At 34.9% G+C, this 72,089-nt stretch overlaps 3 protein-coding genes, 1 long non-coding RNA gene and 1 other non-coding gene across 5 annotated transcripts in view; 2 read left to right on the top strand and 3 right to left on the bottom strand.

Moving 5' to 3' along the window:
* LOC133865981 (receptor protein-tyrosine kinase CEPR1) overlaps window positions 1-2,273 on the bottom strand; it is a 4,362-nt gene extending 2,089 nt beyond the window's left edge. Inside the window, exon 1 of the mRNA XM_062302525.1 lies at window positions 1-2,273. This exon is cut by the window's left edge and continues 385 nt beyond it. Within this exon, the coding sequence (XP_062158509.1) occupies window positions 1-2,106 (2,106 nt within the window). The 5' untranslated portion in view covers window positions 2,107-2,273.
* A 30,333-nt stretch (window positions 2,274-32,606) lies between these two features.
* LOC133866733 (receptor-like protein kinase 7) lies at window positions 32,607-36,145 on the top strand. The gene is made up of 2 exons (XM_062303356.1): window positions 32,607-35,351; window positions 35,516-36,145. The coding sequence occupies exons 1-2, from the start codon at window positions 32,765-32,767 to the stop codon at window positions 35,914-35,916; spliced, it is 2,988 nt and encodes a 995-aa protein (XP_062159340.1). The 5' UTR covers window positions 32,607-32,764; the 3' UTR covers window positions 35,917-36,145.
* A 496-nt stretch (window positions 36,146-36,641) lies between these two features.
* On the bottom strand, window positions 36,642-44,496 carry LOC133866734 (uncharacterized). Its single transcript, XR_009899911.1, has 3 exons — window positions 44,145-44,496; window positions 40,337-40,662; window positions 36,642-36,801 (listed from the first exon to the last, which is right to left on the bottom strand). It is a non-coding gene; the product is annotated as an uncharacterized LOC133866734 (long non-coding RNA).
* On the top strand, window positions 44,406-44,567 carry LOC133867511 (U1 spliceosomal RNA). The gene has a single exon (XR_009900070.1). It is a non-coding gene; the product is annotated as a U1 spliceosomal RNA (small nuclear RNA).
* A 20,803-nt stretch (window positions 44,568-65,370) lies between these two features.
* Window positions 65,371-68,959, bottom strand: LOC133866728 (receptor-like protein kinase 7). The gene is made up of 2 exons (XM_062303349.1): window positions 66,200-68,959; window positions 65,371-66,032 (listed from the first exon to the last, which is right to left on the bottom strand). Exons 1-2 carry the CDS (start codon window positions 68,781-68,783, stop codon window positions 65,632-65,634), a joined length of 2,985 nt encoding a protein of 994 aa, XP_062159333.1. The 5' UTR covers window positions 68,784-68,959; the 3' UTR covers window positions 65,371-65,631.
* Between the last annotated feature and the right edge of the window lie 3,130 nt (window positions 68,960-72,089).

Genomic DNA, 72,089 nt, shown 5'->3' with positions numbered 1-72,089 from the left:
TTTCAACGCCTTGTTTGTACACGGCTGATCTTCCTCCTCTGAAGCTGTTTCCTTTGTTTTTCGACTCCACAACCTTTTCACTGCAACAACTTCCCCACTGCTCATCTCAATCTTGTACACTGTCCCGGATCCTCCGTGCCCGACTATGTTCTTTTCAACCATGGCTTCAAAGATCTCACGTTGGTCGAAACTTATTCGATGGAAGCTTTTTACATCATATGAGAACAAGGATGAAGACATGGTCTCATCATGTTCTATAGCAGATTTTTCTTGGCTAAACCGACGCTTCAGGAAAAGGATGGCTCCAAGAACGATGAGAACAACTGAGATTACAATTGCCCAGATGGAGTTTAGTTTCGTCCGGTTGTAAGTCTTTGAACAACTGGGGAAGCTTTTATCCGATGAGTTAACATAGACTGACATACAGAGACCTGGGTTGCCAGAGAAGCTTTCTACCAACCCTCCTTTTATCAAAGAGAGAGGAATTGGACCAGAAAGCCGATTGTTTGAGAAGTTGATGGAGTTTGGTAACAATTCAGAGAGGCTTTCTGGGATTCTTCCTGTCAATTGGTTGTTGGAGAGATCAAGAACATTGAGAGATCTTAGCCATGAAAGTGTGTCGGGGATGGAAGATGTGAGCTTGTTGCTTTGTAGCAGCAGCAAATTTAGCTTTCTCAAATTTCCAATTTCAGAGGGTATTGGGCCAGACAGAAGATTATTGCTAAGATCAATCTTCACCAGATTGATTGCTCTAGAGATTCCTGGAGGCAGAACACCTGAAATCCTGTTGTTCTGTATGAATAGTTCAGACAAATTGTGGGCCTTTTCGATTGTGTTGGCAAGGGTACCAGTGAAAAAATTGTAGCCCAAGTCAATGATTGAGACATGTGGAAGACTTAGCAGCCCTTCATGTATGGAGCCCTCCAAACGGTTATGGCTAACACGAAACCGTAGAAGAGGCATGCAGTTTGCATAACTGTCAGGCAAGTTTCCAGAGAACATGTTTTGAAGAACAAGGAAGTATTCCAATTTACCTCCATTGCAAACTTTTGCGGGCAACGGACCCCACAGATTGTTTTCTGAAACGTCTAGAACAATCATCGGTGACAATTGGCCGAGGTTTTGTGGAACATGTCCTGTCAGATTGTTGGCGTAAAGTGACAAAATGGTCAAGGTTGTTGAGTTTACAATCGCACCTGGGATTTCCCCTGTAAGGCTGTTGTTGTAAAGCTGGAGGACACTGAGCTTGGGAAGCCGACAAAGTGACTCCGGGATGTTTCCCGTCAACCTGTTGACTGATATGTCAATGTCTGCGAGCTCTGTAAGATTTCCAAGCTCCTCCGGTATATTGCCGACGAGCATGTTATAGTAAAGCTCAAGCTGTTGCAAGTTCTTGAGCAATCCAATCTCTTTTGGAATTTCACCCACCAAGTAATTTCCGCTCAATTCAAGATCAACAAGTGATGTCATGTTTCCTATTGCCGCAGGAATCCGACCGTACACCATGCATGTTGTCAAGACCATAGATTTTAGCTTTGTCAGCCTGGAAATATTCTCCGGGAGTTGCCATAAGTTGAAGCCCTGGTCTTCGTTGAAGGCAAGCACCTCCAGATTGGTAAGGTTAGTTACTGACATGGGGAAGCTGCCGTTAAATAAGTTGTACGACAAATCAAGTATTCGTAGAGATTTCATCGGCGAGAAATCAGGAAGCTGCCCTGATTGATTCAGGCGACTCGTGTTAAGCTCCTCCAGGAAGGCGCAGTTGACGACGCTGGCAGGAAAGTCGCCGCTGAATTTGTTGCTGCTGAGACTGAGCACCCGTAGCTTTGGCAGATAAGAGCATACGTCTGCCGGGAATTTACCAGAAAGTAACCACCCGGAGACATCAAGCTTGACGACATAGCCTTGATCGTCGCAAGAAACTCCGGTGAAGTTGCAGACAGGCTTCCCTCCTGAGACATCCCAATCAGACAAGAATTTCCCTGAGACGGACTTTTTCATGAGGGCGAAAAAATGAGACTGGTTGGTATTGATTGCTTGATCAGAAAGACAAGAGAGTGACAAAAGTAACCCAATAAGTAAGATCACGTGGTACTGGCAAGCCATTTGAGAGAGAGAGAGAGAGAGAGAGAGAGAGGGAGGTTGAGGGTGTTATGGTGGTTGTTGCAAGGAAGGAAATGAGGAAGAGAAGAAGTATATAAGTGGAATGATTGAGGGGATCATTGGGTGCAGTAGTACTGATCAGAGAGAGAGAGAGAGAGATAGAGAGAGAGAGGTGGCAATCTTTGCATAAAGAGGCTTTATGTTTATACTCCACTAACATATATGTAGAGAATAGAACATCAATGAAAATAGCTTTATACTGATAGGACGTGTGTCTTTAATCTGCATCTGATCCTAATCACCGTTCAACCTTGATGTGATCTCAATCTCTTTCTGATGGATGGCCACAACTCAGCCTCGTTTCTGTTGACCATCAATTATCATTCGGAAAAGCTTCTTGCAAAACTCTTTTTTTTCATCTATTAATTGTGTACTAATTATTCCTTATTACCATTTGAAAAATGCTTTTTGCATGACAACTTTACATAATAATTATACAATTTTATTTATATGGGGTGAGATTTATTTGATAGGTCCCATTCACATAAGTCACACCTTATATAAGTAGAATTATGGAACTATTATATAAGGTTGTTGTGCAAGAATCATTTTAAATACAGATATTATTGGAATGTCTATTTCGTTTGTACATGTGTCCATAATTTTTTTTGTTTTTAGCATGTCGTCCTAATGTGTACGATTTTTGATACGAATACTTGCTATGAAGTTGGATATTTTGTTTTGCATGCTTAGCATACATAAAAGCTATATCATCTCCAATAAATAAAAATAAAAATAAAAATAAAATAAAGCTGTATCACCTTGTACTAGTTGAAAAATGCTAAATTTTTCCAAATTTCTCTCTAAAATTTGCTCTCCAAATGATGTGTTACAATCCTACGAGATAGTGACACTTTTTAAAATAATAAATTATGTACAATTGTGACACGTCATTTGGAAAACGAATTTATTATAGTGCATGTACGTCTAGGAAAATGTAAAAACTAACTACTACTAGTATCGTTGATTGAGCAACATGAACTGACGGGTCACAGGTGTGATATTTTGATACATCTAATTATCATTTTTGTTGAAGTTAAGCCATTCCGTTAGGATTGACCGTAGGAGTTGACTAAAAAATCATATTTGACCAAATTCTTCCTGTAATCAAATTTACTTGTTATATTTATTAATTAATAAACAAAAGCCTAACATTAAAACTAAGGGGTGGCTCCCTTCTAGCCAAGCTGGGTTGGAAAATGCTAACTAATCAGTTTGTGTTTTGGGTGGGCACCTTAAAAGCAAAATACTTGAGATCTGTCCATTTCTTAGAAGCCCCCATCAAAGCTGATGCTTCTTGGTTGTGGAAATGAATTCTTAAGCATAGGAAGGTGATGGAAAGCCAAAGATAAGATAATATAAAGAAAATTAAAGCGAAATAATAAAATAGACATAAATTTTTTTATATGGTTCGGTCTATGACCTACGTCTATAAGATAAAGTCTAAAGAATCACATTATGCTCTTATTTCTCTTGATGAGATTTACAAGACCCAATTCTCCTATTTATAGGAGAATTGGTGTATGTTACATGAAAGATCTCCCATACAAACTTAATTACTTTTGAGTTTATTGCCACTAATTAATACAAAGTTTTGATGTCTTTTATTGTAGATCATGGGATTTTATCTTTAATAGAAAGAGGGGCTTGTTGGGTAGTCTCCTCTGGATTGAAGTCTAAGGCTAAAAATGCAGTTGCGGTTAACGATTATTGGCCAAAACTGCTAACCGCCTAACAGTTACTTAATAACCGTCGGTTAGCAGTTATTTTTAACAGCAAACCGCTTTTGGTTTTTTTGTTTTTTTGTTTTTTTGTTTTTTGTTTTTTTTTTTTTTTCTAAATGAACTTGTTGGGGCAAAAAGAAAGAACATGAGAAGGCTGTAGAAGAAGTAGATGAGCTTCTGAAAGTACTAGAAAATGAGCTGAAGAAAAAGATCGAGTTTCTTTGGAGGAGAGAATATTGAAGGATGGATTTATTTGATGGGATGGGAATAGAAAAAAAGAATGACAAAAATATATTTATTTCAAATGTTGAATTCAAAAAAAAAAGATATACCAAGGAATAGGGAACCTCTTTAGCAAGTAGAATCCCTCAACAGATAAGGACGACGAGAATGTCATAAAGCTGCAGTTCTCGCATATGACTTATGTAATGGGTAAAGGTGCACATCATAAGGAATGAAGAAGATGACTATTGCATAGCATAGGGAAGTGGTACGCTCGAGTCTAGACGACTCCGTACGTGGATTTTAAATTTATAAGTTTTACCACTTCGCAATAGTACGAATCAATTGTACTATAGTAAGGGTTATCGAACCACAGAGATTGTGGGTTGTTTTGCGTAACGGGATACTTAAAGAGCGTATTTAACTTAATTTTGCAAATAAAAGTAAATGTTGTAGAATTGAAGCTACAACGAGTAAAGTAAAGGAAAGTGGAAAATGAAAATAAACTTAAAAGAAAACTTAGGGTAATGATCGCATCTAATCATAAACCAATGAAATGCTTAAATTCTATACGGATCTTCCTAATATACATGATATGAGCGCGTAATGGGCGTCAACCATTACGACAGCCTCGACATGAAAATACTTTCGTTAAGACGTAATCATAAAGCACCTAGTTTCACATTAAACAATTCCACGTAAAGATTAGTCTATAATTGAAAAACGTTTACACTACAAAAGGTGTGGGGTGATTAATGCTCCCAAGCTTACTACTCTATAAAACATCCTAATAAGCATTAGGGGTGTATAAACGGAGTGGCTATAACCGCTTTAAAACCGGTAACTGCTTATAACTGCTTAAAAGCGGTTATAACCGCCTAGGCGGAGGTGGTTAGCGGTTATAGGGTTTGGAAAAAGCAGTTAATAACCGCTAACTGCTTATATATACATATATATATATATATATATATATATATATATATATATATATATATATATATATATATATATATATATATATATATATATATATTTTAAAAAATAAATAAAAAACCTGGGAGTCGGGACTGGGGCGAGGGGCGCCGTTTTGGGCGTTGCTGAATGCCCAAAACGATGCTGTTTTTGAGATGATATAAATTCATATTTTAGGTTAGGTTTAGGGTTGGATGCTTTTACAGTTTACTTGGATCGCCTCTTCATTTCATTTTTGGTTTTCCTCTCCTCAGTCCAGACACTGTGTCGCAGACAGTCCTCACCTCACCTTGCGGCTTGCGCTGCTCGTCCTATCGCGGCGTCGCTCAGTCTCTCGTGAGTCTCGCCTCCTCTCTCTTCTCCCCTCCGGCCTCCACTCTCCAGTGCCGTTCGGACCTTTCCGCCAAGTACACGACCCATCAAAAAACGCCGTCGTTAAGCTAGGGTCTTCTTGCAGCTCCATATGTAGCTTCAGGGACGTGGTTCATGGTAACACGTGGGTTGCTCACAGAGCTGACAACTCACCTGAGAGTAGTTTGGTGGGTTAGGAAACCGGGGTTTTGAGTCAGAAACCGGTCGCCAGGTCCTCAACTCGGTCTCTCTCAGGGTCAATAAGATCCGGCATTTTTTTTTTTCTTTGATTTTTTGTTTCATTCGTGTGCCTTATCTGAATTCGATTTTAGTGGTTTCGTTCTAGTTTTTTATTGGGGGATTGCTTTGAATATTAGGGATTTAGGGTTTGATCGAGCTTTTGGAGAAGAAGGGAATTTTATTTGTTTGTGTCTTTGTGTTTTGGATTGTAATTTTGTATTTAGATTTGTTAATTTTGTACCAAAGGGCAAAAGGTCCAAAAAATATTAAATTTTTTTCTTGAAAAAATTAAAATTTGTACAAAAATTGGCCCAAAACCGTGTAAACCTGGCCCAAAACTAATGTAAACATAGCCCAAAACCAGTCTAAAGACTCTAAACCTGGCCCAAAAACCGGTCTAAACCTGGCCCAAAACCGGAATTCAAAAACGGTTTTAAAACCGCCGTTTATTAAGGCAATAACCGCTAACCGGCGGTTATAAAAATAACCGCCTCCGCCTAGGCGGTTAGCGGTTGATAAAATGAAATAACCGCTAAGCGGTTAGCGGTTTTAGCTAATAACTGCCGGTTATAACCGTTTGTACACCCCTAATAAGCATACACAATACGTGAAAACTCTAGTTAGGCCACAATGATAAGATATTTTAGTTTCACACCGATCTATTCCATGTAAAGATTAAACTACAATGGAAAGATGTTTTATACTACCAAAGGTATGAAAACACCGGTGCTCCTTGACATATCCTATAAGGTAACTCTAATAAGTAAACACTTATCATGTCAAAAAGAACCATTGCAAAAAACATCGTTCTCTTTCAAGAACGTTGGTTTTATTCAAGAAATCAAGAAAACTCATAGACAAGTATAACTTTTTTTCATGAATAAATGGATTGAAATATTGAAGACAACTTTTTAGCATGAGTTTTGAAATCCTCTAGCCTTACATAATCATCAAACATATTAAGAAAAACTCAAGAACATCAAGAACACTCCATAGCTTTTGGAAAAGATTTGATCAAAACCCTAAGAAAGGGTTTAGCTTGACATGAAGTAAACTAATCTAAACGTAAAAGAAAACAGTAAAGAAAACAAGATTTAAATAAACTAAGAACACTATATTAATCTAAGAAGATTCAGATTACAAAAGGAAATGAAAAGCATTAACATTAACTAAGAAGATACACCTGAGAAAATAGAACCTCCAAAAGATGCATGCCCTCTACCTCTCATGTTGCTCTCTATTTATAGAGGAAGAGATTTACAAAATAATATCTAAAGAAGAGATAAGATAAGAGATATTGGAAATATCTAAGATATTTTGAAAATATCTAAAAATATCTAGAAAATATCTAAGATATTTAAAATATCAAGGAAGAGTGACATGTCAACATTGTTCCAGATTGTTCCGAAAATATTCAAATTCGATCGATCGATCGATTATAAAGTCGATTGATCGCATTTCGCTCGATCGCATTCGTGGTTGCCCTGTCTCGATCGATCGCATCTCGCACGATCGATTTTTCTTCGACTGATGATTCGATCGATCGATTTGTCTTAGCCGATTTTTCACTTGGCATGAGCAACTTTGAACTTTGAAAATGACCAAATCGCCCTTGATGTATTTTCAGTTTTAATTCAGGTGTTTTGAACTATATTTCAATTAAGACCTGAAAATAAAACAAAACACAAAACTACAATAAAACGTTATATTTACAACACAAACTAGGTATAACAAATGTAAATGAAGGGATCTTGAATACAATATTTCAAGACTTATCAGGAAGGAAGGGCATGAAGGACGCTATAGGAAGGATAAAGATGTGTGGTATCAGTCTAGCAAATGAGTCATGAGAGGAGTAGTGCGAGACAGCAATGGTCAACAAGCAGTCCAGGCATGTGTGAGAAATGTGATTACACCTGGCTCTAGCTGAAAGAGCTTAAAGATACGAATGGGCTATGCGTCTTGCTAATTAATACTATCTCGTTTTATGTAAAAATATATAATATATATTTATAAAGGCGGTTAGCGGTTATACTGCTTTTGTAAAAATCGCTAACCACCCCAATAGGACGGTTTGCGGTTAGTTGTTTTTAAAGCGTTTTTAACGGTTTTGCGGTTATATGATTAGCGGTTAGTTGACGGTTATTTCACCTCTAGGTTGAACGTCAATATCTTGTCATTTCCCTGAATCCCAACTTTTCCTTCTTTCAGACCAACCCCAAAACCTGCTCTCAACTTCCCTCCAAATATGCTCATTGTTGACCTTATCATTCCTTATGATAGAAGCTGGAATATATCTCTGCTGCGCCATCTTTTTTATAACACCAATGTGCAACAAATTTTGAACATCCATCTCTCTCAAAGGCCTTCCCTTGACAAGTGGATTTGGGGCCCTTCTCTTTATGGCAACTTTACCATCAAGTTTGCACAAGAAATCTTCATCCAAAACACCTGATTGGGATGGTCTTTGGAGCTTAAAACTCTAGCAAAGGCTTAAACACCTGCTTTGGAATATTGCGTGGAATGCTTTTCCTACCTTCTCCAACATTGGTGGGTTTATTCAAACAGCTCTCTTGGATAGATAGATTCTAGAAAAACCCAATTAAGTGGTTTGTAAAATTGCAGTTTGATCTTTAAATTTGCAGTTTAACCTTTAAAATTGTGCGTTTTCAAAAAAGCACCTTATTGCATGTGATTTTCTACGTTTTGATTTCGCAATTTTTTTTTAAAAAAACGCAATTCCAAACGATCAAATTTTTATGATTTGATTTAAAATCACACTTTTTATTTATAAAATTGCAATACCAAACGCACCCTTAAAGCAAATCACCGCTACTAGCTGCCATATCCTATCTGATGGCTTGGGATCCCAATAATCCTGTTTTGAGTCTCCGTCCCGCAAGCTTCTTGGCATAATATCAGCTGCAGTGCTTCGTGATTAATCCTGTGGAAATTTCATCTCAGTTGTTTCCAAAAGACTCCCTTTGGTAGATGTCAATGCTGGAGAAGCTCATGCTTCCCTGCTGGCAGTGAATCTTGCTTTTCTTCTTCTTTTTTAAAATAAAAAATAAAATAAAATAAAGCCAATAAAGAGAAGGGGGTACAGGAGGAGGTCTTTTCCATATTATTGATCCGAAGGAAAAGAGGATGAGAGATCATAAGAAAATGCTTCCAAACACGAGGTTAGAAGCGGCCCATCGAATTACATAATATGCACTAAAAATAAAGCAAATAACGAATTAAATCAAAAAACTATATTCAAGTCTTGCGATGTGAGCATAGGAATTGTGCTTCCCTATTTGGCTATAACTCTCTTTGCTTAGAAGGAGATTCCCTTACTATTGTCCTAGCAATCAACATGACTATTTTTTTTTTTTTTTTTTTTTTTGAATTGGAATTTTGCTCCGATCATCGGAGACATTCACTTGTAGTTCCAATGTTCCACATTTGGATTGCTTCGAAGATTTCTTGTAGTGCTAATTTTAAAATTAGCCTTATTATTGAACATTTTTTACAATGATTTCGCCAATGGTAAGAAAATACGTACTCATTTTCTATGTTTTGCACTAGTAATACTAGAAATTACATTATTATCTCATAATACTGACGTGGCGGTTAAAAAATTTTAGATAGTTTTTTTTTTTTTTTTTTTTTTTTTTTTTTTTTTTAATAATGACTCATTCAAAGATTAGTTTAGATTATCACATAGTATTATAAAATAATTATAAGATAAAAATAATTTTTTGTATTTCTTCCTCACATGGCATGTGTAACACACGTGAGAAGAGAAAATGCAAAAACAACTATTTATGAGTTTGGTTGCTTGGGCAGGGAATTCAGTATCTATTCCTGTTGGTCCCACAACTTTCTGGATGCATGTTTTATTATAGTAGAAATGGGGTGAATTGTTTTCTTTTTTAGTTACATCGGAATAAATAAAAAAGGAAAGAAAAATCCAAGAATAAAAGTATTTGTTCATTCAACTTTCAACTTTCATATTGTTAATACGTCATTTTTTTGAAAAAACAAATTAAACTTGTCTTTCTTAATCCATCAGTGAATATTATAAATAAATAATAATAATGTTTATTTATTTTAAGGAAAAATTCACTTACCACCTTTGATCTTTTATTATTTTTACAATTATGCCCATAAACTTTGAAAGTGACAATTTAGTGTATTCATCTTTTAATTCTTTTCAATTTTACCATTCTGTTAGAATTTTTCGTTAAATCCTAATGAAGAGGTGTAAAAATTCATAAAATATCCCTTATTTTTTTTAAAAAAAAATTGTAAAGATTTATGTGTTGGTTAAAATTTATCGGAATTTGAAAAAATACCGATGCATTAATCTTTAATTTTTTTTAATATATATTTTGTTTTTTAAAAAGAAAAAAAAAGTGTTATTTTAAAAATTTTGACTGATTTAACGAAAAATTTAAACGGATCAGTAAAATTGAAAAAAATTAAAGTCGAATATACGAAATTGAAAGCTTTTAAAATTTAAGAGTGTAATTATAAAAATAATGAAAAATTAGAGATGATAATTATGAATTTTCATGGTGAAAAGTAGTATTGGGATTATAATTAATGGGAATCTTGTTGGAATGGAGTGCTCAATGATGAAGTCCAAAGCAAAGATGCCCACTCCTCAAAAAGTACTGGGAATTGATTTGGCAACTTGGAATTTGCTCTAAATCTGACATGGCCAGTCCTTGTAAGCTGCTTTTGCTTTATTTACCGACATTTTCTTTTGGATGCCCCAACCCATGCTCCACGATTGCAAGTGCATTCTGCCAAAACTGTTCTTCTACTTTTATGACAAATTGTCAACCAATTAGCTCATGGCTAATGGCCTAATTTCCACTCCAAATAATTAAGAGAAAACCAAAAAAAAAAAAAAAAAAAAAAAACTTGGTCTCTTATAACTTTTACTGTAATTTTTTAATAGCATTATATATCACATTTTTATTTCACAGTATTATCGTAACGATGTCAGTTTTAATCAATTCTTAAATTTTTTATTTTAAATGACCGATCTAAGAGTTGGCTAGAATTACTATCGACGGCAACATTGTAAGATAATTTTAGAATAAAAATTTAACTTTTAGCATTACTCATATTTTTTTTTATTTATTAAACTCATGTGGCATTCCATATTTTATAGAAAACTGATGTTAGAAACTAAATTTTTATCCTTTAATATTGACGTGATCGACAGTTCCAACCAACTTTTAGATGTTTAAAAAAAAATTAAAAAAATCCAATAGTTCGTTGGTATAGAAATGGGTGTCAAGTTTACTTCTCAATTTACTGACCGACGTGGTAAGTATCACAAATTGTCACGTCAGTTTGTAAAAATAATAAGTGTTACCTGAACTGTCACATTGACATAATAAATATTATGTGAATTGCAACGTGAGTTTGTAAAGAATTTGTAATTAAAGCTTTAGTGGTGTATTAAATGCTTGACAACACTCAAATTAAAAAAGATTAATAATATTATATCAAAAAAAAAAGATTAATAATAATAATAATGAATTTGAAAGGTGTAATTTGAGGGTAATTAAGAAGAACCACACACGCATGGGATTAGCTTTCATGCTGCGAGGGGCCGCGTCACAGCACATCTTGGCAAATCATTCCCTGAATCTTGCATTATATATATAATCACTTGTATATATAAGATAGAATTCCAAAGATGCTCTTTAGAAAGTCAAATTCTTCTCTCTTTCTTTCACAGGGGATAGAATAATTAAGGAGAGTCTACTCCTAATCATAATTTCAAATATAATCTCTCTCTCTCTCTCTCTCTCTCTCTCTCTCTCGAGAGAGAGAATGTAAGTGGGCACACAACAAAGCAGGAATAGTAAAATCCAACTGCAATAAAAATAACAATTTTATAGTTATTTATTCAGAGTGTTGATCATGATATCCAACGCTAATTAAGCTAGGGAGCATTTCCAAAGTGGGAAACAAAGATCAACTATGTAGAATTTAGATTCTTTTTTCGTTTAAATGAACCGGAAAAGAGTCGGTTCATGTAAATAGAAGGGGCAGGTTTGCAACCTCCTCCTTCGAGCTTCATCAAGGCTAATTGGGACACGTCTTTTGATCCAAAGGGATCAAGGATGAGGATCGGGATGGTATTCCGTGGTGAACAAGGTTTTGTTTTGGCGGCCATGTCAACGGTTATACCCCATATTACGGATCCTGCTATTGTGGAGTCACTAGCAACTTGAAAAGCTGTTGAATTGTGTGGGGCTACGGTCTTTCAAATGGTGATTTTTTAAGGGGATTTCTTACTTGTAGTTTCGGCTCTTCGAAAGGAAAAACGTCTCTGTTTGAGCAAATTTTGGACACATCTTGGAGGGACACTCAGATTCAGCTGGGGGCTATACCACTGGCTAAAGTTCACCATGTAGGTCGTGATGCTAATCAAGCCGCTCATTTGTTGGCTAAGGCCTCTTTATTATCTTCTACAAATTTGGTTTTGGATTGGGGAATGCCCGGCCTTCTCTCATTTATGACATTGTACTTGCCGAGCAAGTTTTTATTCCATAATTAATGAAATTATTATTCCTTTGATAAAAAAAAATGTAAATAGAAGGGCAATTAAAAAAAAAAAAATCAGTGTCCAATTATGTAAGGGTTTTATTAACTCGGTAATTATTGGTCTATTTACCACGTTATTCGTTATTATTGCCATAATTCAAACCTCCATTCACATGAACATCACGTGTGATAGTGTTGCAGCCCCACAATTTTGGTCTTTGTCGAGGCTCAATATATATACTTTGATGTAGACGGTAATATGGTGAGATTTGGTTGGAAACGTCATAAACTTCCAATCTTGTCGAGAATTTTAAAAAATAATAATAATAAAATAAATTTTTTCTTCAAAAAAAAAAAAAGGAAAAAAAAAGTTAGACAAGCTGTATATAGACAAAACGAAGAAGAATGGAGTGTTGTTTAGGATATTTTAGTGACGTACCATTTGTTGACATGTCACTAATTAGTGACGTGGCAAAAGGTTAATTATTGTAGACACGTTAGTAAATGCTAATATATATATATGTCTTCTTTAAATTATCACTCAATTGATAATGTCTATCTTAAACTACTGATTGAGCCAATGTCTGCCCAAGTCCACTAAAAAGATAAAAAAAATATTAAAATAATCTTAAAGAATTTTCAATCGGACAAAGATATCTTTATAAATTCAAAAAGAAGAGAAAAGAAAAACTAAAAAAATTAAAAAAAAAAAAAAAAAAAAAACCAAGGGGAGTTGTTCAGCCACCTCCTTTGCCTGGCCTAGGTGTGGCCAAACCACCTCCTGTCCATATCTGACCACCCTCAAATGGCCAGGGGTGGTCGAAGCACTCCTGACTATTTAGGAGGTGGTTCTGCCACCCCTATGGAAGAAAACTTTGTCTTATTATTATTATTAAAGTAATGCTACACACTCACACTCTCATTCCAACACTTCTTGACGTTGTTTTTAAAATTACTATTACATTTAGGATAGATCGCTAGATAACGAATGAATTTGGATCCAATTGTGTGAGAATGTGTTTAGGATTACTCTTATTATTATTACTATGGGAAAAGTAAACACATTTCTCTTAAACTACTACATAATTGTCAATGTACCCCAAATGACAAAAATACCCTTCATATAATTATATATATATTAAAAAAATCTAAAAAAAACCGTTTTTTTTTTTTTTTTTTTTTTTTTTTTTTTCCAATTTTTAGAATTTTAAAACAAGAAAAACATTTTTTTTTTTAATTTTAGTCATTTTTTTCTCTCTTTTTTTTGGTATTTTTTCAACATTTCTCATTTTTCATTTTTTTGTTTTTTTTTTTTTAAAAAAAACTTATAAGGGCATTTTTTTCTTATTAAAAAATTGGATCATTTTTGTCATTTCCTTAGTTTTTGGGGCATTGAAATTTTTTAATAATTCAGAGAGATATTGATACAATTTGTAGTTATAGTTTAGGATTTTAAAATTAACAATTGAGTTGCAATTTTATGGAAATATGTGTAATTATTATTATTATTAGTTTTTTTTTTCCAGTGAGGATATCAATGACATATCATTAGTCCATAAGGGCCACAAAGTCACCGGCACTACAGCAGGCAACCGCAAAGTACAACCTACATTCGCTGAGATGGGCTTAACTCTCTTAAATTGATCCAAGCCCATTATCGTTGAATTGGGCTCACGTGCATGTTGGTAAGTGTCTTTTGCTACACGAGTAAAACGCTGCGTATTTGAGTACTGTCCAGTGTCATCAAACCATAGTCGAGAGTTAGAGCCAAAAAAAAAAAAAAAGAAAAAAGAAAAAGAAAAAAAAGAGATAATTGCACCGTTGGTCCTTGTGGTATGCCATAATTATTTTTCACTCCCTATGGTTTAAAAAGTGTATGGGAGGTCCTTGTGGTATGCAATAATTACAAATCGATCCCTGACGTCAAATTCTGTTAAAATTTTTAACAGATTTCGTCAAATACCACGTCAGCGCCACGTGTCGCCAATAAGGCGACACGTGGCGCTGACATGCACATCTTAATAAAATAATATAAATTTATTAAAATATAGATAAATATACTTAATTTTTTTTAAAAAAAAAAAAAGAAAAAAAAAATGGGGCAAGGAGGTGGCAGCCACCCCCTTGCCCCATTTTTTCTTTTTCTTTTTTGTTTTTTTTTTTTTTGTTTTTTTTTTTTTAAAAAAATTAAGTATATTTATTTATATTTTAATAAATTTATATTATTTTATTAAGATGTGCATGTCAGTGCCATGTGTCGTCCAGCGCCATGTGTCATCAATAAAATGGCGACACATGGCACTGACGTAGTATTTGACGGAATCTGTTAAAAATTTTAACAGAATTTAACGACAGGGATCGATTTGTAATTATTGCATACCACAAGGACCTCTCATGTACTTTTTAAATCATAGGGAGTGAAAAATAATTATAGCATACCACATGAACCAATGGTGCAATTATCCAAAAAAAAAAATAGTAAGAGCCTTCCTTCTAACATTATTCTTTGCGAAGATTCAATCCGATTTTCTATAGTATTAATTCTGCTAATCATTCCATTAAGCCAATCTAATCATTAAATATAAAAATCTAAAATTAAATTTTTTATTTATTGCTTAACTGTGTTTTCATCCGCTTAACGATAATGCAATCTCTTTTTTTTTTCTTATTTTTTTTTTTAATTTCCTAATAAAATGAGAAAAATGTTATAGGGGAGGATCCTTACCCTCTAGATCCGAATAGAAGAGCAAATGGAGGATCCTATGGGCTTACACTATCTTATTAATGGGCTTACATTCTCTAAGCCCATCCACTTGGGCTAGGCCTCTAACTTAACCTTGGTTAGGAATTAGGAGGTGTTATAAAAAAAAAAAAATTAATTAAAAAAAAAAAAACAATAGATGAGTACTTATTTTTAGATCTAGATTTGATGACTGGTGTATAACCGAAATATTTAGGTCTCGTTTGGTTTGCAGAATAGTCATTCTATTAGGAAAAGGAATAGCTATTCTTGAAAATAGAATGTGATGGAATGGAATGGCTATTCCTATTCTTTTGTTTGGTAATAACTCACACATTTTAATCAGAATTAAAAAAAAAATTACTAAAAAAACCTTACATTAAAATTAAAATAAACTGGGGGGTGGCCAGGGCACCCCCAATGTACTCGCAACCACCCCCGATGGACTATGGGGGTGCCGGTCCCAGTTGCTCTAGGGGTGGTCGCACCACCCCCCTGAACGCCTTGGGGGTCCCCCCAGCCACTTTGGGGTTTAGTTTTTTTTTTTTTTTTTTTTTCTCTTATCTTTTTTTAAACGAAAGATTTGAAAAAAAAAATGAATTTTTTTTGTTTGAAAAATGTAATATTTACCCCAAGGAATAGCTATTCCTCTCATTTTTTAGTGGAATAGGTATTCTTCTTCGAAAGGGAATAGGTTTCCATGGAATAGACCTCTACCAAACTAAATAATAGTTATTCCTATAAAATAGCCATTCCATTCCAGGGGTTTATTCCGCAAACTAAACGGGGCCTTAATGTTATCCTTTTATCGTAAATTTATGTTATGATGCTCTACTATTTTACTTTGATTATCATTTTATGTGACATAGATGCGTGGTTATTTATTGATTGTTGAGGAATGAGAAACATATCTTCCGTTGCATTGCTCCCTGATAAGGGGGTTTATGTAACTCTTCGAGTTATTTATTCATTAAATAAGCTCAGGAATATTATGATAGACATTCCAAGTTAATTACTGATTAATAAATTTTAGGATTAAATACGTTATTAGTACCTGAGTTTTGTCAACTTTATTTTTTGATATCTAAGTTTTAATTTGCATCACAGATAGTACATCAATTCTAGGAAAGACCGAATTGTTACATCAATCAAGTTTTCCGTCCAAAAACTAACGACCCGCCACGTTACTGCCACTTAACACCACTAGAAACACGACACTTATTCCTTGCGACATGTCAGTACCCACATAATTGCCAAATCACCCAAACAATTTGTAATTTTTTTATTTTTTAACTTTTTTTTGGGTGATTTGGTAATTATGTGGGTGCTGACATGTCGCAAGGGATATGTATCGTGTTCTTAGTGGTGCTAAGTGACAGTGACGTGGCGAGCCATTAGCTTTGGACAGAAAACTTGACTGAAATACCAATGCGGTCTTTTCTCAAAACTGAAGTACCATATGTGATGCAAATTGAAACTCAGTTACCAAAAAATAAAGTTTTCAAAATTCAAGTTTCAATAAGGTATTAAACCCTAAATTTTAAGGGTATTCCAATGACTGCGAGAAGAGTAATTCGATAATTGAAAGGAATTTGCATTACAGTTTATATTACACTTCGGGTTCTTTGAAATTAAATGGATTCTGTGATTCCTTCAGATTGGGCTGTGCAAATTATTTAGGTTCTTGTTTGATCTCTTGGGCTGCCAAGGCAGCAACTATTGAATATGTCCAACAACCACATTCATTAATTTGAAATGAATAAGTGTCAACAGATAAAGATAGAACCCCATACAAGAAGTTTTTTTTTTTAATTTTTTAATTTTTATTTTTTATTAAATGGCATTAAATGCCTTTCATTATATAATCAAGAAATCTGAGCAAATTGCTCAAATAAAATCACATATGAGATCAAAATTCAATAAAAACTAAGTTAAATTTAATGGTTATTTTAAAAGTTATGTTAGACAGTGTGAAAGATACACTTATCTAGGAGTGGACAAAATATCCGACTACCACTTATCGCCTCTATCAACTTATTTCGGTTCGATAATCGGTATAAATTTTTATTTCGACTTTCGGTTCAGTTTGATAGTCAATATAGGTGATTTTTTATTTTTATTTTTAATTGGTTAACCGAATTGAACCAAATCGACACTACAGAGTAAGGAATAACCTACTTTTAACCGATTGTAAAGAATAAACACGGGAAGCTCTACACAAATACTCTTGCTCACAAGTTTCCCAGCCACAAGCAAATCATGTGGAGTCATATCGGGTTTGAGCATCCTACAACCTTTGAATCAAGTTGATCTTACTAGTCATAGAAAGAAGAAAACGGAGAAATCTTCAAAGGCTAATCGACTTAACCAGTCGTCTTTTAACCGATTTAACAAAAAATATCGAAATTAAAAGTTGTCGAAGTGAAGTCGGTGAATTAACCGAATCGAAAACACCATTAACCGAACCGACACTCACCCCTACAATTACCATTGATATACAATAGGGGATGAAGTTTCAATTTTCAGTTTTTTTTTTTTTTTTTTTTTTTTTTTTCAAATTTTTTTAACATACCTTTTTTGCATATTATATTCAAAAATATTATGGACAAAGTTTTTCTCTAAAATGAGTTGGAAGAAATTTTTTCAATCTAGTTTATGAAATTGTCATGTGTCTTTTGAATATGGGAATAATACTTTTTGAATGTTCTGTGTTTTGAATTGTTTGTTTATGAATTTTTTTATTTTAAAATAATAATTAAAAAAAACAAAACGAAGAAAACAAAAAACTTTAATAAATAAAACTTATGTTTACATGTTAAGGTACCCGTAACTATTTTATAGATTAAATAAAAATATATATATATATATATATATATATATATATATATATATATATATATATATATATATATATATATATATATATATATATATATATTTTTTTTTTTTTTTTAACATCCTTTTTTTGCATATTATATTCAAAAATATTATGAACAAAATTTTTCTCTAAAATGAGTTAGAAAAAATTTTCTCAATCCAGTTTATGAAATTGTCATATGTCTTTTGAACATGGGAATAATACTTTTTGAATGCTTTGTGTTTTAAATTGTTTGTTAATATTTTTGTTTTAAAATAGAAAAACAAAACGAAGAAAACAAAAAACTTATGTTTACATGTTAAGGTACCCGTAACTATTTTATAGATTACATAAAAATAAAAAAATTCAAAAACTTTGTCAGTTACAAACAAACATCTTGTGCTACACTTTTTTTTAAGTCATTGCTAAACGATTGTTGTTAAACAATGCATTTAAACTCAAAGACCCTCAAAAGTAGGGCCGGCTGGAGTCTTAGCCGGATTAGGCGGCCGCCTAAGGCCTCCAATTTAATAAGGCTCTCAATTAAAATATATATATATATTTCTGAAAAAAAAATTATAATAAGGCCTTAATTATCACCAATACACTTTAATAAGGCCCAAATTATGGTAAAAATATATTTAACAAGGACTTTAAAATTAAAATATGCTAAGAAGATATGAAAAATTTTAAAAGTCATAAATGCCTTAATTACCAAAATTGAAGACTTTAAGTTAAGTCCAACGTTCAAAAGACAAAATATATGGAAAAAATAAATAAATGCTAAGAATATATGGAAAGTATCAAAAGTTATGAAGGCCTTAATTACCAAAATTGAATGCTTTAAGTTAAGTCCAAACAAAATAGAATGAATAAATAAATAAATGCAAAGAAGATATGAAAAGTCTCAAAAATCATAAAGGCCTTAATTACCAAAATTGAAGGCTTTGAGTTAAGTCCAACGTTCAAAGACAAAATACAATGAAAAAAAAAAATGTTAAGAAGATATGGAAAGTCTCAAAAGTCATGAATGCCTTAATTACTAAAATTAAAGGCCTTAAGTCCAACGTTCAAAGACAAAATACAAAGGAAAAAAAAAATGTTAAGAAGATATGGAAAGTCTCAAAAGTCATGAATGCCTTAATTACCAAAATTAAAGGCCTTAAATTAAGTCCAATGTTCAAAGACAAAATATAATGAATAAATAAATAAATAAATGCTAAGAAGAGATAAAAAGTCTCAAAAGTCATGAAGGCCGGCCTTAATTACCAAAATTGAAGGCTTTAAGTTAAGTCCAACGTTCAAAAACAAAATACAATGAGAAGAAGAAGAAGATGGAAAGAGTAAGTTTCTATTTCAAATCATACTCTTTATAAGATCCTATCAAAAATCCTACTCTTTAGAAGGTTTTTTTTTTTTTTTTTTTTTAATCTCAATTTTCCTATTCAAGTCTTATTTGAATTTGAATTTCTCTATTCTTCTCCATTTTCATTATTTCTCAATAACTTACTATTCAATTCTTTAAAATCATTCCAAAATTTTTTATTTTCAGAACTAAAAGTTTTAACATAAATTTTACAAATAGAAGAAAGTGCTTTAGTTGACAAATTAAATTATATAAAAAGTCTTAATTCTTTTCCTAATGCAAGTATCGCTTATAGAATTTTATTAACAATACTTGTTACAGTTACTTTTGTAGAAATAAGATTTCCAAAATTAAAATTAATAAAATCCTATCTAAGATCGACAATGTCACAAGAAAGATTAAATGGATTAGCCATATTATCAATTAAAAAGGAAATGTTAAAAAAACTCGAATATAAAAACTTAATAAGTAGTTTTACATCCCAAAAAGCGTAAAAAATGAATTTTAAATAAAAATATAATTTTAAATTAAATAATAAGTAGTTTTTCATCCGCTTAACGATAATGCAATCTCTTTTTTTTTTTTCTTTTTTTTTTTTTTAATTTCCTAATAAAATGAGAAAAATGTTATAGGGGAGGATCCTTACCCTCTAGATCCGAATAGAAGAGCAAATGGAGGATCCTATGGGCTTACACTATCTTATTAATGGGCTTACATTCTCTAAGCCCATCCACTTGGGCTAGGCCTCTAACTTAACCTTGGTTAGGAATTAGGAGGTGTTATAAAAAAAAAAATTAATTAAAAAAAAAAAACAATAGATGAGTACTTATTTTTAGATCTAGATTTGATGACTGGTGTATAACCGAAATATTTAGGTCTCGTTTGGTTTGCAGAATAGTCATTCTATTAGGAAAATAAATAGCTATTCTTGGAAATAGAATGTGATGGAATGGAATGGCTATTCCTATTCTTTTGTTTGGTAATAACTCACACATTTTAATCAGAATTAAAAAAAAAATTACTAAAAAAACCTTACATTAAAATTAAAATAAACTGGGGGGTGGCCAGGGCACCCCCAATGTACTCGCAACCACCCCCGATGGACTATGGGGGTGCCGGTCCCAGTTGCTCTAGGGGTGGTCGCACCACCCCCCTGAACGCCTTGGGGGTCCCCCCAGCCACTTTGGGGTTTAGTTTTTTTTTTTTTTTTTTTTTTTTTTTTTTTTTTTTTTTTTTTTTTCTCTTATCTTTTTTTAAACGAAAGATTTGAAAAAAAAAAAAATGAATTTTTTTGTTTGAAAAATGTAATATTTACCCCAAGGAATAGCTATTCCTCTCATTTTTTAGTGGAATAGGTATTCTTCTTCGAAAGGGAATAGGTTTCCATGGAATAGACCTCTACCAAACTAAATAATAGTTATTCCTATAAAATAGCCATTCCATTCCAGGGGTTTATTCCGCAAACTAAACGGGGCCTTAATGTTATCCTTTTATCGTAAATTTATGTTATGATGCTCTACTATTTTACTTTGATTATCATTTTATGTGACATAGATGCGTGGTTATTTATTGATTGTTGAGGAATGAGAAACATATCTTCCGTTGCATTGCTCCCTGATAAGGGGGTTTATGTAACTCTTCGAGTTATTTATTCATTAAATAAGCTCAGGAATATTATGATAGACATTCCAAGTTAATTACTGATTAATAAATTTTAGGATTAAATACGTTATTAGTACCTGAGTTTTGTCAACTTTATTTTTTGATATCTAAGTTTTAATTTGCATCACAGATAGTACATCAATTCTAGGAAAGACCGAATTGTTACATCAATCAAGTTTTCCGTCCAAAAACTAACGACCCGCCACGTTACTGCCACTTAATACCACTAGAAACACGACACTTATTCCTTGCGACATGTCAGTACCCACATAATTGCCAAATCACCCAAACAATTTGTAATTTTTTTATTTTTTAACTTTTTTTTGGGTGATTTGGTAATTATGTGGGTGCTGACATGTCGCAAGGGACATGTATCGTGTTCTTAGTGGTGCTAAGTGACAGTGACGTGGCAAACCATTAGTTTTTTGACAGAAAACTTGACTGAGATACCAATGCGGTCTTTTCTCAAAACTGAAGTACCATATGTGATGCAAATTGAAACTTAGTTACCAAAAAATAAAGTTTTCAAAATTCAAGTTTCAATAAGGTATTAAACCCTAAATTTTAAGGGTATTCCAATGACTGCGAGAAGAGTAATTCGATAATTGAAAGGAATTTGCATTACAGTTTATATTACACTTCGGGTTCTTTGAAATTAAATGGATTCTGTGATTCCTTCAGATTGGGCTGTGCAAATTATTTAGGTTCTTGTTTGATCTCTTGGGCTGCCAAGGCAGCAACTATTGAATATGTCCAACAACCACATTCATTAATTTGAAATGAATAAGTGTCAACAGATAAAGATAGAACCCCATACAAGAAGTTTTTTTTTTAATTTTTTAATTTTTAATTTTTATTAAATGGCATTAAATGCCTTTCATTATATAATCAAGAAATCTGAGCAAATTGCTCAAATAAAATCACATATGAGATCAAAATTCAATAAAAACTAAGTTAAATTTAATGGTTATTTTAAAAGTTATGTTAGACAGTGTGAAAGACACACTTATCTAGGAGTGGACAAAATATCCGACTACCACTTATCGCCTCTATCGACTTATTTCGGTTCGATAATCTGTATAAATTTTTATTTCGACTTTCGGTTCAGTTTGATAGTCAATATAGGTGATTTTTTATTTTTATTTTTAATTGGTTAACCGAATTGAACCAAATCGACACTACAGAGTAAGGAATAACCTACTTTTAACCGATTGTAAAGAATAAGCACGGGAAGCTCTACACAAATACTCTTGCTCACAAGTTCCCAGCCACAAGCAAATCATGTGGAGTCATATCGGGTTTGAGCATCCTACAACCTTTGAATCAAGTTGATCTTACTAGTCATAGGAAGAAGAAAACGGAGAAATCTTCAAAGGCTAATCGACTTAACCAGTCGTCTTTTAACCGATTTAACAAAAAATATCGAAATTAAAAGTTGTCGAAGTGAAGTCGGTGAATTAACCGAATCGAAAAAAACATTAACCGAACCGACACTCACCCTTACAATTACCATTGATATACAATAGGGGATGAAGTTTCAATTTTCAGTTTTTCTTTTTTCTTTTTTCTTTTTTTTTTTTTTTTTTTTTTTAACATACCTTTTTTGCATATTATATTCAAAAATATTATGGACAAAGTTTTTCTCTAAAATGAGTTGGAAGAAATTTTTTCAATCCAGTTTATGAAATTGTCATGTGTCTTTTGAACATGGGAATAATACTTTTTGAATGTTCTGTGTTTTGAATTGTTTGTTTATGAATTTTTTTATTTTAAAATAATAATTAAAAAAAACAAAACGAAGAAAACAAAAAACTTTAATAAATAAAACTTATGTTTACATGTTAAGGTACCCGTAACTATTTTATAGATTAAATAAAAATATATATATATATATATTTTTTTTAACATACCTTTTTTGCATATTATATTCAAAAATATTATGAACAAAATTTTTCTCTAAAATGAGTTAGAAAAATTTTTCTCAATCCAGTTTATGAAATTGTCATATGTCTTTTGAACATGGGAATAATACTTTTTGAATGCTTTGTGTTTTAAATTGTTTGTTAATATTTTTGTTTTAAAATAGAAAAACAAAACGAAGAAAACAAAAAACTTATGTTTACATGTTAAGGTACCCGTAACTATTTTATAGATTACATAAAAATAAAAAAATTCAAAAACTTTGTCAGTTACAAACAAACATCTTGTGCTACACTTTTTTTTAAGTCATTGCTAAACGATTGTTGTTAAACAATGCATTTAAACTCAAAGACCCTCAAAAGCAGGGCCGGTTGGAGTCTTAGCCGGATTAGGCGGCCGCCTAAGGCCTCCAATTTAATAAGGCTCTCAATTAAAATATATATATATATTTCTGAAAAAAAAATTATAATAAGGCCTTAATTATCACCAATACACTTTAATAAGGCCCAAATTATGGTAAAAATATATTTAACAAGGACTTTAAAATTAAAATATGCTAAGAAGATATGAAAAGTTTTAAAAGTCATAAATGCCTTAATTACCAAAATTGAAGACTTTAAGTTAAGTCCAACGTTCAAAAGACAAAATATATGGAAAAAATAAATAAATGCTAAGAATATATGGAAAGTATCAAAAGTTATGAAGGCCTTAATTACCAAAATTGAATGCTTTAAGTTAAGTCCAAACAAAATAGAATGAATAAATAAATAAATGCAAAGAAGATATGAAAAGTCTCAAAAATCATAAAGGCCTTAATTACCAAAATTGAAGGCTTTGAGTTAAGTCCAACGTTCAAAGACAAAATACAATGAAAAAAAAAAATGTTAAGAAGATATGGAAAGTCTCAAAAGTCATGAATGCCTTAATTACTAAAATTAAAGGCCTTAAGTCCAACGTTCAAAGACAAAATACAAAGGAAAAAAAAAATGTCAAGAAGATATGGAAAGTCTCAAAAGTAATGAATGCCTTAATTACCAAAACTAAAGGCCTTAAATTAAGTCCAATGTTCAAAGACAAAATATAATGAATAAATAAATAAATAAATGCTAAGAAGAGATAAAAAGTCTCAAAAGTCATGAAGGCCGGCCTTAATTACCAAAATTAAAGGCTTTAAGTTAAGTCCAACGTTCAAAGACAAACTACAATGAGAAGAAGAAGAAGATGGAAAGAGTAAGTTTCTATTTCAAATCATACTCTTTATAAGATCCTATCAAAAATCCTACTCTTTAGAAGGTTTTTTTTTTTTTTTTTTAATCTCAATTTTCCTATTCAAGTCTTATTTGAATTTGAATTTCTCTATTCTTCTCCATTTTCATTATTTCTCAATAACTTACTATTCAATTCTTTAAAATCATTCCAAAATTTTTTATTTTCAGAACTAAAAGTTTTAACATAAATTTTACAAATAGAAGAAAGTGCTTTAGTTGACAAATTAAATTATATAAAAAGTCTTGATTCTTTTCCTAATGCAAGTATTGCTTATAGAATTTTATTAACAATACTTGTTGCAGTTGCTTCTGTAGAAATAAGTTTTCCAAAATTAAAATTAATAAAATCCTATCTAAGATCGACAATGTCACAAGAAAGATTAAATGGATTAGCCATATTATCAATTAAAAAGGAAATGTTAAAAAAACTCGAATATAAAAACTTAATAAGTAGTTTTACATCCCAAAAAGCGTAAAAAATGAATTTTAAATAAAAATATAATTTTAAATTAAATAATATTTAATTTTAAAAAAAAAAATGTCTCCTTTAAACTTCTCGCTTAAAACCTCAAAATATATGTCGTAAGTGTAATATGTAGCATTATTCAATTTTAAATGCAGTGATAATATATGCTAATTTTATTTATAAAATTTAGTGTGGATCATAAAATAGATTCTCTTAGTTTTAGTGAGAGAATTTTATTCCCTTCCTAAGAAGGAAGTGCTTTAACTCCGGTCAATGGTTGCCACTTGCCAAAAGGGTAGCCATGCGGGTCATGCCAGTACCACACCTTTATTACAATTAGTCCTTCTACACATCCTCCCCTCATCCCTCCTTATTACCCTTTTATAATAAAAATCAATTTTTTTAAGAAAAAGAGGGTGATGAAGGGGGGATGAGTGGATGATGTTTAGCATTTCCCTATTACAATTAGTAGAGGTTGCTTGTATAGTGTATACTTCTCTTTAAATCGAGTTCAATATTCTTGTCTGTTAACCAACCTTCTAGAGCTGCCACACACTCGGCAGATGACATCCATTCAGTAGCCCACATGGCACCTTCTAGAGATGACTTGCATCCAGTAGAAGACACGTACCCAGCAGCCAACATGGTAACCAAGACGGGGAAATGATTTTTCGACATTATATTACCGTACATCAATCCTACACCAAGACATATAGTGTGATATCCATGCATGTAGGTCACATATACATGGGTCACACACCCAATATGTTTTGGTGTAGGATTGATGTAGGGTAATGTGATATAAAAATAACACATCTCAATCAAGGCTAGAGATGACAAGCACCCGGTTGCCAACAGGAAAATAATTTTTCTACGTCACATTACCCTACATCAATCTTACACTAAGACACATAGAGTGTGAGACCCATGCATGTGAGTTCCATATATGTGGGTCCATACCTAATGTGTCTTGGTGTAGAATTGATGTAAGATAATGTGATGTATGAATAACACATCTCTTGCCCACATAGCAATCAAGTCCACACTTCCCATATCAACAACTCAGTATTTGTGTTGCAAAATATGCACACAATACTGCAAATCACATTGGACCATTTATGGATGCAGCTCCCGCATATTATGCTAGAAAATAAGGTTAAATAATTTACACCTCCTTGTGGTTCAAGGTTTAAAAATTTTATTTTTTGCATATTGAGTTTTTATTTTTTTCATAGGTGGTATCTGTGTTATGGGAAAAGACTGAAATGATACTTCCATCCAAAACTGACGGATTTTCACGTTAGCAACACATGACACCATTAAAATTTCGACACGTATATATATATATATATTATAATTTTGAGGCTTTTTTTTTTTAAAAAAAAATTGTAGGTGTGGCTTTGGGACACATGGGGGTGGTAGAAACCACCCCTATTTGGCTTGGGTTGGCTCGGCCACTCCAAAATTGGCCTTGGGCCACCCCCTTAGCCAAAATGGGGGTGGCTGACCACCCTCATGTGGCCCAAAGGAATTTTTATTTTTTTTTAAAAAAAGCTTCAAAATAAAAAATAAAAAAAATATGGGAGCCACATGTCGCAATTCTAATGGTGCCATGTGTCGCTGACATGGAAATCCATCAGTTTTGGACGAAAAAAATGGACGAATGTACTATCTCCACCTTTTTTCATAGCACAAGTACTACCTATAAAAAAAATAAAAAACTCAGAGTGTAAAAATTAAAGTTTTTAAACAACAGGGGACAAAAAAGTATTTAACCCTAAAAAATATATGCGAGATTCAGCTCAATAGATGACAACTAGCCTAGTAGTCCACGATAGAAAGAAATCAACCAGTTTAGGCAAGACATATGAAGCATCACTCTGTTATGGAACTAACCGTGTGCTCCTAGTCAAATTACCAAGACATACGTGCTACTCAAGATACAATCTTCTGCAGAAAGGAAATATCACACAACTGAATGGAAAGTCTAAGAATCAATTATGCTAGAGAAAATGAAGCAGTCAATATTGTGCTATTGTAATTGATATTGTCCCATAGTTTTTCATTATTTTCCATTTCTAAACCGTGTGAGGCTGTGTATATAAAGCCTCTCATCTCTTCATTGTAATTTAAGCCATTTTAATATATCAACATACAATTTTTCATTTCCAAGAGAAAAAATAAAATAAAAGGAAAGGAAAAAATGATGATGGGTATGCCTGTATTGGCTTTAGGGTTGATGTTTTTGGTCTTCAGTGCGTGCCCTTCAAATGGCGCCATAACATGTACTGATGCCCTAACGAGTTTGATTCCCTACTAGCCTTCTTGGTGGGTTCTAGCTCTGAACGATTGCCAAGCCATGACTGTTGTGCTGGCGCACAGAACGTTTTCAAACAGTTTGGTACCACTGAAACATGCAGGACTCTTTGTCAATGTTGGTGTTAAGCCTGAGAGAGCTAATCTGATTCTCCAAGCTTGCAAAGTCAACAATCCTGTACCCATTGGCCCTCCTGTCGACTGCAGCAAGTAATTTCTCCCTCTCTCTCTGGTCGGGGTTCTTTTCGCAAAATTTTTAAGAACTGTTTTTTTATTGCTTTGTGTGATCACATTCAATATACAATATTATTCTCAACATAGTATCAAAGGTAAACCCGCAGATAACTAATGTGGGGTCCTCAAGAGATAGCTCAATCGGTTGGAGACCACGCCCCATGAAGCGAAGGACACTAGTTCAAATCCCCCTCTCTCTTCTCTTGTGTGGACATATCAAAAAAAAAAAAAAAACTAATGTGAGACAAGGTACATGCATATATACACATAATAGAATCTAACATATAATCTAAGAGATATAAAAGTGGATTACAGGAAGTAATCTCTCTTAATTAGTTTACACGTGAAAATTAATATCCATATACATTCTTGTTCTTGATGAGTTCTTTTAACTAGTATGTTTTGCTTCGTTGCACATGCAGAATCCAATGAGGCTCTCATGAGAGATGTGAGTGAAATAAACTTGGGGAAGAAGAAGCAATTTATCCAAATGTATTGCGTTGATAAAATTATGGAGTTGGACTGTTTTCGATCGATGTCTTAGATATGTATGAACAATAGCAATCGAAATGAATAAAATAATTCCTAGTTTCTTTGCAATGCTCTCGACATGTATATTTGGCCTGATGTTCACTCCACTTTTTTGAATTAACCTCCATATATATATAGATTACTAAGAATGCAGGAGATCGATGCAGCAGAAATCTGAAGATGCTAGCTGTTAGACATTGGTCAAAATCATTTTTGATTTCAGTCTCAGATGAACAAGTGCTAGATAATCCTACGTACCATTACGTTTCCGGCTTCTATGAGGTAGTCTATACTACCGCATAGATGCTGTTAGTCTAAACAACACAGTTTTTGACTAATAGCACATACTTTTTCAATGGATTAATGGATACAACAATGCCGTGCTTCAAGCAATGATTCCAAACTTATATAAAAAGATAACTCTTTTATAGGCCGGCTTAATATATTGTGAAGCCTAAGGCGATAATTCTTAAATGGGGCATTTTTATATTTAAATATTAAATAATTTTTAATTTATATATTATAATTTTATTTAATTTTTCTCGATATTTTTGTAGATTTAATTAAATTTTTTTATTTTTAAAAGTTTTCATATCCTTCACACATATATAATTAAAAAAAATTACATAAAAGAATAATTGAACCTAATTTTTCAAAGTCACTTCATTTTCAAATAAAATCATTTAACACTCTTAACCCACATAAAAAAGGACATTTTTTCTTTATAATTGGTAATCAATGACTAATTAATGAACTAGCTAGTATGTTTCAAAGTTTGATATACTTAATATTAATTTATTAATTCACGTTTTTGTTGAAAAAATATATAATACTATTTTATTAAAAAAAAAAAAAAAAAACATAAAGTTAAAGTCTGAAGTCACCTGCTCCTTTTCCTTATTGTTTAGGGAAAAAGAAAAAGAAAAAGAAGGTTAATGAATTCACGTTGCAATGACAAAAAAAAAAAAAAACAAAGAAAAAAGAGCTTGAAATGACGGTAGAAAAGTCCACAGCCACATCTTTTTATCATTATCTCTGACAACTCGAGTATGGTTTGAACTTTGAAATGTCTATAGAAGGATCCAGAGAAAGAAATGCCTAGAAGGGCAAGCCACAGATCTAAATAAAAATAGCGGAGTCGAATGGGTGTTAAATACCTTGTTGGTGTTGTGTGTCAAGCGGAACGGCGAGAGAGAGGAGGAGAGAAGCTAGAAGCTAGACGATGAAATCGGACGCAACTATAGAATTAATTAGTCTATGATGTGGCGATGTGATTGGTTTGATTTAAGCAAGAAAGGGAAGTGTCAACTACTCAAGAAAGAAAGAAGAGATCTTTGACAAGTTGTGATTTAGAAGATATTTTCTATCGAGTTGTCAACATCCATCAAGAGAAATATCAAGAAAGAAAGAAGAGACTATCGACAAATCTCTTGATTCATCTTTTAAAGAATTCTCATATTTATATTTACGTTGTCGTAAAGTAATATTATATTTATTATTTTTTTCCCTAAAATATGGTCATTCTTTGGTACCAAGTATTTTCCATTAATTTGGAGATATTCTTTGGTACAAAGTATTTCCATAATATGCTTATTTGTATTTATTTCAAGTCTTAGGGAATTTATTAGGCTTTTCGGGATTTTGCTATTTTTGGCAAAATTCTTCTAAAGGCCTAATTTTCAGCTATTAAAGCCTAGCTTGTGGGCGTTTTTCAGCAGCTTATTGTTATTGATAAATTATCAAAATTCAGAGTTTTCTCTCTGTTTTGGGGTGGATTTCCTGTTTTCTTCCTTGCAAATTGCCTGTTGATTAGCCTACAGAATAATCACTATTCTGTTCCGGCTTCACTAGAGCTGGTTGGTGCCTGGTGGTCAAGCGGACGAGTACCGAGCAGCAGATTGTAGCTGGGTTCCTGCATCTCCTACTCTCTGACTGCTAGAGGAAAATGTCAAAATGCTGTGCATTATAGGTTGTGATTTTAGTAATTTGTCAAAATGCGGTGCATCATATTTTTTATTTTATTTTATTTTTTTATCACGAATGGCTAATTTGGGGCCTTCTTTACTTTGGGGTCTTAGGCGACCGCCTAAGTTGCCTAAGGGAAGAGCCGCCGCCCTGCTCTTTTATGAGCTATCTCGAGAAATGTGATTATAATTTTTTTGAAATGCAATTGATAATATTTTTTATTTTCCTTGTTTAGGTAATTTAATTTATAAATTATTTTATACGGTATAAATAATAATTCAGAGGTATTCGGGGTAGACCAAAATAATAATTTAATCCCCATAATCTAATTCTGTCAAAACACTTAATGGATCTTGTTAGTGTGCTACATCAGCATCAATAGAATAGTGATACGTGTCACTCTAAATAAAAAATATTAACACAATTGTTAATTTGTAGGCACATTAAAAATTGGATAATAATTCAAAGAGGGTATTTATATTTTTTCAAAAATGAAAGAAGAATAGTGGTACCCCTAACAGTAAACACCCAAGTTATTATTTATGCAATAAAATAAGTTAATCTAAAAATATTTATAAGAGAAAATATAATAAAAATTCTAGAAGAAGGTAATTATTAATCTGTTTATTTTTGCACACGTGACACGTACGGTGGCCCACCTGTCATGTTTTCACATGGGTGGGATCTTTGGACAAGCGACTTCAAATGATTGGAGGAGTCAGCCTTTGAATCTTTGTCGACTTTCCACCATACAAGACAAAAACTTCCACACGCGCATCTGACTTGTTAAAACCTTCCCGAAGGTGATTTTATTTATTTATTTATTTATTATTTTGTTTTTAATGAAGATAATGTTTTGCATACGACCCACCAATCAAGTGTAAGGAAAAGCTTGACCTTCCAGAAGGTGATTTTATTTATTTATTTTGTTTTTAATGGAGATAATGTTATACATATATATAACCAGCCAATTAAGTGTAAGTATAAGCTAAACCTTCCAGAAGGTGATTTTATTTATTTATTTTTTTGTTTTTAATGGAGATAATGTTATACATATCAACCCGTCAATTAAGTGTAAGGATAAGCTAAGAGAAATGATCATTACACTCATTTCTCACAACAGTTCCACAACAAGCTGACGTGGCTGATAATATTTTATAATTTTTTTAGAAAAGAAAATGAAAACAAAACAAAAAAATAATAAAATATTACCAGCCACGTCAGCTTGTTGTGGAGCTGATGTGAGAAATGAGTGTAAGAATCATTTCTCATAAACTAAACCTTCTTATTTTGTTTTTAATGGAGATAATGTTATAGATATAATGTAAGGATATAAGCTACACCTTCCAGAAGGTGATTTTATTTATTTTTTATTTTGTTTTTAATGGAGATAATGTTATACATATAACCCGCCAATTAAGGGTAACTGTGTAAGGATAAGCCTTATCAGCTTGAAATTAAGAGTAAGGCCTCGGTCATAAATAAAAAATAAAAAAAAAAAAGTAAGGTTTCGTTTGGTTCGTGGAATAGACTCTTGAAATAAAATGCTTATTCCTATAGGACATGTGTCCCTTCACATGTGAGAAACACATGTTGTTTTAATAGTATGTTTTTTTAATAGCATTAATAAAAAAAACATACACATGTCACTCTTATACGTGGGTTGTATGAAATTTCTTACAAATCAATTTGTTAAAAATTTTTGTCCATAGGAGTTGATTCTTTAGAATAGTTATTACAATGCCTTACAAAGATGAATATTCATTCCTAAAGGAATATATTACGTTTTCAAGGGGTAGCTCAATCAGCTGGAAACCACTCTTCATGAAGCGGAGGTTACTAGTTTGAATCCTCACTTACCCTTTAAAAAAATTTATTACGTCTCTAATTAATTAATTTTTATTTTTCTTTTTAAGAAAAAGCAATACAAAAATGGGTTGCTCATGATCACCCTTTTCAAGTAGTGGTTGTGGCCACCCCCTCAATTTGAGGGGTGGCTATAAGCCCAACCTCGAATTTGGGGTGAGCCTGAGGGACAAGGATCCTCTTCAATTTAACTGGACCGGAGAGGAGCCAATTAATTTTAAAACAAAGACAAATTTATTTTTTTAGACAAAATTGCCCTTACTTCAAAACTGACGGGAGCCAAATTTGGCCACGAGGGTGGGCACCTATTGTGTGTTTTTTTTCAAATGTATTTATTAGAGGGCATAAAAGTATTTTCACACATATTTCTATTACCTATTTGATGAAAAACATAACAAAGTCTTGAATTTAGAATAAATATAAACTCAATTTTGTAAATCTGTCACTCGAAAATTAGAGTCTTAAAGTTAAAATCATTGGATTTTATTCCAAGTCAATGGCTTTTGTTTTCTTCCTGTGAAGTCACTGTTCCTAGTCTTAGTGGTTCTCTCTTTTTCCATGGCCACTCATAGTAAGAGCACTAATAACATAATACTTTATACGTGGCTCCTTTTATTAAATATAGGAAAAAATTGAAAAAAAAAATCAGAAAAAGTCATCAACATCAATTTTTTTTAATATTTTCCCTATATCATTGTAGCTACTCAATAAATTATATAATAAAATAAAATAAAATAACAAAAAGTAAAAAAAATAAGAAAAAGCATAAAATAAAAACAAAGAAAATAATTAATTGATATAGGGAAATATTAGAGAATCTATTGTATTGTGAATTTTTTTTTTTTTTTTTTAATTTTATAGATAAGCAAAAATAATTTTGTTCTCTAACTTAAAAAAAAATAGTTGGTATGGGCGGCTAGTACTCTAAGTATCCACTTCTTCACAGCACGTAATGAAAAACAAGAAAATAAATGTCTTTTTCTTTTAGAGCGGGGAATAAGATAAAGAAAAATAAAAGTTGGTCAAATCAAAATATTTATTTAGTGCATCTAGATGGTTTATTTGTGTGTCTATATATATATATATATATATTATTATTTTTATTACACATACTCACATTTGATATGACATCACAAATGAGTCCTATATAAATGGGTCACACCAAATATAAGTTTGTATACAAAATATTAAAAAAAAGATGTCTACAAATATCATTTGGCGCTTCTCAGTTCAGTAGCAACTTGGCTGAAATCGATAACGGATGCTCAGAGCGAGCCAACCCCAAGCCTAAAGGCTCTCATGCAGTAATCCTTCAGTCCTCCAGACCTCGCTCTTCATAGCTCCCGATGGAAATATTGGTGCTAAGCAGTCCTACAAAATCAAGGCGCTTCCATGTCGCCGGTCATTGTTTCTATCTCCTCTGCTTCCTCTCTCTTCTCTCCGGTGTCAAATCCGACGAGCTTCAAATTCTCATGAAAATCAAATCCGCACTTCAGAGCTCAACCACCAACGTTTTCAGTTCATGGGAATCCTCCAATCCCACGTGCCGTTTCGCCGGAATCACCTGCAACTCGGACGGTTCGGTCGCAGAAATTGACCTCTCACTCAAAAATCTAACGGGGACTGTTCCTCTGGACTCCATATGCCAGCTCCAATCGCTGGAAAAGCTCTCCTTGGGGTTCAACCTCTTGCACGGTCCAATCATGGAGGACTTGAAAAACTGCGTGAAATTGCAATATTTGGACTTGGGAAACAATTTCTTCACTGGCTCTGTTCCAGACATATCCACTCTCAGCGAATTACAGTATTTGCACCTGAACAACAGTGGATTTTCCGGCACTTTCCCGTGGAAATCGCTTGGAAACATGAAGGGTCTAATCCGGCTCAGCCTCGGAGACAACCCTTTGAGTCCCAGTCCAATTCCAAATGATGTCGTTCAGCTCACCAAGCTGGATTGGCTATACCTCTCGAATTGCAACATCCAAGGAACAATCCCAGCTGGGATTGGAACGCTCACAGGGCTCATCAACTTGGAGCTTGCCGACAATAACATGACCGGAGAGATTCCAGCAGAGATAGGGAAGCTGGTGAACCTATGGCAGCTCGAGCTCTACAACAACTCGTTCACAGGAAAACTTCCGGCCAGTCTAAGATACCTGACGAAGCTCGAGATGTTTGATGCTTCTACGAACCATCTCGAAGGCGATCTGTCCGAGCTGAGGTTCTCGACCAACCTGGTGAGTCTGCAACTGTATAACAACAATCTTTCTGGGCAGGTACCGACCGAGTTGGGTGAGTTCAAGAAGCTGGTGAACCTCTCTCTGTACTCGAACAGGTTGACAGGTCCTCTGCCTCCGAAGCTTGGGTCTTGGGCCGAATTCAATTTCATCGACATGTCCGATAACTTCTTTACCGGTCCAATCCCGCCAGATATGTGCAAGCAAGGTACTATGGAGAAGCTTTTGCTGCTCAACAACAGATTCACCGGTGAAATTCCGGCCAACTACGCCAACTGTTCAACTCTGATTCGTTTCAGAGTCCCCAATAACTTGCTCTCTGGTACCGTTCCCGCTGGAATGTGGGGATTACCCAACATGCACGCATTCGATATCTCGTCGAATAATATCCAAGGTCCGATTACCTCTGATATCAAGAATGCTAAATCTCTCGCGCAGATTTTTGTCGGAAACAATCGCTTATCGGGTGAATTACCAGCCGAGATCTCTCTCGCTACCTCGCTGGTATCGATTCAACTGAACGACAATCAGTTCTCGGGAAATATCCCTTCCGGTATAGGTGACCTGAAGCAACTCAACGTTCTTCATCTACAGAACAACAAGTTCTCTGGTTCGATACCAGATACGTTAGGCACTGGTGTTTCTCTCACTGACATAAACATGGCTAACAATTCGCTTTCGGGTCAAATTCCATCTTCTTTCGGATCTCTACCGACTCTTAATGCTCTCAATCTCTCCAACAACCAACTTTCCGGGGAAATTCCGGAGACTTTTTCATCTCTTCCACTAAGCATTCTCGATTTGTCTCACAACAAGTTGACCGGTCCCGTGCCGCAATCTTTGTCCCTCGCAGCGTATAACGGTAGCTTCGCTGCGAACCCAGGCCTATGCAGCTCTACGATCAGCTCTGTACTCCCCCGCTGTCCTACAATTTCACGCATGTCCATGGAAATCCGTACACTCATCATTTGCTTCATTGTGGGTTCAGCTTTATTGCTGATTGTGTCTAATTTGGTGTACCTATTCTACGCGAAGAAGAGGGAAAATGATCAAATCCGTTCGTTAAAGGACGAATCTTGGGATGGGAAGTCCTGCCACGTGTTGAGCTTCACAGAGGATGAGATTCTTGATTCTGTCAAGCAAGAGAATTTGATTGGAAAAGGTGGCTCTGGAAACGTGTACAAGGTGGTGCTCTCTAACGGTATAGAACTTGCGGTCAAGCACATATGGAACGCAGATTCGAGGGGTACTGGCTGGAACAGCACCATGCCGATGCTCGGAAAGCGTGGGGGGAGGTCGAAGGAATTTAATTCCGAGGTGCAGACTTTGAGCTCGATAAGGCATGAGAATGTGGTGAAGCTGTATTGTAGCATCACCAGCGAGGACTCGAGCTTGTTGGTGTACGAGTATTTGCCAAATGGGAGCTTGTGGGATCGGATGCACTCGTGCCGGAAGGTGGAGCTCGATTGGGAGACAAGGCATGAGATTGCCTTGGGAGGAGCCAAAGGGTTGGAGTATCTGCATCATGGGCGTGAGCGGCCGGTGATTCACAGGGACGTGAAGTCGAGTAATATTTTGCTGGATGAGTTTTTGAAGCCAAAAATTGCTGATTTCGGACTTGCTAAGATTGTTCAGGCCAATGGTGACAAAGATTCCACCCATGTCATTGTTGGAACACAAGGCTATACCGCTCCTGGTTAGTGAATATCAGATTCCTTACTTTTCTTTCTTTGATTCTTTGCCTGGATAATATGCTATGTAGAATTAAGTTAACAAAAAGTGGTCATTTTGTTAAGCAGATAAGAAAGTTGATGATTTCTTCTTTTAATTTGTTTTCATGGAATCTTGTTGATTATGCAGAATATGGGTATACATACAAAGTAAATGAGAAGAGTGATGTTTATAGTTTTGGAGTGGTACTGATGGAGCTAGTGTCTGGAAAAAGACCGATAGAGCCAGAGTACGGGGATAACAAGGATATAGTGAATTGGGTTTGCAGCAAGGTGAAAGAAAGAGAGAGCATAGTAAGTGTGGTGGACTCCAGAATTTCAGAGGCTTTTAAGGAAGATGCTGTCAAGGTACTGAAAATTGCAATTCTCTGCACAGCAGCACTTCCGGCGCTTCGGCCAACGATGAGAACCGTCGTCCAAATGCTAGAGGAAGTTGCGCCGTATAAATTGGTTGAAATTGTCATTGCCAAATATGGTGATAGTAAGAAAAAGGAAGTGAAGGGTACTGAGGTGCTGAGTCCAGAACTTTAAGCTTTCAAATTTGGCAGTTGGAGTTGAAGATGGTCACGATCTCCATTCTCCTGCTAGCTATAACATATCATTAGTGTAAAATATGTGACCTAAGGTTACTTATAGATATCAGCAATAAAGCATGTAGGCGTTTATGTTCTGTAATTTGTGAATGTAACATAGAGGTATGAAAAATGAGAGTGATGGGAAGTTCCCTTAAATAATAATCTCCATGTTTACCTTTTGTTCACCAAGTAGACATTAAATAACATCTTCTAGAACAAGCTTTGAAAATAGCTAATCTAAATTACATCATCAATGACGTTTTTTTTTATCCAATTATTAGATGCTTATGACTCAGATGCCAAATATAGTAGAAGAGGGCTTAATCAGTCTTTTATCTTTTGGTCTAAAGGAACAAAAAGATTTGGGTCACTTGATAGAGACCCCTAGTGCCTTTCCGCCCAAGCAAAGTCTGGGGATATGCCACATTTCTTAACACTAGTTTGGATGGTAGATTCAGGCGGTTTTCCTCTCGACGATGAAGCTTATTTCCCATCGTCTCATTGGTAGACCTTGACAACTTGACCCCTGTTATTTTGAGGTCTAAATATTCCCCATTTTATCAATTCTTTAAGAGATAAATCCTTCTGGAAGATCATAATATCCAGATTCATTGCTTCCTCTTGAATAGCGGATATAGCAATTTCTCTTGGATTTTTCATTCTAAGCCGGAGACAATATACTTATGTTATTGATGATTTTTTGATTGATTCATGGTAGGTAATAATAATACAATTTGTAATGCATTATTTAATACACAAATGTTTTATAAAAGACAACAAAATTATAACAAAGTCATATTACTTCCCCAGTTCTTGACTTCTTCCCATAAACAAAGACATCCTGAAAAACAAAGAGCACTTAAATAAAAAATTTATCAGACAAATAACAATTAAAAATGTGTTTTTAATGGTCAGATGCCCATGAATGGTAACCTTCGTCTAAATTTAGATTAAAAGGTCTTCATGACTTTCTACTTTGGTTCTCTCAAAGTTTTTAAGGAATGAGCTTTTATTTCCAAACCTTTTACTTTGGCTTCCTTTCGATATTCCTATAATATTTTCTTTGGATTCGGAGGAATTTTTCTTGATTAATTGTTAGAATCTTTATTGTCTATATGATTTTTATTTTGATCACCATAACTAAAGAAAAGACCAAGGGTAGTAATTTAACTTTTGGACACACACACAAGCATCACAATCCAACAATAAGGGCATGAGCTGCAACACATGGAAACTCTACAAAACTACAGGTTCAAAAGCATGTGAACAATGTTAAAATTAAAAGTGCATCTATGTAATGCCAATCTAGCTACACCGGGTATGAAAGCCATTCTCCACAAAGAAAAAAAGTTTTCTAAATTTTATTCTAAGAACAATGAATACATCAAAACTAAGACACAGCCGGTTTCGGCTTGATGGAGAACCGGTTCTTTGTAGAGGCGAAGTCCTTCCGTTTCTCGGTGGAAGCAGGTTCTGCTGAGCTTCGGGTGGAGGAAAAGAGGAAAGAGTTTTTAGGTTCTGCTGTTTTCGGGTTGAGTTGCATTGCTTGGGTTCTGTCAAGGGTGGAAGAAGTTTTGGGTAATCCTGGGATCGAGGATTTCGTAAAATCCTTTTGGGAGGGGTCTAAGGTGACCATCACTTGGAGAGGTGAAAACAGGTCTGGGCGGTTCTTGGAGGTAGTTGTTTATAGCGGAGGCCGGAGAGGGCGTATTCTCTTTCTTGAAGGTCAGGACGGGCGAGTGTGGAGCCGTGTTTCTGGGGAGCTGAGCAAAATTTTAGATTTTCTGGGAACCACGGTTGGGTCTTCGTCTTCTGGTTGTCTGCCTCCCTCTGATGTTTCTCAGTCGGGAGTTAAGGGAAAGGTACAGGACGTCCGTCGTTTGCGGAGGCGGTGAGTTCTTCAGCAACCATCTCTGCCTTGGGTTGTCGGATTCCGGCTCAGGACTCAGGAACTAGGGTTGCGGCGAAGATTGTTGGCGCTTGGCCTTTGCCGGACTGGTGCGGGTTGGAGTGGTCACAGCCGCTGGGTATGGAGGTGGAGGCGGTCCATCAGGCGATTGATTGCTACGCTCTGGAGAAGCAAGCGGTTGGTCCCTCGGGTATGGACCATCATGCAGTTGATCGTATCAGGTCTCGAGTTAGTCTTGGCCTTTGCCGGACTGGTGCGGGTTGGAGTGGTCACAGCCGCTGGGTATGGAGGTGGAGGCGGTCCATCAGGCGATTGATTGCTACGCTCTGGAGAAGCAAGCGGTTGGTCCCTCGGGTATGGACCATCATGCAGTTGATCGTATCAGGTCTCGAGTTAGTGTCTGTAGATCGGATGGCGTGTCCAGGGATTCAGCTGCTGAGGGCGACGTTTCAATGCAAGGGGATGGCGTGTTTGGAGTGATCGAGGAGTTTTTTTGAAATTCTGGGTCGCTTCTTCAAGGCGCTGGTTTGGGCTTGTGGTTTGGGTTTAAACGAAGGGTGGGTTTTGTGGCGGGCCGGGTGCTAAAGAGGGTTAAGTCTGTTTTTAAAGGGATTCGAGCTGGGGCTAAAGCGATTAAGCCTAATGCCAAGTTGGACGCGATTTCGAGTCATAAGCTGTCTTCGATTTCTAGTACGTTTTCGGGGCGGGGATTGGGTCCGGGAAGTCTTCTTCGTCCGACGGAGGTCCTTGGGAGCGCATTCAGCCGGAGGTGACGTCTGTGGCAGATTTTGGGGTGGATCTGCGTCTGTCACCTTTCGGGGGTGGATTTAGTGATCGGCAGCTCGTTCCTGTGGTCGAGTCCATCAAGCAGGCCGTTCTTTCCCCCTGCCGACGCCGGTGTTCCTTCCTCTCGTGATTCTGAGTGATTTTCCTTCTAGGGTGCGGTCTTCTGTGGACTTATGTTCTTCCGGTTCAGGGCTCATCCTTCGACAGGCAGTTCTGTCGGCTGGCTCTGTCTTGGTGAGGTCGGGTTTTGAGGACTATCAATTTGGTAAGCATGGTGCCTCGTCTGGCGGTGCTGAGCATGCAGAGTTTGGGCGTCCTTCGGTAGGCAGTGTTGCTTCTGGTACTCCTTTAGGTTCTCTCCTTCGGCAGGTAGTGATGCATTCGGATGCCCCTGCCTTGGTAAGGATTTTTGGTGGGGGTCCTCAATTTGGGAAGTTTGGAGGTCCTCTTGGGGTTTCGGCTACCTTTCCTCCTTTTCAGTGGGTTTTGTTTCCTCTGTGGCCAAGGCCATTTTCCCCTGTGTATGGGTGTCCCCAGTTTGTGTCGTTGGCAGTCTTTGAGATGGGGGAATCTCCAAAGGGGGCCGGTCCGGAGGAAAGAGATGTGGTTTACCCCAGGGTTGTGCAAGATGCTAGATCTTGTTTTCGCACGATGAGGGTTTCGTTCTTGGGATCTAATGAGAAAGGTTTTTTGGACTTCTTGACTTGGACCGAGGATCAGCACTATGACTCTGATACCCCTCCCAAGAAGGAAAAGAAGATAAAAAGGAAAAAGGGAAAAAGAGAGGTCAAGAATTTAGAATGCTCGATTAATTTCGATGCTAGGGGTGTGGATTCCAGTAGGGTTAGAGGCAAGAAGCGAAGCTGGGGGTTTGATGTAACTTTTCTTCTGTCTTTTGGGTTTTTCGGGTGTTCTTCTTCTTCTTTTTTTATTTTTTATTTTTTATTTTGTTTTGGTATCCTTTTTGTATACTCCCTGTATGCTTAGAGGCGCCTTTACGCTTTTTTAATTCAATTTGTTTACCTATCAAAAAAAAAATGTGAGGGTTAAATATATATATATATATATATATATATATATATATATATATATATATATAAAAGAAATCATTAAAATAATTAAAAAAAAATATAGCCACGTCAGTGCTGAAGTGTATCACGGGGACAGGTGTCGCGCATGCACGCCGACACCTGTAGGATGACGTGGCTGGACGTTAGTTTTGGACGGAAAATTATACGGATGTACCATTTTCGTCTTTTCATATACCATAGGTACCAAATTTGATAAAAAGTAAAACTGAGGGGATAAAAAATAAAGGTCGTAAAGCACAGGGGGCAAATAGGTATTTAACCCAAAATGTGACCATATGAGTGAAAAAAGAAAAAAAAACGTTTGTATCTAGCTCAAATAGGATAAAGGGTAATAAGATTACCATGTAAGCCAAAGTAAACAGATGGCTGTTAAAAAAACAACCTTAATAGAGAACAATATTGATGTGTCTGAATAAATATATGAAAACATGGGACTCTCGTGAAGAAGCATATGATACTGAATATGAGATTCTCAAAAACATACAGTTTATGAATTTTGTTACCAACAGCAATTGGAGTCATCTAGGCTGGTATTACACACGTAACATCAAATTAATATGAAGAGAATGCAAGGATGGAAGGAATCTTACTGTTGACTGAGATTCAAGTTCCCTTCTCAGTAATGGGTGGATTACTCGTGGTGGTCATTCTAGAACTAGAGATGCTCTCCCAATCTTTGGAGGCGAGACACGACCACAAATTAAGATTCAAGTAGTAGTGCAGCAAGGTGCATCTTTCTTTCTCCAAACCGCTATATCCATGGCGTACGGGTTGCGTAAAAAGTCTAGTACTTGGTTGCCAGTGGATTTGTACATGAAGACAATGAGCACATGCTTGATGCGCTTCAGTGCAGGTCCATCCACCTTTTCACACTGTTTAAGGGGCAGCATCTATTGTTTCTTTCAATCAACTTACCCTACACACACACACAAAAAAAAAAAAACGAGCAAGGAGTTATAAATGCAAAGAAATGAAAAATAAACATAATTTTCACATATTCAGAAGTACTATCCCTGGACTGGGGAGGACATCAGCAAAAATCAGAGTTAACAAGCAAACCCAATAAAAGTGTAAATCCTTCAGCAGATCTCCTCAGAAGGAGAAACAACAAAAACAAGCCCTATTAAACCAAGTGTTTCAAGAAAATGATAGTATCAAATAGAAAAGTAATTTAATTATTAAGTACCAAGAAAACAAGCCATTGACTTCCTTGCGGTTGATTCTAATTTTAAACATAAAAAAATCCCAAAACATATAAACACACAAGCATGCACAGCAAGAGAGAAAGTGCGAGGAGCAGAGGAGGGAAATGTTTATAATTTATTAGAGCACAGAGAGGACCATAACTTTGTTATGATATTTGCAGTTGTCAGGCACACCACATTGGTATATTAAATTGAAGGGTATTCCATGTATTGATCAAAACATCATTTCTTTTCTTTATTTGTTTATTATATATGCTCCCCCCATGCATTGGATGGTTTCAGGAAGCACGTTTAATTCATTAAAATAGAACAATAGTGAGTCAAGAAATACAACATTTTGGAACCACGATACCAGCAATATGTACATGAAACTCATTACAAACATTTTCAGATTGTGAAACATTCTACATAAGGAATTCATTCTCGTCAAATCTAACTAAAGTTGTAGAAAATATTTCAAATGTAAACCGCACTACTCTTTTCAGAGTCCCTACTTGCAATTGGGGTAGATCATTCCTTCCCAAAAACTCCACAAACCAAGGAACCACACCCGCTTTGATTACCCCATCAATTGGACCAAAATACAGATATGCATATCAACAGTTAACAATATCCAGGGGATATTCCCTAAAAAATATGCGTTGGGAACTTCATCCATGCCTATTGATAATAGCTTCCTACACTGAGCAATGGCGTCCATACTTTGTGTTAAATTACCATTTATCGCAAAAGTTTAAGCTGATAGGAAGTGGTAAATTTGTTCATTTAATCAATACTTTAACACTCCTCCTTATGTGTGGGTTCAAACTCCCTTTTAATAGGTGAGGCCCAATTTGTGGCATTCGGTAGATTTGTACATAGGATTTAGGTTGAAGATTACTTAATAAAAATCAAGTACAAAAAGTTATGTGTGCAAACTCATCTATAGATGTTCGGACATGACCCAGCTAGAGAGTTCTATGCATTGACTCGTGTGCCCATGTGCGGACAGGATGTAGGAAAAACATAGGCCTTTTGGCAAAGCATTATGCAAAACAGGATAATGGGTTATTAATTTTGGAGTTAGTAAAAAGTAATAGATGTGATATAAAGTAAAGAGAATTTGTATAGAAAAGTGAATTTTTTTTTTGTATTTGAGTAGATTTTTTTTATTTGAATAGTAATAAAAAAATTATTGATGTGACTCATGTCATATAAAAAGTGAAAAAAGTTGGAATATTTTGATGTTGATTGTTATTGGAAAATGTAAAAATAAAGTGGAAAATTTTTGTACTGTTTGCCAAACAAGGCCATAAACTTTTGCCAAACAAGGCCATAAACTTTTGTATGTTGGTGTGTGCGCTGATGTCTGGATATGAAGTTGTTTTTAGGACTGAAACCCTAATGATGTCCAAACACCTTATTAACATGTCCGGATGCCGCCACTGAAAACCTAAACTTTAAGGCTGATTTTCACAAGTTTATTTAATGACTTTGAAGACACAATTTTCTCAAAGCTAAGCAACACTATTCACTTTTGATATTGAGTATTTCTAAATAATAAATGCTTAGCATTGTTATGTGTGCCAAGAGATATTCATGGTATGTTCTTAGAAGACTAATTCTCTTGGAGTGATCAAACCACACGGTGTTCTATATCAACAAACTGATTGAAGTCTACCAGTAGGTCAGTAAGGGGATTAAAAAGAAAGATTGGCTAGTAACGAGTTGGAGCTCCTGTGGATAAGAGGCAAGTGAGGAGATTGTTTGTGCACAGAATGTCTTAGTGGTTACAAAGGGATATTAATGTTGATTTTCTGGGTTTAGCTGCCCTGGAGTGATATTACATTTAAGGTGCTCAAACGATTTCCACTTCGTCACAAAATCTTGGTGTGTTGATGTGTGGATGTTTTTATGCTTCTTTGTGTGGTTTGATATATCTATTTGCTGCATAATTTATTGCATAATTGGTTATTATGAGCGTTGGGGTCTAATTTCCGCGTCTCTAATTAGTATCAGAGTGAGGTACACTCCGTTTAGATTTACCTCCCAAGTGTGATCCTTAACCCCGAAATTAATGTTGCTGAATGCTTTAGACATAAGTAACTCACATGTAAAATGTGAGAACTTTGAGTCTCTCACCAAGAACCTCCAAGAGTCTCGAGACTCTAACTTGATGGAGTTATCTGAGGATGACTCTGAGCAGGTAGATGATCTGCAATGTGCCTCTTACAACTTTAAGGTTTGTCAAATTTGAACAAAAAGGTTTCTAAAAGGCTTAAAGAGATTGATTGTGAAAAAGATCAATTGCTTACTGATTTGAAAAACTCGTGCTATATGTGATGCCCTACAAGTTGAAAATACCGTGTTAGCTTGGTGTTCACAAACCTAGTATGAGTTTTGATACCTTCGGTGCTTCTAATTCATATGCTTGTGCTTCTATAAATAGGACTATGTCTGTTAAGCATGCGAAAGCTAAGGAAGTCGAGGCTAAAGTAGCGGGCATGGATAAGGGACAATCTTTTTGCTTGCATGATTATATGAATCCCAAATCCATGCTTATATGAATCTTTTTGTTCCTACTTGGTTCCATTGTGGGATCATTGGTCACACTAGAACAAATTGCTTTCATCTGAGATCCCAAAAGCCTTAGTGAAATTTTATTTTGAGATAAGTTTGTTAAACATATATTTTTTTTTCTTTTTTTAAAAGTTAAGATCCATGACTTTCTTTCTTCGATACTCCCAACGACACTAGATTTTATCTTAAAGTTTTTAAATTGGGTTGCAAACAAAAAATAAATGAATTCAGTTATTAAACATGTGTTCAAAATACGTGATTCTTACATATGTTTTTAAAAATACAATTAAAAATACATATAAAAATCACAATTCTTTTCAACACATGTAATCTAAATCGACTGGATTGTGTAAGAACACCCAGCAGATATCATAGCTAGATGATAGTTTGACAAACATGGTGAGAATCCAGCAGATGGGAGAGAATATTCCGATTGTCCAATTCGCAATAGTAGAAAAGGAATGCAGGAAATCAAATAGCAGATGAAGTGACCCACCCTGATCCTCCCTCATAGTTCATATTATGTAAGCATTTAAGGTAAAACCACAAAATTTTCCAGAATAGTCTCCTAATTACAGGATATATGTCATGTAAAAGTAAAATTGCAATAATTATTGATAAAAAGGTTTCAGACCTGCAAAAAATTGGAATTGGAACTGACGGAGAAGAATCTGTATACCCAACACAACACTGCTTTCTTCAACAAGAAACTGTGACGGTGGCGCTTGGCCGTCGATGGAATTCTGAAATTCTTGTGACCGCCAACTCCGCCGGGAGTTGATGCTTAGCTTTAACATCACGAGGCTGACGAGAATGTTATCCCCCATGGAAAAGAAGCAAGGAGGACAAGGCTGAGGTGCTATGATATAAAGAAAAACACCAGCCACCTTTGAACATACTTACCTGGACGGGGTCTATGGGTGTTCTAGAAGGCCCATGGCCTAGGTCCGTCACTTCCATTGCACTCTGGAAGGTTGCTGTCCTAAGGTCTGCCCATGTGGCAGAGCCTACGTCATAATTTGTGATTGTCGGGGCCTGCGGTTCCATCGCACTTCAAGTATTTTTGGCCTTTTTGGAACATCTTGGGCTTGAGAAATGATAAACAGGGAATACTTGACCGCTGTCTGGTTATAATAAAAAATATATTTTGTTAAAAAAAAAAATTCAAACCGTTCCTTGTCTACCATTTCCCCTTGGACTTTTACAAATATTTTTGGAGATCTCTTCAATTATTTTGGGCTTTTTATCTTCTTCTTTTTTCTTTTTTTTTTTTTTTAGTAAACATACAAGAAGGGCTTTTCTCTTAAAATTATTATTGAATCAAAATTTAATAATGATCTATCACACATTTAATAGTAATTTTAAAGGTACATCAATTCTAGAAGGATAGAAAGAAGACGTGTCTTTTTTATAGCATTACTTTTTCTTTTTCTTTTTAATCCTTCCAAAGTTGATGTGACTTTTAAAGTTACTATTGGATCAAAATTAAATAATAATTCATCTCAAATCTAATAGTAATTTTAAAAGTTACATCAACTTTGAGAAGATAAAATGTAGGTTCCTAGTATTAATCGGGAGTCATTCAACTCTTATGATTTTATTTTGTTAATGTGTTAGTATCCATCGGTCTTTGATTTTATTTTTTAATAGAGGTTGATTCAAGAGTTGATAAGCACTGCAACCTAATATGATAAAAATGAAATAAAAGTTGAGTATAAAACATTGATCGTGGTGCAAAGGTGCAAATTCAATAACAACAGTATGCTGAATAATGATTTATTCCAAATTCAATAACAGGTTGTTTATGGTACGTTGTTAAAAAAATAAATAAAATAAAACAACAGTATGTTGAAAACATTGGATACAGAATTTTGCAAATAAAATATGATTCTGATTCTACTTTTTTCAAAAATAAATAATATTTTATTCAACTTTTTCTAAACAAATCATATTTTATTCTTTTTTTTTTTTTCTAAAAAGTCAAATCTTAAAATTCTCAAATAGAATAAAAATTTAATTCTAATTTTAAAAATTCAACATCCAAACGAACCAGCGACACTCAAAATCCCACAACTACCCGCCCGAAGCAAAAAACAATATAATATTAATAAGAAGTCAGACAACTGCTTGACCAGTACTCTCACATTTAGTTGTACTAATTCCAGCTCTTAGATGGCAGCTTGTCTTCTTATTTACACAAAATTATCAATTATGTTGGGATATGAAAATTTTTTATATTAGGTTTGATTTATTTTTCAAATTAAAATATGTTCCAATTACGATTCTTGTTTTCTCTCTACTTATTACAGTTCTCCTCCTATAAATAAAGGTAATATGTATTGTAAAAATCCATCATAAAGGTCATTTCTAAATTTTCATAGGACCCTTGGAATTCCTTCCAAAGCCTGTTTGAATAATTTTTATAAATTCTATCCTTTCTTACCCCTTTAAGCAGCCCATTTGTTAAGAAATGTGACATATCCTCAGAATTAGCATGGACCGAAAGGTGCTGTGGGTCTCTCTCGAGTGTCTCATAATCCCTTTCCTTCTCTCTCAAAAAAAAAATAAATAAATAAAAAAGAAATAATCTCTTTTATAGTTTAATAACTTTTTGTTCCTTAAACACCTAACTAACAAGTGGCGGAACCAGAATTTTGGTTCAGGGGGACAAGATATATATATTTTTTAAATAAAAAAAATTAAAGTTAATAAAAAATTAATTCAAATTATTAAAAAAATATAGCAAATGCAATATTGTGAGCCCCTACATGGTTCTGTAACTTCTTTTTATTTTTCCAATTTTTAAACTTTTTAGTAATAAACGAGTATCCTCCTACTTAATTTTCAGTGCCTGGTCTAAAAGGATAACAATATAGGCAATACGCACGGCATCTTCTAAAATGTTGCATTCCAACCAATTAGTATATTCTGTGAATCATGCTGGATTAAAATGACTTCATGTTTTTCTATATTGTATTTTTGAAAAATCATGATTAATTGGTTGACAAGGTCTTTTTTGTAGATATATTCTTCGGGTTTGATCTCTATTACTAGGATGGTAATCATTTTTTTTTTCTTAAGCAAGGATTTGTTGGCAAATTTACTAAATCTACCTGACACGAACTCCTTTAGAATTTGATTGAAGTTCAATAAAATTATTGTTATTCTCCATAATCACAAGTAACTACAATTATATATTTCATTCATTTAAAATATGTAACATATGTATTTATAAATAATAAATTTTTAAAAAGTATGTGTACCTGCGTGGACTAAGAATTGATGTTCAGATTTTTTTTTTGAAAAAAACTGGCCTCTCACATTTAAAGAGACTCACGTCTCGCTCACCCTTAAATTTTTTTATTTTTTTTTTAATTTTTTTTTAACTCTAACCCTTCACATACCCGCCACCGCTCATTAGTCTCACCGATTCAAGATAAAAACACAAAAGTCATTAAGTCAAACGGTGCGTTTGATAAAATGTAATTCCAAATAAATGAAACGTTGCGTTTTGAGTCAAAACTATTATTTTGCGTCAAAACTATTGTTTTGCATGAAACACTGGGTTTTACAAATGTATTGTCCATCTTCAAGCTTGGTTCTTTCTTTTGAAAATTCAGAACGTACACAACGACATAATTTAACAAAACACGAGAAATCATTGGCTTCAATGGCTTGAGTCATAAATTTTAATACTTCAGAAAAATAATTTGTCCCTTAACGAGTGGTTGAGGGGAGAAAACAAGGATATTAAAAAAAAAAAAAAAAAAAAAAAAAAATCGCAGGGAGTGAAGAAAAATTTTGGGAGGTGAAGCCCACTTGCCTCCTCTCGACCCCCTGGCTCCACCCCTGTAACTAACTGATCAAAAGAGAAAGACTTATGAAGCCCTCTTATATTCATCATACAAGGTTGTTGACCAAACAATGGTTCCAACTTTGAGATGCGAGAATTTATTTCTTTTAAATCCTTCTCTTGACCAAGTCATAAGCATTTAGTAGTTTTTTATTTGGAAAATTACACTTTACCCTCTTAAAGTTGACACCAATTTTCAAATTTGCCTCCAAAGTGACAAAATGTCAATTGCAACCAATAAAGTTAAAAAAAATTTCAATTTAGCCACTCCATTAGTAGTTTTCGTCTCAACTCACGAAAGTTGAAACACGTGAACAACACGTGCATTTTTGGAAGAAAATCGGACAAGAATGCCCTCAAATGTCACCCGTTTATTTCTGACATCCAAAGCACCCCTACGCGTCTTTCATGTATATACTTTGGGAGAGAATATGAGAAAAGAAGAAGAGAGGAATTTCAGGGAAAAGGCTAGGGTTTTGCCGACAGCTAGTTGAAGGAGATGATGGATGCCTCAATGCAGGACTCAACCCCCGACCCAACACCCGACTCCATTGGGCACTCGAAAGAGATGATGGATGCAACCTCGGAGTCCACCCAGAGTGTTGCTATGTTTTCACGGTAACGAGTATGCTACTGCGAGTGGCCGATGATTGTGAAAATGGCACACACGTAAAAAAATTTGGGAAAAAGGTTTGTGGGGTGTGAAAATTGGAAGGCAAGTACCTTACTCCTTATTTTCTTCGATTTTCAAGGTGGATGTGAAAACTGGAAGGTAAATACCTTACTCCTTACATCGAAAAATTTTAGAGTTCCATATACATTTAACATTTCAAAAAAATTTAGGGTTTCATCTTTGTTTTTTGCAAGTTTATTAATGCAATTTTAGGGTTTCATATATGATATTTTACAAGTTTGTTAATGCATTTTTGAGGTTTCATCTCTGTTTCTTTTTTTTTTTTCTTTTTTTTTTTAAGTTTATTAATGCAATTTTCGGGTTTCATAATTGTTAATGCAAGCTTATTAATGTAATTTTAAGGTTTTATCAATATTTTTTTGGCAAGTTTGTTAATGAATTTTTAGGGTTTCATCTCTGTTTTTTTGCAAGTTTATTAATGCAAGTTTCAGGTTTTATCTATGTTAATTCAAGTTTAACGCAATTTCTTTTTGTTTGTTTAATTGGCCATCATGAATTTTGTTTACTTTGTTATGTATTTTGCAGATTAATAGAGATTGTGGTTTCTTTGAGTGGGTTGATCCCAGACTGTGTAAATATGGTCAGAGGGTTGTTAGTTGATTGCGTGAGTGGCACGAAAGTTTGGTGGCAGAAGTTAAACAATGTGAAACCATGGTTGAAGTAGAAGTTGGGAAGGTGAAGGCCGAAATAGAGAAAGAAGTTGAGAAGGTCAAGGTAGAATTGGAGGAACAAGTTGAGAAGACGAACTCAATGAGACGAAGGCAAAAATTGCACAGTATTGTAAAGAAATCGAGATTTCGGGGATTAAATTCGAAGCAATGAAGAAAAATTACCATACAAGGCTTGTGTGTTCATGAATTTTTTTTTTGCACTATATTTTTTCTTCTTCGGATATGCTTCCAAAAACCAATAGGACAGTAGAATTGGTCATATGAGATTGCCCTAAGTTGTGATTATTGGTGATTTGTAAGTAAACTATTGTATGTATTAAGATGTTTTGTTTATAAAATTATGGTTTCTATATACATATTGTTGTGTTTGATGCTCGAATGTGTTATGGTAAGCAAGTTTTGGGACAAGTTTTTGGTAAACACCATTGACATAATACTTGGCATTATTTCTGGCTTCCATTTAAGTTAACTGAATTCCTACAAACTATACTCATTACTAAAAATTACGATCACACAACAAAACCTGTACAAATGACTATTATCTCCAAAAAAAAAAAAAAAAAAAAAAAGAATTGAAAGTATTTTTACCTCTCTCTCCTTTTTCCCTCCAATAGTGGGAGAATTTGTAGTTGTAATTTTTTATTTTATTCTTTTAATGTAAGTGTTGTATTTTTGTTTTTGTTTCCTTATATTTGTTTTTCATCTATTTAAAAAATATTTTATATATACAAGGCCATAAGGAGCACCAAATAGAACTTTCTGTATTGCTGACTTTTTTTTTTTTTACTCCCCAAACCCCAAAAGAAAAAAACACTTTCTTCTGGAAGAACCTTGTTTATCTTGGAATGCTTACCACTGATGGGAAGCCACAGCCCACAGGTAAAGAATAAAGATAGCAGCCCATGAAGGGCAGGCCATTGCCTTCTAACAGTGCCAAGAAAACGACTTGCAAAAGCCAAACAAGACTCACGAAAAATAAAAAATAAAAAAAAATTGTCGCTAACAAAATGGACAAGAATAAAAAAGGTGATATGTAGGGAACGGAAAACAGTCCCCTTGCATGCTTTTTTTAAAAAAAAAAAAAAAAAAAAAAAAAAAAAAAATCAAATTTAATAAAAATGTGTCATGATATCAAATGACACTTTTTAATTAAATTTGATTTTTATTTTTTATTTTTTTTATTTTTTTATTTTTTTATTTTATCAAAAAGAGCCTGTTGGGAACAATCATTTCCCTAATAATAATGATAACTGGCTTCTTAGCAAGCCCTAAAGGGCAGGCCATTGACTTCTAACAGTAACAAGAAAACGACTTGCAAAAGCCAAACAAGACTTGTGAAAAAAAAATCAAAAAGATTTTGTGTCGCTGACAAAATGGACAAATTAATGGAGTAGCCTTCCCCCCCACTAACAACAAACAAGTATTTATTTATTTACTTATATATATATATATAACTGTGGAGCTTTCAAACAGGAAAATATAACTATTTATGGGAGCATATAATTTTAGTAAAGATATTTTCAGATTCACAAATATTCCTTCAACAACCTCAATCAATGGGCTATACCCATATATTGATTTAAAAAAAGACATTAAAAAACAATATTTTTATTTTTGCTTTTGATGGGAAAATAAAATAATAACTCTTTTTGAACCAAATATTCGAAAAAAAAAAAATCATATTAATTGAATAATTGATATAGTTTGGCCTATTTTAGGATTTAATATAGTGATACAATAATATTTTCTGATAGGATCTTTTAGAGAAATTATTTTATGGTCCATAATATATTTCATTGTATAGAAAATTTTGATCCGTTAAATCCATGCAAGTGTAATAACATAAATATAGCGTTACCAATTTTTGACACGATTCGCAAACTTGATACGAACCAACACGAGATTAAAGAGTTAGAGTTGATGAGTTTGACTAGTTTAATTAAATGAGTTGAGATATAGTTAACCTATAGAGTCTTTTACTCATGCTTCGATACGATCCGAACTCGACACAATAACAAACAATTTTTGACATAATCGATGAACACGACATGAACCTAGCTAATATAAAATTAGAGGGTTGAAATTAATGGGTACGTTTGACTTATTTAATTAAATATATCGAATTATAATTAACGTATATAATCTGATACTAATGTCTCGACATGATTAAACCTTAACACGTACGCAAAAACGAATTGTCCTCATAAATTTATGTTTATCAAATACAAATGAGACATATTAAAAAATATATCTACCATTACAATAGTGCTTTTTCATAGTGAGCATAATACAAAAATATTATAATAAAAAATCAATAAAGATATGATTATTACGTGGACTGGAGGCCCATTAATTTTCTTTATACAAAATGTCGTATGGTGGAGAGTCGGTCGGTTAAGCAAGCCGCCGAAGTTGACATGATGTATCTCACGCGCCAAGAAACCACGTGGATAGTGAGGAGCATAAGATCTGAATCCGTGCAGAGATCCTAGAGTAGACGCACGGCTGAAGCGCGTGCCCAAAAAAGATTTGATACATTGAATCTTTTGCAAGTGGAGTTGGATCTCGTGTAATGTGTGTATGACAGTATGAGGTTTGTTTGATACCTTCGAATTATCTCTAATAAGTCGAGTGTATAGAATTCTCTCCTTCACAAAAAATAATAACTTTAAAAAACGTTTGAAACAAAAAAAGTGTTTTTTTCATTTTAACTTTTTTAAGAAAGTGATTTTCAATTTAATAGATTTAAAAATTTGAGTTTATATCTATTTTAATTTCAAGTCCTCTCTTAGGTTCGAGAAATAATTATCAAAATAGATCTCTTCCATACTTCATCTTATGTAGTGTCTTTTTTTATTTTTTTTATTATTATTATTCTTCCCACCAAAAAAATAAAAATAAAAGATGTTACGAATGATCAGTTGTATAAAAAATATAAAAGAATCATTTCTCCTTAAGTTTTTCCATGAACTAGGTAATTGAAATATGTGTAAAATATTTTCCCTTTTATTTGTGAGTTTTTCCATGAAGTAGGTAATTGAAATATGTGTAAAAGATTTTTACATTTTTTTTTTTTTTTGCGCAGAAAAAGAAAAATAAGCACAAGGTGCCTTCACATGGCGACACCCAATTTTAAGGTGACCTCAATTAGAAGGTGGCCACAACCACCACCTTAAAAGGGTGACCACAAGTAACCCAACCTTGTGTTGATTTTTTTTTTTTTAAAAGATTAATTAGAGAGATATAAGAGTATTTTTACACGTACTTCTGCTATCTATTTGATGGAAAACCTAACAAAGGTCTTGAGTTTAGAATATACTTAAACTCAGGTCTTAAAATTATCAAATTATTTGCCCACCGGTGGCAACAGAGGCTTTAGAAGCCTTTTCATGCAACTGAATTTAGTAGAAATATAGGGCTTCAACAAATTGTCATGGGAGGGGATGCACTTAAAATAGTGAATGTCGTAAGGTCCGCAAGATGAAATTTGAGTCGATTTGAATAACTATTGGTAGATGTAAGCGGGGTGTTAGCTTTGATGTGCTGCTGACAAAATGGGCATGTTAATAGAGAAGCTTATTCGGCGACACATGGTGGCTTAGCTAGATAAACCATTATTAAACATGTCATAGATGAGATCTGAAAATAATAGATTCCTCATTGTACTTGTGACATTGTTGTTTTAGAACAACATGTTCTATATTCGAGATTATGAAATGTTGGGGAAATTATCATTCTCCGAGCCCAAACGAGCCTATGACCAGGCTAGTAGGCCCAGTCTATCCATCTGACTCGAAGAAAGGCCTATGAAGATCCAGTCGGTCATAACTGTTTCGGATACTCCAAGAATCTTATGAATATGCCCCAATTTTTTGAAACCGGATATAGAATAGTTGATACGTCTCGGAAGTTCAATGTCTCGAGAATACGAGAAGAATACACATGGAATACTCATGTCCAGATAGTCCTGAGAAAGGATTTCTCCAGATTACCACAAGATGATATGGATGGAATATGCTAGAGCCTTATCCTGGAATAATCGCAGGGAATTATGGGCAGATTTGATCCATAATTCCTAAAAAGGCGTAGAAGGTCTCTGTCCCGAATTGTCCGGGATAACCACTTATCCCACAAGATATGGTATAAGATACCTGTTTGAACTTTATTGAAGGGTAGTCCTACCCGAACAGGACTCCTCAAGAGATAAGATCTAATTCCACACAGTATGGGATTAGAATCCTAATTGAACTATAATCAAAGCATTCCCAATGTATCAGAACTACATGCCTATAAATAAGCCACTACCCCAAGTATTGAAACAATCTGATCCCTCTGATATTCGTGTACTCTCATATTCTCCAAATTTTATCTACAAGAATCTGACTTAGATATTAGAGTGAGACTGTGACATCCCATATCGTCTGAGAATGTGGAAGTCCTTATATGTATAAATGCACCATTCTTGACATAATGCGCCAAAAGCGGACAATATTGTATCATTGGGGGTGGGTCGTTATAAATGGTATCAGAGCCATTGTCCAGCCTGAAATGGGGGGAGCGTGCACAAGCATATGAGAGTTACTAGCGGACACTTGCTGAGACGCCAAGAATGAGGTGATCTCATGAGGGTCGCCAGCGAAGATGCTGGGTCCCAAGAGGGGGTGATTGTGATGTCCCATATCGCCTGGGAATGGGGATGTGCTTATATGTATAAACGTATCCTTGTTGACATAATACGTTTTAAAGCCGTGATTGGTATGAATCTATCAGAAATCTGCACTTAAGCGTGCTTTTGCAAGAATACTATCGGGATAGGTAACCTCTCGAAAAATCTAGTTTGGGGAGCCAAAAACGGACAATATTGTAACATTGGGGATGTGTCTCGTTACAGAGACTCTGTTGGCACACTCGACAAGTTCTGTATTTAATCTTTTTGTCTTGTAAGTGGTGAAGAGAGTGTATTCTAATATGACACGTCATCATACCAGAAACTGTACTAATATAAATAAAAAATATTATTTTTTTTTTTAAAATTAAAAATTATCAAATTAAAAACTGAAATATTAAATTTAAAATGACAAAAAGCACGAAGAATTAGGAAGTTGATACACCCCCTTGCTCGGAAAAAGATTTGATATATTAAATCTCTTGCAAAGTGAAGTTGGGCCCTGTAGTTGGTGGCCAACTTCAGTTAGATGAGATTGATTGTATAACATGAGATAAACTCATCTCCATCAAAAAAAGAAAACCGTTGAAAAATTAATATAATAATAATTTTAATATATAATAATAGGAAGGATTCACAAATCACGCTCGTGATAGAAGAATTTTGTCTTCTATGGTGGAAAGATTGGGCTGTCGGCACCCAGCAGAGAAGACTGACCGACGACTCTGAAGCCCGGAGGCCGACACCTGGGCCACCGACAATAACCTTTCTTCTAGAATATTTACCATGTTAATTTTCTCCTATAGTTTTTTAGATTACCATATTTTATCTCATAAATAACAAATTAATCATTATCAAAGATTCTAGCAAAGTGTATCACATGATAATTGTCCGTTGTGGACAACGTTTTTCTCAAAATTTGGGTTGGTTGAAAGAATTTTATATATGAAAAATATATACTTTTTTTTAGTAGATGAAAATAATTTAATTTTTTTTTAATGTAAGCTATTAAAAAGACAAGTATTTTTTTTTACATGTTTAAAAAATACATTACAATTGTATAGAGTCAGATAGGAAACAAAATTTCAATTTAATTTGAAGGGAAATTTTATAAATAATTTTTTTTTTTTTTTTAAGACAATATGCAAAAATAGGTATTTCAATAAAAAGAAAACAGAAAAATGAAACTTCGTCTTCTATCTCTGTGAATTAATGGAGAGCTAGCCAGCCCTGCTTAGGAGTTAAGTAGGAAATTGCAGGGTGGCATGACCAAACAACGATCCTTTTTATTTTTCTATGATCCTCTCTCTCTCTCTCTCTCTCTTTGTTGGCCGGCCACCAAAACAAATTAGCTGGTGCAATTATGGCCCTCCAGAAATAAGTCTAGGAATCAAACAAAAGAGGAGTTCGATTTTCTACACTAATGGAAGCAAGCTAGAGATAATGGCGGTGGCAGAATAATATTATATATTATGGACAGCGAATATATCAGACAATAAGATGGTTTAGTCTTGAACTTTGACATTCAGCTGGTACGGTTGATCATCATGCCAACCATTGCTGCATTACAAAAAAGAGAAGCTTGCGATTTGCGAAGAAAGACAAAAATAGACACGCTTGTCGTAGCTGCACACGGAACCATTAAAAAAAAGTAGAGAAAAAGAAAAAGAAAAAGATAAAGAAAATAATAAGAGTATGAGTAAGTGCCAAGTGTGTGAATCTAGTGGAGTTCTCACTTCTAGAAGTGATTGATGCACAACACGAGACACATGGGTGAGACCTATGTGGTGGTCCGATGGATGATCTCACTCACATGGGTCTCCTCCTTGTGTCTTGTACTGTACACAAGTTGTGTGCAAACATATTTTCTCTTACAAAAAACATTGCATTATGATTATGAGATAAGATATATTGGCACTCCAAGACACAACTCTTAATCATCTTTGTTCACGTGGCAATTTTTACTTTTAGAAAAAGAAAAAGAAAATCTTAAAGCTAGTTAGAAGATCATCTTACCACATAGATAAAGTAATCGAGAGTTATATCTTTGGGCGTCATATGTCTATGATTTTTCACTTCAACGTATAAATTGGTAGATATATGGTCTTGGCCTCTGAAGCAGCGTCTTAGACGTCCTAGAATATGGCCAGTCTCTAACGTCGAAAACGGAAGAAAAAGTTAAGAAGAAAGGAAGAAGAAGAAGAAGAAGAAGTGGTGTAAAAAGGAAGCTGCATGGGAGGTGATACAAAAGTGTTGCTAAATAAATAAATAAAAGGCCAAATCCACGTATATATCTTCACACTACAAAAATTGTAGCAAATAGCCACGTGCAGTTTGACACGTGTACAGTGTCGTACACGTGTCAAACATTTAGACACGTGCGGTTTGACACGCGTATTACGCGTGTCAAATGTGCATGTTACAAACTGCACAATTTGACACGTGTATTGGAATACACGTGTCAAATTCCAATACACGTGTCAAACACAATTTGACACGCGTATTGGAATACACGTGTCAAATTTGACACATGTATTCCAATACGCGTGTCAAACTGTTTTTTAATAAAAAAAAAAAATTCAAATTCAGTTTTTTATTTAAATCAAATTTAAATTTAATTATTTAATTGTATTTTTAATTTAATTAAAAATACAATTAAAAAATTAAATAAAAATTTTAATTAAATAAAAAACTGAATTTGGATTTTTTTTTAAAAAAAATACTTTTTTATTGGTTTTTAAAATTTATTTGGGTTAATTAAAATTTTTTTTGAATTTTTCAAGTTTTGTAATTTTCGACCACAAATAACGCAACATTTATTTTACCCAAAACAAACACGAAATCATACTACACAAACAAATAATTAATAACATATTTGTTAACAAGCAAATATTTACGAACAAAAAATAATTACACACAATATCTACAAATCTGAAGGGCGTCTCTACGAATCACGAGGTACCGTCCCAGGCGTGTTCTCGCCCACCGGCGATTGCTGCGCAATGAATGGTGTAGCGGGCGAAGGTGTAGCGACAGTGGAGTGCTGGCTCAGCTGTCGTCCAACAGGCGACAACGTACCAACCGTTGTCGAATTACCTGCAAATAATATAGACAATTAAAGTATATAATATTACTTGCAAAATTAAAGGGGTAATGAAAACAAATTGAAATTAATTTTGTCCTATACACAATATAAATCATACCTGCAGATGCACTACCAACGGACGACGTACTACCTACGTGTGCAAGAGAAGACTGATTACCAACACATGGTGCTGGTACTCCCATGGAGGACATGAAGACCTCCATCTGTCGCAAGCGCTGCTCTATGCCGTCGAACTGTTGCACGCGCTGCTCCAACCGGTCATTCCTCGCTCGCTCAGCATGTAGCTCCGCTTGCATCTCTTCCATCTTCCGAGACTGTTCGGCCCAATCCCGAGATGTCCCCTGAGATGGTCCCCCCTGTGACCGAGGCCTATATGAGAAACATGTCCCTCGAACAGGTGTGACGTTCGGCCCAACCTGCCGAACCCTCCCTGCATACTCAGGCCTCCCAATCGCCTGTTCGTAAGCGTCGTTCGGTGCCCAACGCACCGTGTCTGCGGAGACGCTTTGCGTGGCGGCTGGATCACTGGCTAAACTCTGCGTCATCCTCTCCTGTACGTCGTCAACATGAAAAAGTCATATATTGAATAATGACATATCACACATAATTTAAAAATATTAGTAAACTAAATCAGTAGCATACGCATAAGACCCATGTACGGTCGTTCACGAAAGTGCCGTCCATGATAGGAATCGAAGAAGACAAGTTCATAAAAAAGTTGAAAGCATGTGCTTTATTGATGCCGGAACAGAATAGCGGTTATTCTGTAGGCTAATCAATAAGTATTTTGCAAGGAAGAAACAAGAAAATCACCCCAAAACAGAGAGAAAACTCTGAATTCTGATAATTAATCAATAACAATGAACTGTCGAAAAACGCCCACAAGCCGGACTTAAATAGCTGAAAATTAGGTGTTGGAGAATTTTTGCCAAAAATAGCAAAATCCCGAAAACCCTAATAAAATAAAATACGTAATAAAATAATTATTCTGTCGAAAATTTAGCCCAAATCGGGCTCAGAATCACCTCCTAAACAATAAACGAAAAGTTACCATAAATGACAAAAAAATATCTAAAATTAAGGTTTTGACAAGGAAAACAGCGGATTTTGGGGCTCGAAACGAGGCGCACCGAAGAGAGCTTTCTGAATTGGGGTCATATGCGCGAAACGGATACTCGTAGCCAAAGTTATGGCCAAATTACTGCAGCGCACTCGGAAATTGCCTCAATTAGGCCAAATTACGATTTCTTGCCAATTTTGCGCTGATCCGCCTGCTCCAGGTATTTCAGCGCCATTATTGTGCAATCTGACAACTCAGCGTCATCAGACTCGGATCCTCCTGCATCATTTATTAAAGGACAAATTAAGATCAGGTGTTCTGTGATTCACCATGATTCTTTTTGTATCTCTTTACCACTTCATAACAAGGTTTAATAAGATATTTTGTTCACTAACTATCTGTTTAGATTTTCAAATAACAAAAAACCCGTATCCGTTTAGTTTGGCGTTTTCAAAATGTGTTCGAAAAAAAATAGCGATTTCAAAACACAATTAAATGAAAATATAATTTTTAAAAATTCAAGTATTTGGTAAAATCGAAATTCCGCCTTAAAACCGTACGTGCACTTTAAAAATACATTCCATTGTCTGTCGTGCTAAAACATGTATTTTTCATGTCTTCAAGCCTTCAATTTTTCAAATGCACAATTATACGGGACATTAACATGCATTTGGTTGGTGAAATGGCGGGATCAAACGCACTCTTAATTAGAGTATGTACGTGCACTTTAAAAATACATTCCATTGCCTGTTGTGCTAAAACATGTACTTTTCATGTTTTCAAGCCTTCATTTTTTTCAAATGCACAATTATGCGGGACATTAATGCATTTGGTTGGTGAAATAGCGGGATCAAACGCACTCTTAATTAGAGTCTGTACATGCACTTGAAAAAATACATTCCATTGCCCCTGTTGCATGTGCTAAAACATGTATTTTTTATGTTTTCAAGCCTTCATTTTTTTCAAATGCACAATTATGCGGGACATTAACATGCATTTGGTTGGTGAAATAGCGGGATCAAACGCACTCTTAATTAGAGTCTGTACGTGCACTTCAAAAAATACATTCCATTGCCCTTGTTGTGCTAAAACATGTATTTTTTTTTTTATGTTTTCAAGCCTTCATTTTTTTCAAATGCACAATTATGCGGGACATTAACATGCGTTTGGTTGGTGAAATAGCGGGATCAAACGCACTCTTAATTAGAGTCCGTATGTGCACTTTAAAAATACATTACATTGCCTGTTGTGCTAAAACATGTATTTTTCATGTTTTCAAGCCTTCATTTTTTTCAAATGCACAATTATGCGGGACATACATTAACGTGCGTTTGGTTGGTGAAATAGAGGGATCAAACGCACTCTTAATTAGAGTCTGTACGTGCACTTTAAAAATACATTCCATTGCCTGTTGTGCTAAAACATGTATTTTTCATGTTTTCAAGCCTTCATTTTTTTCAAATGCACAATTATGCAGGACATTCACGTACGTTTGGTTGGTGAAATAGCGGGATCAAACGCACTCTTAATTAGAGTACGAAAATTTTGGAGTGCTAGATAGGTGTTGGACATGATAAATGGTGGAGTCAATAATTATGGAAAAGATGATGATCAGTAGCCTAAATTTGAAAGTTGACGTTTGTGGAATTATGGTCCCAAACTTATAATTTGCAGTCACACAAGGTTTGAAAATAAAGACAAAAAAAATAGTAGACGAGATACCGACAGTCATGACGGAATCAGGGGTCGGGGGATTAGGCTTTGTCTCTATCAAAATTAGACTTGACTCTTCATTCATGGTTTGAACCCGATGAAAAAACCTGAGTTCCATTCCTGGGTACTGTTTTCTCCTCTTGCTGCCACATATGATGATCAAGTGTAAAGGGAATTATTTGTTGTGAGAAAAGAAGAATAAAGCCCATGAAAGCAAATTGTTAAGGAATTTCCCGCCGAGGTAAGGGGGAATGATGAGGAAATGAGCTGGGGTCAACGGCTACGAGTAGAGTGAGCTGAATGAAGGGGGAGATTTCTTTCCCATTAATATTTTTGTCTTATTAGTCGATGATCATCCGCCGCCGTTCAGAAAAGTGGGGGGAAGCCGACCATAGACGCCTGGATTCATGGGCTCAAATTAATTAAGGAAAAGAAAGGCATCTTCAGGTAATAAATGTTGATGTGAGAGATAATTAAGAGAGACAGACATATAAAAGAGTATTTCTTTTATCAAAAGAAAGGTATGATTATTATTATCATCTGAAGGGTGTGTGCATTTTTTCTCTCCCCATTCTACTTCACCAAGTGCTAACTTGATCGTCGGAGGAGGCGTTGCCGGGACACCCCGACGACCCTTTTTGTTTTGCAGAACCTTTGGAGAATCCATAATTGACCTTCATCGACCTCGGAAGCTTTGGTCCACTGTGTCAATCCGGAATTCCACGTCATCCGTTCCAAAAAATTCACTAACACAAATGATAATGGATTAATGGGAAAGGTGGTACAGAAAGTAGTTGATGATCCGTGGAAAATTGGAAATTTAGGCAACTTCCAAATAAAGTTCCAAAGTAGAGATGGCAATGTTGTAGGGTACGTCCCATGAAAAGAGCCACTCATAAACAAATATAGTGAGAAATATCTCCACTACGTACTGTCTCTACTGCTAAGAGTCCACGGGATTTGATCTTCTGATAGGGATAAAGCTAAAGCAACTTCTTTAATTTCTTTTGCCAATAATTGAGGGCAGATAATTAAGGGGGCTAATATGAAAAGGACTACCCTTTTTTGGTATTTGTAAACTTTTTTTTTTAAAAAAAATAATAATAATTTTAATAACTTTAAAGATATTTTGGAGAGAGAAAAAAATTAGAAGTGTCTAGTTTGACATAAATTGAATGTGAATCATAGGTGTGGGTAGAGTGAAACCAAGTTGATGAAATGAAGATAAAATGAGCAAATGCAAATGAAAATGACAAGAGAAATATGTTGAATACATAAAATATGTTGAAAACAGAAATGGAGTGGAAAGTCGTGAACATCTTTTCTTCGCCTGCAGCTTTAGCTCTCGAATCTGGAAAATTTTCCTGAACCGATGCTTTTATCAACATCCTCCTTTAGACTGGCAGAGTGTGCTTGATGAAGCTTGTCAAAAATGGAGAACAAAGAAGTTGTCGGGTGTGCAATGTAAATTGATTTTGAGTTCTACTGTGTATCATATATGGCACACAAGGAATGAGATAAAAGCTAAAGGCCACCTCAAAACGGAAGAATAGTTGTTAAGATTGATATTCTAGGAGGTTCAGAATAGGATATCAGGAAAAGGAGGTTCGAAATATGTGGCGATCTGTCATATGTGAAACTTAGATGGGAACATTCTGGTTTGACATCTGTTTTTTCTTTTGTGACTAGCTAGCTGTTAACAGAGTATTTGTTCTCGATCCGTTTGTTGTTTTGTTTGGTCATTTAGACCTTTTGTTTGTAATTTGATGTTTGGTTAGTAAAAGTTCACTTATTCATTAAAAACAAAAAGGTCTTTTTAGCATTATTACATTTCCATTTAAATCATATTTGTCACAAAATTCACTTGAGCTTCAATTATCAAAACTCCATATGACTTATAATATATAAAATAAAATAAAAAATTAGAGTCATTTTTGTCTTTTTGTTAGTCTTGAGAAGATATTGACAATTTTTAGTAGTTGTAAGGAATATTGATGCAATCAATAATTTGGGGGAACATTTATAATTTACTGGTAGTTTGAAGGATATACTTTTCCCTAATTTATTCTATATTTGCAAGGATTATAATATTAAGGAAAAATTACATTTAAGTCCTCAAGTTACCTGCCGTTTTAGAAGTAGTCTCCCAAACTATCAACCCTTAGACTCTGGCCTTCCAAACTACCAAAAAATGCCAAAAAGACTTCATTTGTCGAAATATTCCCTTAATACCCTTGTCACGTGTTGTTTTTTAATTAAAAAATAATAAAAATTTAAAACAATTTAAAAAACAAAGAAAAATAAAATAAAATAAATAAAGGGGGTGGCCGGCCACCCCCATATATATATATATATATATATATATATATATATATATATATATTAATTTTTTTTCTTTGTTTTTTAAATTGTTTTACAATTTAAAACAATTTAAAAATTGTTACTTTTTAAATTTAAAAAACAAAGAATTCATATTTTAAATTTTTCTCTGTTTATAAAATTTAATTTTTTATTAAAAAAGTGACACATGACAAGGGTATAATGGAAATATTTTGACACACAACAGTTTAAAAATTAAATTGTTATTATTTTTTCAATTAAAAAATAATAACAATTTAAAAAACAAAGTAAAATTTAAAATAAAGAAAAATAAAAAATAAAGGGGGTGGCCGGCCACCCCCTTTATTTTATATATATGTGTGTGTATGTATATATTTTTAATTTTTTTCTTTGTTTTTTAAATTGTTTTACAATTTAAAACAATTTAAAAATTATTACTTTTTAAAAATTAAATTTAAAAAACAAAGAAATTTTTTTTTTTTTTTTTTTTTTCATATTTTAAATTTTTCTCTGTTTATAAAATTTAATTTTTAATAAAAAAAAAATGACACGTGGCAAGGGTATTATGGAAATATTTCGACACATGAATGTTTTTTTTAGCATTTTTTAGTAGTTTGGGAGGCCAGAATCTAAGGGTTGGTAATTTGGGAGGCTACTTTCAAAACAGCCGGTAGTTTGAAGGGGTTAAATATAACTTTCCCTAATATTAATATATTTAAGATTTCTCATCATACTTGCAACATTTGTTTTGCATGGCATACCTTGTTGATAGCCAGGGAAACCTAACTTCCCTATTGTAATGGTGTCGGATACAAACGTTAAAAGCACAGTTATATTGAAGAAAAATAAAATAAAAATAAAAGCACAGCTATATTGAGCTAGGATCTTGGGTGTAAAATACTCTCATACATGGGTTCAAATTATTTTTTAATAAGTGAGATTGAACATGTAAAATATTTAACAGAAAACAAAAAGCAGATTATGGAATCATAGTTCGAACTCTAATATCTTTCTTTAATATGTTAATTCGCAATTTATCTTAATAGTTTAAGTTGATAAAAATAATAAATTTAATTATTTAATTTATAGTCTAAAAAGTAAACAAATTTGTTGAGATGCAATAGATTGAAAATATTATAAAGATCTTGTTAAAATTTAAACTATTCAGCTAAAAAATGTGATCAAGATTTTAGAAACTTCTTTGTAGAATTATCTAGATAATCTATGGCACTATAAGGACTTTTTTCTCAAAATATTTTTAAAAAATAGAGTCCCTGTAATAAGAATAGCTGTAAAACTTAACTTTTGTAGCTTCCAATAAGGTATTGACACATCAGCTAAACTTTGAGTTTTATTCTTTACGAAGACCCCACTAGATCTTATGTCTCTGTCTCTGCGCCTTTGGCTGATTTTGGTGGCGACATTCGGCGGAGGAGAAGGCAGCTGTAGATGGCTTGTTTCAATGGCTGGCGGGGCAACGCTTAAACCAGGTGAGTTTATTTGTTTCAAAGGATCGAGTGTTTTCATGACCATTGTATTTTGTTGGTTTTAATCACTTGTCCCCTTATAATTAGTTGGTATATATAAAATAAAAGATTTACGGCCCATCCTTATATATAGAAAGTATTCTTTTAAAAATATATTTTAACCAAAAACGAGACAAAATTAGGGAAAGAGAATTGACCATCTACCGTACATTGCTGCTAGACAAAATGCCAACAGGGGCATGGACGGTAGATGCAGCTATATATGCAATTGCATACACACCAATGTCCAGAAAGAAAACTGCTCTGAGCTCAAGGAAGAAAGGACTTCGATCTGAACCCAATATATCCATTTGAATATCAAATAAATGGGATTTGGTTAGGGTATAGTTCCAGATGAAACTAGAGTCGTTAGATTAAAACGCGTGTTTTTTTTAATGGTTCAGGGCCGAGTCAAACCTTTAATCATGAGCATGATCTACTAACTATACAATTTTGAAATTAAACTTTTGATGGGCCATAATTGTCTAGTTACATGATTGAAAGTTGAAACCAATTAGATGGCAAAATCTGGTACATTTTGTGTTGAATTAATTTCTCTTTGTGATGCATTAGAAAATCCAACATAAGATTTGTTGATTATTTCTTGAATAATATCAGTCTAAGAATGGAAAGAATTATACAATATATTTGAAGATTATTTTTATAATAATATATTTAACTTTAAGTACAAAAATTTTACTTTGTCTTCAAGTTTACAGTTATGTTTTGTGTTTATATTAATCTTTTTCTCCAAGTATCATGCTTGGAAAATCCTCAACTTTGCCAATATAAATGCATGTCTCTATTATTTTGGAATCAAGTTTTGAAATATCAATTAAATTTTTAAATCTTTCAGAATTATTTATATGTTGCTTATTTGGGACAATCAGGGGTTTTCTTTCCATATTTGTTATTTTCTCTCTTACTGAATTTCATTTTTTATCTTCAATTCATAGTTTCTGCTGCTATCATATGCTGTTAGAACAATCTTAGTTCTGTTCTGCGTCAGTTGGTATCAGAGCTTAAGCGTCTTCTTGCGGTGAATTTTCATCAGTTTTAATGACTAGCAGTCGTGGTTGGCGTGGACAGGTTTCGAATGAGGAAGTCTCCTACCATGAATGTAATTTACAAGATGTGATGATTGAAGACTTGCAGAGGCAGGTTGTGGAATTAACTCAACGCCTAGTGATGCAAAACATAGAGATGTATCGCGATATTGATGATCGCGATTCAAAATCCAGTTTCAAGAACCTATATCACAATCTTGTTCTGGTCCAGGAACATCGTGGTCGAGATAAAGAGTTTTTTTTTTATGAAGATTTTTAACATGAAGAAGACGTTAAAGATCCTTCTCAATATTTTGTAGATTGAAATTCTCCACCAACTTATGATACATATATCAATGATGAAGATTTTATAGATGTAAGTTTTTTGTCATATGGTCAAGAGTTTGAACAAAAAGTGGATAATCATGTATTTCATGAAAGTCCAAAGAGTGAAATATCCCAATGGGGTCTTCAGAAAATTAATTATGTTGATTTTCTTGGGATTGAAAATTTTCTGTCAAATTTTCCCAAAGAAAATCTTGATATTTGTTTTATCATGTTGGAAGAAATTTTGATTTTTTGTTATCAAGAAAAAATTGAAAATTTTTGAAAAAAAATTACGGATAGTGAATTTATGACAATCCATTAAAAGCTTGTGAAGATTATTTTATCTAAAGTTGGTGTGAGTAACTTTAGATCTAATATTCAGAGTCATGTTGTGATGGGTTGCAAGTTGTATTTCTTCTTGCATCAAATTGCTTTGGTGTTGAGTAGTATAGAATGGAATGAATTGTTTGGACATCCAAAGATCGAGGAAAAGATGATTCGAATTCGAGGACAAATTCTTTCCAACCTAGTGAGATTGATGCAGGAGAAAATCAGGCATAAGATTTAGAAATCTATATTATTTTGGAAGCAAGTTTAGAAATATCAATTAAATTTTAAGTCTTTCAGAGTTATTTATCTGTTTGCTTATTTGGAACAATTATGAATTTTCTTTTCTCTATTTGTTATTTTCTCTTTTCCTGAATTTCATTTTCTATCTTCAATTCATAGTTTCTGCTACTATCGTACGCTATCAGAACAATCTTAATTCTGTTCCGCTTCATTTTGTTAGTTTTGGAGTCGCACTACGGTTTTCTATGACTCAGAATTCTGCTCCATACATCATTTGGGAAGCTGCGATTGTGAACAAATGGTAACCATGGGGACTCAATTACCATCACTCTAATTTTTCATACCTCTACCTTACATTCATAAATTACAGAACATAAAAAGCTAGAGGCTTTATGCCTTATATCTACAAATAACCTCAGGTTTCATCTATTACACAATAATGCTATGTTACAGCTAGCAGGAGAATGGAGATCGTGACCAAAAATCTTCAACCCCAATTGCCAAATTTGAAAGCTTAAAGCTTCAACCCCAATTGCCAAATTTGAAAGCTTAAAGCTCTGGACTCAGTTTCTCTGTACCCTTTACTTCATTTTTCTTAGTAGTACCATCTTTGGCAATGACAATTCCGACCAATTTATAAGGCGCCGCTTCCTCTAGCATTTGGACGACAGTTCTCATCGTTGGCCTAAGTGCCGGAAGCGCAGCAGTGCAAAGAATTGCAATTTTCAGTACCTTGATAGCATCTTCCTTGAAAGATTCTGGAATTCTGGAGTCCACCACACTCAATATACTCTCTCTGTCCTTCAACTTGCTGCAAACCCATTTCACTATGTCCTTGTTCTCCCCGTACTCTGGCTCTATCGGTCTTTTTCCGGACACCAACTCCATCAGTACCACTCCAAAACTATACACGTCACTCTTCTCGTTTACTTTGTATGTATACCCATATTCTGCATAATCAACAAGAGTCAATGATCAAATTAAAAGAAAAAAAAAATCATCAAATTTCTTGTCTTGCTTAAGAAAATGACCACTTTTTGTTAACTTAATTCTACGTAGCATATTATTCAGTCAAAGGAACAAAGAAAGAAAAGTAAGGAATCTGATATTCACTAACCGGGAGCGATGTAGCCGTGTGTTCCAGCAATGACATGGGTGGAATCTCTGCCACCATTGGCCTGAACAATCTTCGCAAGTCCAAAATCTGCAATTTTTGGCTTCAAAAATTCATCCAACAAAATATTACTCGACTTCACATCTCTATGAATGACCAGCCGCTCACACCCATGATGAAGATACTCCAACCCTTTGCCTGCTCCAATGGCAATCTCATGCCTCGTCTCCCAATCGAGCTCCATCTTCCGGCAAGTGTGGAGCCGATCCCACAAGCTCCCGTTCGGTAAATACTCATACACCAACAAGCTCGAGTCGTCGCTGGTGATGCTGCAATATAGTTTCACCACATTCACATGCCTTATCGAGCTCAAAGTCTGCACCTCGGAATCGAATTCCTTCGACTTCCCCCCACGCTTTCCGAGCATCGGCATGGTGCCGCTGAGGCCATTACCTCTCGAATCCGCGTTCCATATGTGCTTCACCGCAAGTTCTATACCATTAGCAAGCACCACCTTGTACACGTTTCCAGAACCACCTTTCCCAATCACATTCTCTTGCTTGACAGCATCAAGAATCTCATCCTCTGTGAAGCTCAACACGTGGTAGGACTTCACGTCCCACGATTCGTCCTTTAACGAACGGCTTCGATGATCCTTTTCCCTCTTCTTCAAGTAGAATGAGTACACCAAAGACACAAGCAATAAAGCCGAACCCACTGCAAAGCAAATGATGAGTGTACGGATTGATCTGGACATGCCTGAACCTGACGGACAGCGAGGGAATACAGAGCTGATCGTAGAGCTGCATAAGCCTGGGTTTGCTGCGAAGCTACCGTTATACGCTGCGAGTGACAGAGATTGCGGCACGGGACCGGTCAACCTGTTGTGAGACAGGTCGAGAAGGCTTAGTCGAAGAGCTGAAAAAGTCCCTGGAATTTCACCGGAAAGTTGGTTGTTGGAGAGATTGAGAGCATTAAGAGTCGGTAGAGATCCGAAAGAAGATGGGATTTGACCCGAAAGCGAATTGTTAGCCATGTTTATGTCAGTGAGAGAAACACCAGTGCCTAACGTATCTGGTATCGAACCAGAGAACTTGTTGTTCTGTAGATGAAGAACGTTGAGTTGCTTCAGGTCACCAATACGGGAAGGGATATTTCCCGAGAATTGATTGTCGTTCAGTTGAATCGATACCAGCGAGGTAGCGAGAGAGATCTCGGCCGGTAATTCACCCGATAAGCGATTGTTTCCGACAAAAATCTGCCCGAGAGATTTAGCATTCTTGATATCAGAGGTAATCGGACCTTCGATATTATTCGACGAGATATCGAATGCGTGCACGTTGGGTAATCCCCAAATTCCAGCGGGAACGGTACCAGAGAGCAAGTTATTGGGGACTCTGAAACGAAGCAGAGTTGAACAGTTGGCGTAGTTGGCCGGAATTTCGCCGGTGAATCTGTTGTTGAGCAGCAAAAGCTTCTTCATAGTACCCTGCTTGCACATATCTGGCGGGATTGGACCGGTCAAGAAGTTATCAGACACGTCGATGAAATTGAATTCGGCCCAAGACCCAAGCTTCGGAGGCAGAGGACCCGTCAACCTGTTCGAGTACAGAGAGAGGTTCACCAGCTTCTTGAACTCACCCAACTCGGTCGGTACCTGCCCAGAAAGATTGTTGGCATACAGTTGCAGACTCACCAGGTTGGTCAAGAACCTCAGCTCGGACAGATCGCCTTCGAGATGGTTCGTAGAAGCATCAAACATCTTGAGCTTCGTGAGGTTTCTTAAAGTCGCAGGAAGTTTTCCTGTGAATGAATTGTTGTAGAGCTCGAGCTGCCACAGGTTCACGAGGTTCCCAATCTCTACGGGAATCTCACCGGTCATGTTATTGTCGGACAGTTCCAAGTTGGTTAGCGCTGTGAGAGTTCCAATTCCAGCTGGGATTGATCCTTGGATGTTGCAATTCGAGAGGTAAAGCCAATCCAGCTTGGTGAGCTGAGCGACGACGCTTGGAATTGGACTGGGATTGAAAGGGTTGTCTCCGAGGCTTAGCCTAATAAGACCCGTCATGTTCCGGAGTGAATCCCACGGGAAATTTCCGGAGAATCCACTGTTGTTCAGGTACAGATACTGTAATCCGCTGAGAGGAGATATGTCTGGAACAGAGCCAGTGAAGAAATTGTTTCCCAAGTCCAAATATTGCAATTTCACGCAGTTTTTCAAGTCCTCCATGATTGGACCGTGCAAGAGGTTGAACCCCAAGGAGAGCTTTTCCAGCGATTGGAGCTGGCATATGGAGTCCAGAGGAACAGTCCCCGTTAGATTTTTGAGTGAGAGGTCAATTTCTGCGACCGAACCGTCCGAGTTGCAGGTGATTCCGGCGAAACGGCACGTGGGATTGGAGGATTCCCATGAACTGAAAACGTTGGTGGTTGAGCTCTGAAGTGCGGATTTGATTTTCATGAGAATTTGAAGCTCGTCGGATTTGACACCGGAGAGAAGAGAGAGGAAGCAGAGGAGATAGAAACAATGACCGGCGACATGGAAGCGCCTTGATTTTGTAGGACTGCTTTGCACCAATATTTCCATCTGGAGCTATGAAGAGCGAGGTCCGGAGGACCGAAGGATTACTTCATGAGAGCCTTTAGGCTTGGGGTTGGCTCGCTCTGAGCTTTGATAGATTTCAGCCCAATTTCATGAGAGTCAGAGGCGGGCGGGAATAGGGATAGGGACTAGATTGAACAAGTGGGCACTGACAATGAGTAGCCATAGGTAAAGTAAATATAGCGGCAACCAAAAGCAGGCCATTGACTCTGCCATTACAATCGTGCTTTTTCAGTGACAACAACACAAAAATATTATAATAAAATCAATGGAGATAATCATTAATTTACGTGGAGGCCCATTAAAAGTTTCTTTTGTACAAAATGTCGTGTGGTGGAGAGTCGGTCGGTTAAGCACGGAAGCGTCAAGCCGCCGAAGTTGACTTGATATATCTCAAAGAGCCGAGAAACCACGTGGATAGTGAGGAGCGTAAGATATATGAACCCGTGCAGAGAACCTAGAGTAGACGCACCACTGAAGCGCGTGCCCAAAAAAGATTTGATACATTGAATCATTTGCAAGTGAAGTTGGACCTCGTGTATGAGGCTTGTTTGGTACCTTAGAATTATCTCTAATTACTAAAGTCGTGTGTATAGAATTCTCTCCTTCACAAAAAATTAAAACTTGAAAAAAAACGTTAGAAAAAAAAAAAAAATGTCTTCTTTTATTCCTTTTTGTCTTTTTAACTTTAAGAAACTTATTTTCAATTTAATAGATTTAAAAACTTGATTTTATATCTATTTTCATAAAGTAAGTAATAGAAATATGTGTAAAATATTTTTATGCCTCTCTAATAAGCACAAGGTGCCTTTACGATCCCACCCAATTTATCTTTTTCTATCCATTTAAGTTTTTAGGAGAAGCTGTGATTTAACATAGTATAAAAGTTAAAAATTTTAAGTTCAAATTTTGACTCTGTTATTTACCTCACATTTCAATTAAATTTTTCACATGTTAAGCTTCACATATTAAATGATTAAATTCAGCTTTTCATGCAGCTGAATTAAGTAGGGATATGGGACTTCTACATATTGTCATGGAAGGGGATGCACTTCAAATAGTGAATGATGTAAGGTCGGCATGACGAAATTGGAGTCGATTTAAACCATTAATAACAAACATACGCAAAGCGTTAGCTTCGATACGGATATGGTAAATTAGATATATAAATAGAGAAGTTAATTCGGTGACACGTGGCTTAGTCAGAAAAGTCGTTAAACATGTTATGTATAAGATATTGATATATGGATGAAAGAGATTCTCCTCCTTGTATTAGTGACATTGTTGTTTTAATTTAGAATAACATGTTATTTTATCAAATTAAAAATTAAGATCTTAAATTTAAAATGACAAAAAGTACAAAGAATTAACTACTTGATACATCCCCCCGTGGACGGAAAAAGATTTGATATATTAAATATTTTGCAAAGGTCCCCCTAGTTGGTGGCCAATTTCAGTTTGAGGCTTATCCCCCGCACTAGGACAATATCACATCTAATTGGTGGGTTGGTTGTATAATAAATCAGGGATAAATATATTTTAACCCCTCAAATTACCACCTTTTTTTCGGATGGCCCCCCAAACTACTAATGCTTAAATTCTGGCCCTCCAAACTACCACTTTCTGATTTTTTAGCCACATCCGTCCATTTATGCCGTCAATTCTAAACAGAAATCCGAAAATACCCCTCCTACACTTTGAAATTCTTACGGTTAAGGGAGTGGTATTTTCGAGTTTTTGGCAAATTTCTGTTGGAATTGACGGCATCAATAGACGGATGGGACCAAAAAATCAGAAAGTGGTAGTTTGGAGGGCCAGAATCTAAGCATTGGTAGTTTAGGGGACCATCCGAAAAAAATGTTGTAGTTTGAGGGGCTAAAATATATTTAACTCAATAAATTAATATCATGACATAAACATAATTATCTCCGTCAAAAAAAAAAAAAAACCTTCTGGAAGGATTGATTAAGTCACACGCGCGTGATCAGGCAGTAGAAGAACAACTCCTCTAATCATTTGAAGTCTCTAATCCCAAGACCCACCGTGTGAAACATCTTCAATTTCCACGACTCTGAAGCCCGGCCACCCACACGTGGGCCACCGTAATTTTGCAAAAATTTACAAATTATGAATTACCTTTCTTCCAGAATATTTACCATATTTTCTCCTATAATTTTTTGAGAAATGATAGGGGTACCAAATTCTTTTACCAAAAGATGGGTGCCAAATGATGTGGAGTTTATTCATTGGTACTTGTAGCATTTCTTTTTATTAATTGTTTTGATCGGATCCGGCTTCAGTGCTGTAGTTTAAAACTACAGCACATCTGCTGTAGAAAAATGAATGATCCAGATTTAATGACACTTAAACACTGTCGTTTCACTTACTTAACGACATGAGTGAAAAATAAAACAGACAAACGTCGTTTCACTCCAAGAAACCGTCAGTTTGAAACAAAAAACAGCATTCCACGGAACAAGAAACAGCATCCATTTGAAACAAGAAACAGCATCCATCAGTTTTTAGTTTTGAAAACTGGTCGTTCGTCATTCTTTTTCCCTCTTCTTGGTCTGAAAATATGTATAGGTATGTGTGATGCACACTGAATAAGCCCAATTTTAAACTACATTAAATGAGTATGCAGAGAATGGGTTTTAAATTGCGTAGAACATACTCTGACAAATCCACCCACAAATTCACCGGTCTCCGTGTTCTGAGCAAACTTAACCTTTGCCAATCGTCCTCCCGATCTCGTACTTCCCTACTTTCCTCACCACCATCTTTCTCTTTCTCTTTCTCTCTCAAATTATCTTTTCCCTGTACTGAATCTCAACATTTGCACCAGAAGAGCAAGATATTTCAGCAAAGCAGAACAGACAAAGCTTTACTAAATAGGCAGCTTTTTCCCTGAACAGAATCTCAGCATTTGCAGCAGGCGAGTCGATTTTCCGAAAGAAACCGAGAGCAATGAAGAAATCTTTTGAATTTTTATGGGGAATTTGAAGGGTCCTGTTTGGGTTTATATTTTGGAGGGATTAGGTATTTAGGTTTGGTGGGACACGCTCATGAAAGTGGCTGTTGATTAGAAACCGAAAGCATTTCTAATTTCCGATTTCGGCTTCCTGTACGGCCTCGACGACGGTGGAATGGTGGATCCGTGGATGCTGTTTCTTGTTCCGTGACTGCTGTTTCTTGTTTCAAACGGACGTTTTCTTGGAGTGAAACGACGTTTGCCTGTTTTATTTTTCACTCATGTCGTTAAGTAAGTGAAACGGCAGTGTAAGTGTTATT

This window comes from Alnus glutinosa, chromosome 4, assembly GCF_958979055.1.
Source record: "Alnus glutinosa chromosome 4, dhAlnGlut1.1, whole genome shotgun sequence".
NCBI classification, from domain to species: Eukaryota; Viridiplantae; Streptophyta; class Magnoliopsida; order Fagales; family Betulaceae; genus Alnus; species Alnus glutinosa.
This window is presented reverse-complemented; position numbering and strand designations above follow the sequence as displayed.

Bases quoted from the DNA above. Each gene is read 5' to 3' on its own strand.
- LOC133866733 (XM_062303356.1), top strand. From the start codon at position 32,765: ATGGAAATATTGGTGCTAAGCAGTCCTACAAAATCAAGGCGCTTCCAT. The intron at 35,352-35,515 runs GTTAGTGAATAT...TTGATTATGCAG, and splicing joins ACAAGGCTATACCGCTCCTG to AATATGGGTATACATACAAA.
- LOC133866728 (XM_062303349.1), bottom strand. From the start codon at position 68,783: ATGGAAATATTGGTGCAAAGCAGTCCTACAAAATCAAGGCGCTTCCAT. The intron at 66,033-66,199 runs GTTAGTGAATAT...TTGATTATGCAG, and splicing joins ACACGGCTACATCGCTCCCG to AATATGGGTATACATACAAA.